The sequence below is a fragment of the Micromesistius poutassou genome, assembly GCF_964030765.1.
Source record: "Micromesistius poutassou genome assembly, chromosome: 19".
NCBI classification, from domain to species: domain Eukaryota; kingdom Metazoa; phylum Chordata; class Actinopteri; order Gadiformes; family Gadidae; genus Micromesistius; species Micromesistius poutassou.
This window is the reverse complement of record NC_140289.1, coordinates 11,492,136-11,562,523: the sequence shown is the minus strand read 5'-3', so window position 1 is coordinate 11,562,523 and position 70,388 is coordinate 11,492,136. Positions and strand designations below refer to the sequence as shown.

General features: G+C 48.0%; 6 protein-coding genes and 1 long non-coding RNA gene across 9 annotated transcripts in view; 2 read left to right on the top strand and 5 right to left on the bottom strand.

The window, feature by feature from the left end:
* The window catches only part of zbtb25 (zinc finger and BTB domain containing 25), a gene marked incomplete at both ends in the record, with an annotated part of 2,376 nt that extends 1,087 nt beyond the window's left edge, over positions 1-1,289 (bottom strand). Inside the window, 2 exons of the mRNA XM_084483814.1 lie at positions 1-144; positions 1,117-1,289. The exon at positions 1-144 is cut by the window's left edge and continues 1,087 nt beyond it. Of these exons, the coding sequence (XP_084339940.1) occupies positions 1-144; positions 1,117-1,289 (317 nt within the window). The remainder of the gene's footprint in view (positions 145-1,116) is intronic.
* A 1,719-nt stretch (positions 1,290-3,008) lies between these two features.
* zbtb1 (zinc finger and BTB domain containing 1) lies at positions 3,009-9,448 on the top strand. The gene is made up of 2 exons (XM_084483765.1): positions 3,009-3,209; positions 5,952-9,448. The coding sequence occupies exon 2, from the start codon at positions 5,957-5,959 to the stop codon at positions 8,177-8,179; it is 2,223 nt and encodes a 740-aa protein (XP_084339891.1). The 5' UTR covers positions 3,009-3,209; positions 5,952-5,956; the 3' UTR covers positions 8,180-9,448.
* Positions 9,449-11,336: 1,888 nt separating this feature from the next.
* Positions 11,337-17,135, bottom strand: myh6 (myosin, heavy chain 6, cardiac muscle, alpha; the record flags this gene model as incomplete). Its single annotated transcript, XM_084484306.1, has 1 exon — positions 11,337-17,135. One exon carries the CDS (start codon positions 17,133-17,135, stop codon positions 11,337-11,339), a length of 5,799 nt encoding a protein of 1,932 aa, XP_084340432.1.
* Positions 17,136-21,837: 4,702 nt separating this feature from the next.
* Positions 21,838-28,552, bottom strand: LOC311364323 (serine/threonine-protein kinase PAK 6-like; the record flags this gene model as incomplete). The annotated part of the gene is made up of 8 exons (XM_084484305.1): positions 21,838-22,005; positions 22,197-22,331; positions 23,572-23,697; positions 23,945-24,071; positions 24,514-24,647; positions 24,812-25,237; positions 25,701-26,339; positions 28,259-28,552. The coding sequence occupies 8 exons, from the start codon at positions 28,550-28,552 to the stop codon at positions 21,838-21,840; spliced, it is 2,049 nt and encodes a 682-aa protein (XP_084340431.1).
* A 7,415-nt stretch (positions 28,553-35,967) lies between these two features.
* Positions 35,968-49,293, bottom strand: bub1ba (BUB1 mitotic checkpoint serine/threonine kinase Ba). 2 transcript variants are annotated; one of them, XM_084483607.1, is made up of 21 exons: positions 49,248-49,293; positions 48,749-48,899; positions 48,580-48,639; positions 48,239-48,377; positions 47,688-47,884; positions 47,064-47,179; positions 46,520-46,634; positions 45,884-46,089; positions 45,167-45,273; positions 44,938-45,029; positions 44,525-44,619; positions 44,202-44,239; positions 43,174-43,330; positions 42,561-42,713; positions 41,508-41,651; positions 39,732-39,826; positions 39,196-39,354; positions 38,622-38,755; positions 37,811-37,964; positions 37,313-37,428; positions 35,968-36,565 (listed from the first exon to the last, which is right to left on the bottom strand). In XM_084483607.1, the coding sequence occupies exons 2-21, from the start codon at positions 48,895-48,897 to the stop codon at positions 36,445-36,447; spliced, it is 2,547 nt and encodes an 848-aa protein (XP_084339733.1). In that variant the 5' UTR covers positions 48,898-48,899; positions 49,248-49,293; the 3' UTR covers positions 35,968-36,444. The 2 variants fall into 2 exon arrangements, with proteins under 2 accessions (XP_084339733.1, XP_084339734.1); XM_084483608.1 differs by having other exon boundaries at positions 49,187-49,267.
* A 1,107-nt stretch (positions 49,294-50,400) lies between these two features.
* On the top strand, positions 50,401-58,058 carry LOC311363616 (kunitz-type protease inhibitor 1-like). 2 transcript variants are annotated; one of them, XM_084483571.1, is made up of 10 exons: positions 50,401-50,928; positions 51,395-51,555; positions 51,952-52,087; positions 53,503-53,673; positions 54,279-54,314; positions 54,575-54,703; positions 55,231-55,281; positions 55,366-55,536; positions 55,828-55,881; positions 57,400-58,058. In XM_084483571.1, the coding sequence occupies exons 1-10, from the start codon at positions 50,550-50,552 to the stop codon at positions 57,591-57,593; spliced, it is 1,482 nt and encodes a 493-aa protein (XP_084339697.1). In that variant the 5' UTR covers positions 50,401-50,549; the 3' UTR covers positions 57,594-58,058. The 2 variants fall into 2 exon arrangements, with proteins under 2 accessions (XP_084339697.1, XP_084339696.1); XM_084483570.1 differs by having other exon boundaries at positions 51,380-51,555.
* Positions 58,059-60,634: 2,576 nt separating this feature from the next.
* LOC311363625 lies at positions 60,635-63,824 on the bottom strand. The gene is made up of 3 exons (XR_014639026.1): positions 63,757-63,824; positions 61,433-61,598; positions 60,635-61,152 (listed from the first exon to the last, which is right to left on the bottom strand). It is a non-coding gene; the product is annotated as an uncharacterized lncRNA (long non-coding RNA).
* Between the last annotated feature and the right edge of the window lie 6,564 nt (positions 63,825-70,388).

Below are 70,388 nucleotides of genomic sequence, written 5' to 3'. Positions count from 1 at the left end.
TGGTAGGCGTGGAGGAACTTGATGCCGTGGTGGAGGCGGGCGCGGTCCACCGACTGCTTGGGGCACAGGCCCGTGTACATGATGTGCAGCAGGTAGCTGAACACGTCCGGCTGGATGTCGCTGGGCTGGATCTTGATGCACTCGCTGCAACACACAGAGGGCCGTCCGGGTCAGAGGAGCTTGGGAATCGGCCTCATGGGAAGTAAACACGTACCTCGGTACTAGTGATGGGTCGTTTGCAAACTAATCGGTTTCGAATGAACGACTCTTTGACAAGAACGCACCGACTTGATTCCCCCGTTTCAGTTCTCTCACGTTCAACTCGTTTGTAATCGTTCGTTCTCTGAGACTCGACTCCCAGACCCGCCCACTAGTCGCTGAGTCGCTGACGCTGACTCGCGAGCTGCCGTTTGTTCACTGACTGTGTTTAGCGGTGAAGACTCGAGGACTGAGACGTCACGAGAGCCAGCCGGGAAACAACATCCCGATTCCGAACGCTCCTCAGCTGAAAGGAACTTAGTTAATGTCGTGTTGATTGATGAGCGTTTGCACCATTGCACGATCATGATTCGTTTGAGAATGAGAACGAGGGAGGAGCTGACTAGCTACCCGAAACACGACTGAACGTACAAACAAACGAACAAACGATTCTGAACGATTCTTCTTGGCGAACTGACCGACGCAAACTGATTCAAGCAAACGAATCATGAAATCCACCACTACACTGTACACACTGTACCCAGACCATGTGAAGGATCACCAAATCCCTGGTGCCCCACCTTTAGAATAAAAGCTCTTTTTGGGTCATAAATAATAAACGCCCCTTCATTTCTGGTTCAATAAACTGAGGACAGGTGTGTTGTTTCAATGCAATCAGCAGGTGACTATATCAGCCAATCAGATCTCAAGCATGCAATACCACGTGTTTAACCTATAGGGGGAGCCATCTAATGCTAACCAATCTACAAGTGGTGTCGTGGTTTGGTTGTCCTTTAAATACTACGGTGCCGTGCTAAACCGGCACTAAACTGGTTCTGGTAAACCTGTTCCAGTAAACCCATTTGAGTAAACTGCGTCTAATCGGCTCTGTGGGGTCAGGTGGGTTCTGGTCGGGACCTGGACTGGTGTATGAAGATCATCTTGAAGTAGTTGGAGAAGGACGCCAGCACGGCTCGGTGGGCCTTGAAGAAGACGTTACCGATCGCGACCGTGCAGTCACACAGGAAGCCGAACTCCCGCTGCACGTTCAGCTGCTGCAGCAGGAAGAAGCTGTGGTTGGACACGTCCATGTTGCACCTGGTGGACACACACACACACACACACACACACACACACACACACACACACACACACACACACACTATTGTTTAGACTCCACCTGCTGGACACACACACACATGCAGACACACACACACACACACACACACACACACATGCACAAAAGCTATAGTCGACCTCCATACACACACACATGTAGGTACGCATGCACACGAGCGCGCGCACACACATACACACACACACGGACTCACGCACACTGACTCCACATGACACACACACACACACACACACACACACACACACACGGACTCACGCACACTGACTCCACACACACACATACACACGCACGGACACAACATGTCACGTTCACAACCTTCAACGAAATATTCAGTTAGCTCGGTTACAACACTACATTATCCAGACAGGGTCCGTTGATGTATATTAGTGATACTAGAGATACTGTCATCTGCACACAGATGAGCGTTACGTGCACCATCACAGCCCAGATGCTGGTTGGTTGACACTTTTTTTATTGCATTGTCGCGGCCCAAAAGAACAGATCGAGATACCAAGACAACAATAACCGCTGGGGTACATGGTGAGAGATGAAAGATGGTATAGGAAGAAGACAAGACGGCAACAAAGCATGCGGGAGCTGCGAAGGACACCGGCCACATTTAACGGACGCCGGACGCGGTAAAACGGAAAGACGAACCGTTTCCAACAGACGAGTCCAGCCTGCTACAACAGGCGCGTCCAAATAATCGATTTCCCCGTCTGTGTCCTCAGGGGCTCAAGTGTTGGGTTCCGAAGGAATAAATTGTTCGATCTGAATGAGGCGAGATGCATGTCTGAACAGCATCCTGGAAAACACCGATTCTAGACACACGAGCAACGGATTACGACACCGTTACAGAAAGCATGGTTATAAATCTTCATAAAGCTGCGTCTTCCCACCGATAGTCCAAATAAATCTTTATATTTAGCAGTCTATTTGTTGCTGCAGAGATACTCTCGCAGGATCTCGCGAGCCTTGCTCCGAGATTGGCTACATGGTCACGTGACTATAATACAGTACGGACGTACAGTATAATAAATACTATAGGGCTACTGTGTGTGTGTGTGTGTGTGTGTGTGTGTGTGTGTGTGTGTGTGTGTGTGTGTGTGTGTGTGTGTTTCCCTTGTCAATAAATCCCTGCTTTGAATAGATTCGGGAGATTTATGTGGTGTGCGTGTGTGCAAATATAAATGAGCTGATGTAGGCCCAACTCTGCTTTGTTGTTGCTTTGCTCCGTCCAGACACTTAAATATATATGACTGACCCAAACACATCTCTCCTATGAGTTCACATGAATGTACTTTATAATTTCATTCGTAGAAACCAAACAGGCATTTTGATGTTAAATGCTACAAATATTACAACGGGACATTACATTCTTGTTTTCTTCTTGATGTATAAATGGATATGTATGCACCGCAAATCAAGTGGAAATATATGTATATATAAGTGGAAATATAAGTGGAAATATATATATATATATATATATATATATATATATATATATATATATATATATATATATATATATATATATATATATATATATATTTAAGCACTACTGTGGAGCTGGGTCGGTAGACCTGGTAGACCTATACGTCAATGGCTTCATGTGCGTGAGGGGTGGAAGTGGTTTTGCGTGGATTTGCGTGGCCGGGGCAGGATCCGGGGAGGGCAGCCTCGTGCGGGGAGCGCGCAGCGGAGAGACTGTGCGGAAGTGCTTTCATCCGTGCTGCTGCAGAAAGGGGCTTCGCCCTCGCGACGAGCGTTTTAACAACTTTCTGCGTGGATTAAAAACGTCAGACCCTCAATCTTCGGACGCCGAACTTTGATTTGACGGCAAACGGTGTTCGGTTGGCCTCTGGTATTCTCGGTGAGTGTCGATGGAGAGCGTTTTAGGGGTATATATTCGTGCGTTTGCTAATGCTGTGGCTTTTTTTTTCTCTCTCTCTCTCTCTCTCTCTCTCGCTCTCGAGCCTTGAATGCGGGAAGCAGCGAGTGCGTGCGTGCTTGCGTGAGCGCTCCGTCAACACCTCCGTGGTGGGGACGAGCCATCTCCATTTTGCTTTTCAGCTCCAAGTGTTGAGCAAGAATTCCTCGACGGCCAGCCCCGTGTATCTCTCAGGAGAACCCACCGATTGTACCTCGTCGTGTACCTTGTTGTCTACCTTGTTGTGTGCGGTGATTGATGGACGGGCGTTGCATTCCCGCATGACCGCAACTCCGTCTGGCCAATAGCAGTGCGTGTGGGCGGGCTGGGAAGTTTGGCCCGACACAGTCAGCTTATATTCCTATTTACATAAGGATAGTCGCCAAATAATCTTAAAATAAAGCGACTGATTGTAAACATGTCGTTTGCTGCAATATAGGGTTGGGTTTTATGGCGTTCATAAATGATATGGTTCACAGAACAGCAGGCTAAACCTGTAACTAGCAACATATAAACAAGGACAGACGAGAGGACAGACTTGGGTTGATGTGAACGTTCTGAGATTCTGCTTCCCATCACAAAGAGGATGTGGGATATTATCATTACTTAAATTATATTATAAATAAATAAATGAAAGATGGAGATCCATCTTTGCTGATGGATGCTGAACGTTTGTAGAGAACTACAAACAACAATATGTGCATTTCGTTTTAATAAATGCTCCTATATATTTTTTTTAATATAATCCATGGTATCAAATGAAATAGTTTTAGTCCATGAACTATAGATGGTAATAATGTTGTCAGAGAAAAGTAGACTTATAGAGTATTGTAGTCCAGAGCCTAGAAGTATTGTCTAGAAGTATATCAACAAGGGTAATCAGATGTCGCCTACTGGTCCTGTTCCATAGCATCAAGGTGTTGATATGCTATGTTGCTATGCTTTCAGTTGTTCATTCTTTGTTTTATATTGTTTATCCTTGTAGAAATGCTACACTACGAGCCTGTCACAATGATCCAGTTAATTGTGCTGAAGTTTTTAAGGGCCATCAGCTCATCAATCCAATCAGCCACAGATAGGCCTGGGCGATATGGCTGAAAGACATATCACGATATAACTCGATCATATTGATTGATATCGATAACTATTGATCATTTGAATTACCTAAAAAGACTAGGAATTACCATGCTGGATTTAAACACTTCTGTTTAACACTTAATATGACCTTCCACTGTTCTTCATTGATAAATACTCCAATGTCGATACAACAATGAAAAACACTAAAATATTGTAAATAAGTACGGAACCATGTTTGTGTAACAAACCCAGCTGCTAGATTCGGTGGTCCAGTCTCTAATCGATATATTCGAATATATTAACATGTTTTATATTGATATTGATCATATGTCTATCACGATATGATAATTTATTGTTTTATTGCCCAGGCCTAGCCACAGATATCAAACAAATAAAGAAATGTTAGAGCATTTGATTTATTGATTGCTATTGGGATGTAAAGGGAATATCCACAAACATGACAACATGACAACATGACACATTCTTACGCCTAAAGCTGCGGTAGGTACATTTGAGGAGTTGTAAGGAGAGCAAGATTATTAAACTGAACCCAAAAATACCCTCCCTCTCTGCTCCATCCGTACGTTACTCCACCGTTGAACTGCATTCACACCAGGGACTGTCAGGCAAGATAGATTCCTGGAACCAGTCCGGGAAGTGATGCCTTGATGCGCAGGAATGATCCGCTAGTGCACCTTTAAGATAACCATAGATAAGGCCCTGACAACTCATCACCTTTGGGCGAAATTCACAGGGGGCATCAACGTGAATTGTGTAGATAAGCTGAGAAGCTGCAAAAAAAAAAAATGGTATTGGGGAGGGGGGAGGGGGGAGGGGGGGGGGGGGGGGGGTCTCGACTTATCAAGTTATCAACGAGTACTAGCGAATGAGACGCAGAGTAGGCCGGGTCGTGACTTAGGGCGGGTCATGACTAAACTGCTAGCTCCGCCCCTGGGGACCGTGGAGAATGTGCTCACTGTGAGCAGCCTGTTATTTTGTAGTAATTATGCGGGTGATAAGGTTAGCTTGTCGACTTAAAGAGCCAGTGACTCTACTGTTTTAGCTGGAATTCAAACAGAAAGCGTTTTTGGTTTAGAGTTTTAGAAAGGGGGGGGGGGGTGTTATCGCCATGGTTACGACCCACGAAAACGTTGTGATACTTTTTTAGTACCGTCGTTGTGTAATGGCCGTTATGTTGATCGAAGTTGTGTGAAAAATGTAAAGAGTTTTTCTTATTGTTAGCACTGCTTCATATAGTATGTCTGAACATACTCGCTTTTATGTGCTCTTTTATGTGTCACTTAAACCGAGTTAGGGTTAGGTTGTTACTTCTTTCAGTTTGTTTAGAGATAGGTTGCATTAATCAATTTACTTCGGTCCTCTTACTTGAGTGGTCACACATGCGAACAAAACATAATCCCTCACAATCTCAGGATGTCTTGCTTTGAATCAGATGAACTTAATAAACAGAACGAGACACCAAATATCCGCCGATACGCCGGCTCTGTTATCCACAGGGTGTCGTTGAGCCGTGCCGTTGTTGATGTCCGAGCGGAGCCGGCGGTGTGAACGGCGTGTGTCGTTAACCCCTGCCCTTCTGCTCCCCAGGGGTGATGGCCAGGCCAAGCCACAGTGATCATGTGCTCCAGCAGCTCAACAACCAGCGGGAGTGGGGCTTCCTGTGCGACTGCTGCATCTCCATCGGAGACATCTACTTCAGGGCCCACAAGGCGGTGCTGGCGGCCTGCAGCTCCTACTTCCGGATGATGTTCATCCGGGACCAGCAGGCGGCCGGGCGGCTGGACCTGAGCAACATGCAGATCAGCGCCGAGTGCTTCGACCTCATCCTGCAGCTCATGTACCTGGGCCGGATCGTGGTGGGCAGCTACGAGTTCGAGGAGCTGAAGGCGTCCATGGCGTACCTGCAGATGTACTACATCCCCGACTCCCTGGACGACCTGCGGGACATCCGGAGCTCCAACCTGACGCCCTCCTCCTCCGCCTCCTCCTCCTCCTCCTCGTCCAGCTCCTCCTCTGCTGCCGCCGCCGCGCCGGTCGCGGGGAAGATGATGTTTGGCGTGCGTATGTACGAGCAGCAGAGGCCCGCCGCCGCCGCCGCCGGCGAGACGGACCGGCCCAAGATGACCGTCGCCAGCGTGGCGGCCCGCCAAGCGCCGCCTCTCGGCGCCGTGATCCGGGCCGCGGCAGCACAGCCGCCGCCACCGCCGGCGGAGGAGGTGGTGGTGGTGGTCGCCGGCACGCCGCTGATGGTGGCCCCGCCCCTCGTGGTCCTGGACGGCCTGGCGGAGCAGCCGTGTGACCTCAGGAAGAGGTCGGGGGGCGGCGGCGGCGGCGCGGGCCGCAGCGCCAGCATGAAGGAGCGGCCGCGGTTCGGCCGCACGTACACCTGCGACGACTGCGGCTTCGTGTTCAGCTGCGAGAAGCTGCTCATCGAGCACATCCTGACGTGCACCAACCGCAAGGCCTTCCCCACGCCGCGGGCGGCGGCCGAGGCGGCGGACAACGACTCCAGCAAGGCGGAGAGCTCGGCGTCGGAGGGCCCCGAGGAGCCCCGGGGGGTGGTCTGCAAGGAGGAGTGGCCCGAGGACCCGGCGGAGCCGCTCGTGAACCGCTCGGTGGCGGCCGGGAACGACCGCGGCGGCGGCGGCGGCGAGCCCGGCGCCGCCCGGACCGTCTCCATCAAGACGGAGCCGGAGGACACCCCGTACTCTGAGATCGAGGTGGTCCGGGTGGGGCAGCAGGCCGACGCCGCCGCCGGCAGGGCCAGCGACGCCAGGCTCCAGGACGTCCTGAAGGAGAAGGAGGAGGAGCCCGAGCAGGAGCACACGGAGCCGGGCTTCTCCCGCATGGGGGACGCGCCCCGGGAGCCCTTCGAAGGCCACGCGTCGGCCGGCGACGACTCTGGCATCCCCTTGAAACTGCGGAAGGTGAAGGAGGAGAAGCAGCAGCAGCCGCAGCCGCCGGAGGAGGAGGAGTCGGCGCCCTGCGAGCTGTGCGGCGTGGAGCTGACGGAGGAGGACCGCTCGGCCCACTACCTCTCCAGCCACATGGGGCACATCTGCGCCTGCGGCCGCTGCGGCCAGGTGCTCATCAAGGGCCGGCAGCTGCAGGAGCACGCCGAGCGCTGCGGCGAGTCGCAGGAGGCGGAGTTCGACTCCCACGGCGAGGACGACTCGTCCCTGATGGAGGAGGAGGAGGAGGCGCGGGGCATGGAGGACGAGGAGGAGGCGCGGGGCCTGGAGGAGGGCCTGCAGGACGCGGCGGACCTGGCCTGCCTGCACTGCGGCCTGGTGTTCCAGAGCGAGGGCCGCGCCCTGGAGCACGCGCTGGCCTGCCACGAGCAGGAGCTGCTGCGGCCCGCCACCGCCTCGGAGGACGGCGCCGAGCCGGACCACCGGCGCAAACACTTCTGCACGCTCTGCGGCAAGGGCTTCTACCAGCGCTGCCACCTGCGCGAGCACTACACGGTGCACACGCGCGAGAAGCAGTTCAGCTGCCAGACCTGCGGCAAGCAGTTCCTGCGGGAGCGGCAGCTGCGGCTGCACACCGACATGCACAAGGGCATGGCGCGCTACGTGTGTCCCGTGTGCGACCGGGGCACCTTCCTCAAGCACGACCACGTCCGCCACATGATCTCGCACCTGGCGCCCGGCGAGACCATCTGCCAGGTGTGCTTCCAGGTGTTCCCCAGCACGGAGCAGCTGGAGAGCCACATGGACGTCCACCTGTACATCTGCGGCGTGTGCGGCGAGAAGTTCCGCCTGCGCAAGGATATGCGGGGCCACTACAACTCCAAACACACCAAGAGGCTCTAGCAGGGCGGGGCGGGCGGGGGGGCTGTCGGTGACAGGCAGCCTTCTGCTGCTAGATACAAAGCCATAAATGTGACAACAAATGTATGCACTTAAAACACCAAAAAAGATGTAAAACTGCACTTTTTCAGGATCTACATTAGTGGTGCCTCGGGCTTTTAATGTGTTTCAGCTTTACGCTTAATCCATCCCCAATCCTTTTTACGGAGTTCAACTTGAGAGAATTCTGGTAATGATGCGGTCATACATTTCCTCTGATGTGTATTGGCTTTAGCTTTATTCATTGGCATCGAAGCATGCCATGGCTTGGCACCTAAGATGGCTGATAGTTCATAAACCAAGAACTTCGCTGCCTTGTATTTTACCATGACATAGAACCTAGCAAGCTGGCGTCTAGTCTACTGGGTGTTGAAGTCACGACTTAGCATCTAGCATTCTGGATGGTTATGTCATCACTTGGCGTACAGCATCTTGTATGCTGTGTGAGCCCATACTGAAGCTGGAGTCTTATTTAAAGTATTAAATAATGGCGTGATCGGCTCCATTACTTATGCTCAATGGCATAAAGTTTTCGCCTTATATACGCTAGTTTGGTCTAAGAGACAAGGGTTGTGTATATTGTATGTTATACAGTGTGTTTGTGTGTGTGTGTGTGTGTGTGTGTGTGTGCGTTCGCATGTGTGTGTGCATACTTGGGACTTGTTAGCGTGTGTTTTATTAGGTTTTGTGTTTAGATATTTCGTTTTTGATAGGTTGTGTTTTTATCCCGCTTTCAATACCAAACATACAGGACTAATTGTAAGAAACTGTCCCTCATAGTGCTTCTGGGAACTCTGACCATTCGGAATTAAAGAGTAGGAAAAGCAGCAACTGTCATGGCTTCTAGATGCTGACAAGATTTTAGGACGTTGTAATTTTAAAGTATCTTAATCCTTCATCCGAATGCATACAAACTATGGTTGATCTGATTAACAGTTTTACATTTCTCCCACGTGTGAACTCTCAATGCAAAAGTCAACACTCAGATCTGCTGTACTGAATGGCATAATCCTTAACTCCCCCAATAATATTTATGTTATACTGAACTTTCAGCGGGTACTAAGTATACAGCCATGTATAGGGGGGAAGAATAGCCTACGCGTACAGAGTCCTACAGTGCCATTGTCCATTTTTACTTAGCTTAAATACATACTGTAACCCTTAGTTGTCTACATCAGAGTTCCTAACTTATGACTGATGTGATCCAAATGTCTTTTAAAGTTCCTTTCTTAAATCAGCTTAATAAAACCAAGTAAACTTGTTCCACGTGTTCTTCATTCTTCCTGCAGTCGTCTTCACAACCTCTGACCCTACTCATGAGGCAGATCAGAGTTCAAGGGATTTTGTCGGGAGTCGAACACCCAAGTAGTCGGGTTCGACTCCCAGTCGTCAGCTACTGGTTTTGACCCATATGAATGCAGCCTACCTGTAGGATCCTTGAGGACGATGTCCTCACCCTACCGGATCCTTAATGACATCTTGTTTGTATTCAGTCAGTTGTATTTAAAAAAAGGGGTAATTTACTGGGCCCCTGTGGGTTAATAGTAAGGTTGCAACACTATTCAGTTGCTATTCATTTTACTTATAAGTAACAATTTAGGCAAACATAAAATCGATGTAATGAATTAAAACATAACATAATATAATGGATAATAATTTACTCAATTGGCACTTCAGCATTAAGTTAATCACACAAATACGGTGTTGATTCTGAATAGGCCACTAGAAATTAGTCTCTGGAAAGATAACAATGAAACAAAACAACATGAAATTAGATACATTTTGTATTCTGACAAACTCTGAAGCACAATTATCCTTATAAATTGATGCATGGTGTTTAATTAGGCCTAATGTGATGGTTTTATTTTTCTATCAGATACACATTTTCTATCAGATATACATTCATGGGAATTAGCTAACATGTACAAGACAGTATCTTTAGAAATCATTTCTAATTATGTAATTTCTTTCTACCCATCAATTAATAACCATCTGCGTTTATTGATTGATTTTCACTGCAGCGATATGGACAAATACATTATTTTAAAACAATAACTTAAACTGGTCAATCAATGGCAGAGTTTTCCGATTTAAACTATGAACTTTTAACCAAAATCAATTGCGTTTTATATTGCTATTACTTTCAGTTTGCAGTTTCATTCTTTGATTTTGGGGTCAACAGAAAAATTGCTTCCTAGCTCACCAATTCTCCCTCCGTCAATCCGTGCCAAACTGTGACCAGGTGAGTGCAATTACAGGTGTAACCAATACCGAAATGACACACTACCTGTAGGGGTGATGAAGTGTGTAATATCAATAAATCAAAACACTTAATAGTAAAATATGTACTATTATGTGTAATAAAAGGCATTCAACGTACAAACAAGGCCTAAACTATGGAGAAAAAAAACTACAGTTAGATATATGTTGTTTCTGTTAAAGCATCATTTTGAAGCATTGAACAGCAATTTGTAGTGAATACTTAAGCCCTGGTGAGCTAAAGCCAGCACAAGGCATGCTGTGAGCTGTGGTCCCAATGGCAACAGACACATCAAGTGGGTCAATGTCCACCAAACGGAGTAGAGTGTCTGTAGAGGAAGAAAAGCATCATGTCATGTTTTAGAACAATTATCTTTAGCAGAGTTTTCCAACATGTGATGATCTGTATGATGTTTAAACATCAACCTGTCCAGGGACAGCAACACCAGAAGGTTGCTGGTTCGATCCCCAGCTCCTCCTAGTGTCGATGTATCCCTGAGCACGACACTTAACCCTAACTGCTCCTGACGAGCTGGCTGTCACCTTGCATGGTTGACTCCGCCGTTGGTGTGTATTAACCATTGTAAGTGGCTTTGGATAAAAGCGTCTGCTAAATCCCCTAAATGTAAATGTAATGTAAATGACAGCAGAGGAAAATTTGTAGTAGTAAGTCAATATTATTATATATTGGCCAGAATGGCTATGAACCTAGGTTTGAAAGGTAGGACAGATTTGGACAGATTTGTATTGCGCTCCTGGACTGTTGCCTAATTACAGTTGTGTATTGTGTTTCTGGACACCTAGTATCAGGTGTTGGTTGTGTTTGTTGTGTTTGTGTGGCGACTCACCATCGGTGGGCGTGTTATTCGTCGAGACTCTTCTTGGAGGGGCCGTCCCTGGTCTTCGCCCGCAGCTTGTTCACCTGAGACTCTGCGATGTCCCCCCGCTCCTCTGCCTCCTCCAGCTCATGCTGTAGTTTGCGGAGCTTGGCGATGTTGACGTTGGACGCCTCTTCGGCCTCCTCTGCCGAGCGCTTGTAGGACTTGACCTTGAGCTGCAGCTTGTCCACCAGGTCCTGCACGCGGGCCAGGTTCTTGCGGTCCTCCTCCGTCTGGTAGGTGAGCTCCTTGATGCGGCGCTCGTATTTGCGCACCCCTTTGACAGCCTCCGTGCCTCTCTTCTGCTCAGCCTCCAGCTCGTTCTCCAGCTCCTTGATGCGGCCCTCCAGCTTCTGAAGCTGCTTCTTCCCGCCTTTCATTGCCACCTGCTCGGCTTCGTCCAGGCGGTGCTGCAGGTCCTTGATGGTCTGCTCCATGTTCTTCTTCATGCGCTCAAGGTGGGCGCTGGTGTCCTGCTCTTTCTTCAGCTCCTCCGCCATCATGGCTGCATCTGTGATGGCCTTCTTCGCCTTCTCCTCTGCGTTGCGGTTCTCCTGTATGGCGTCCTCCACCTCAGACTGCAGGTGGAGCAGATCCGCCTCATGCTTCTTCTTCTGGTTGATGAGGCTGGTGTTCTGCGAGTGAAGCAGCTGCATGCGCTCTGTGGCCTCGGTCAGCTCATGCTCCGCCAGCTTCCTGCCTCGTTCCGTCTGCTCCAGAGCCGACCTCAGCTCCTCCAGCTCCGCTTGGATCAGATTATTCCGGCGTTCCACCAGAGCCATGTTCTCTCGGAGATCATCGTTCCCGTGGGAGGCATCGTCCAGATGGATCTGAGTATCTTTCAGATATGCTTGGATGACTTTGAGCTGCTTCTGCGCATCGGCCGCCTGCCGGTTGGCCTTGCTCAGCTGGACCTCCATTTCGTTGAGGTCGCCCTCCATCTTCTTCTTGACGCGGAGTGCCTCGTTGCGGCTCCTTGTCTCAGATTCCACAGAAGTCTGGAGGGAGTCGATCATCCGTTGGTAGTTTCTCTTGGCCTGATCCATCTCCTCATCCTTCTCAGACACTTTCCGTTCCATGTCGGCCTTCACCTGGTTGAATTCCAGCTGGGCTCGGAGGATCTTGCCCTCCTCGTGCTCCAGAGAGCCCTCTGCCTCCTCCAGTGCCGACTGAAGCTCTGTCTTCTCCTGCTCCAGCTGCTTCCGGAGTTTCTCCAGCTCGTGAGTGTTTTTTCCGCCCTCTCCAAGCTGGTCAGTGAGGTCCGAGATCTCTTCCTGGAGGATCTTGTGCTCTCTCTTCATGGTCTCCAGCTGATCCAGAGACTCCTCGTAGGCATTCTTCAGTTTGAAGAGCTCTGTGCTCAGAGAGCGAGCCTCCTTCTGGCTCGCCTCCAGCTCACATTGTGACTCTTCAAACTTCTGCTTCCACTCGGCCATCACTTTGTCAAAGGACCGCTGCTTCTTGTCGAGAGCTGTGGACGCTGCGTTGGATCTCTCGAGGTCCAACATGAGATCTTCGATTTCATTTTGGAGGCGGTGTTTGGTCTTCTCCAGGGAGGAACACTTTGCGTTCACAGCCTCGATGGCTTCCTCCGCCTCCTGAAGACGCTGGACCAGCTTCTTCTTGGCCTCTTCTAACTCCTCTGTGCGCTGGATTCCATCCGTTTCGTATTTGGTCCTCCAGGTGGAGACCTCAATGTTGGCTTTGGACAGCACCCTCTGCAACTCAGCCTTGGCCTCCTGCTCCTCCTCAAACTGTTCTCTCAGGAGATCACAGTCGTGACGAGCTGACTGCACCACGTGGGCCAGGGCGTTCTTCGCCTTGACCTCCTCCTCCAGCTGTCTGCGGAGGTCTTCCAGCTGCTGCGTGTAGGAGAGCTTCCCCCTGGTGAGCTGTGACACCAGGCACTCCTTCTCCTCCAGCTGACGTCCCAGCTCCCCGTTTTCAGTGAGAAGTTTGGCTCTCAGGGTGGTAAAGTCATTGATAGTCCTCTGAGCCTCCTCATACTTGCTCTTGTACTCGTTCATGTTGTCCTCCATTGAGCGGCAGATCTTCTCAATATTGGACTTGTTTTTTACCACACACTCCATGTTGGACGATATGTCATCCAGCTCCAGTTTCAGTTCTGTTTTTTCCTTTTCCAGCTTCTGCTTGACACGCTGAAGGTTGTCAATCTGTTCGCCAAGTTCAGCAACGCTGTCAGCGTGCTTCTTCCTCAGTGCTGCAGCAGTGGCCTCGTGTTGGAGTGTAGACTCCTCCAACTCCCTGCGGACCTTCTGGAACTCAGCATCTCTCTTCTTGTTGAGCTCCACTTGAGCCGAGGTGGCGCCTCCGGCCTCTTCCAGACGCTCACTGATGTCCTCCAGCTCACGAGAAACATCTGAGCGCTGCTTCTCCACTTTGGCCCGGGCTGCACGCTCAGCATCAAGCTCCTCCTCAAGCTCCTCAATCCTTGCCTGGTTCTCTTTCAGCTTTTTCTGCAACTGGACACTGACCACTTGCTCATCTTCTATTCGTCCATTCAACTGCGACGTTTCAAAGTCTTTCTTTTTCAGCTTCTCCTCCAGTTGCTGTTTGTCGTTCTCCAGGTCCATCAAGCTCTCCTGGCTGAGTTTCAGGTCGCCTTCCAGCTTTCGCTTTGACCGTTCCAGATCCATCCTGACCTTCTTCTCTTGTTCCAGGGAACCCTCCAGGTCGTCTACTTGCTGCTCTAGCTTGACCTTTGCCTTGGTGAGGGTGTTGGCCTTGTCCTCTTCACTCTGAAGGTCGTCCAGAGCCTGCTGGTGGGCCTCCTGTAATGCTTTCTTCTCCTTGCTAAGCTTCAGGATGTTATCATCCTGAGAAGCCAGCTCCTCTGTGAGATTCTTCACTTTGTTTTCAGTGGCATGTTTCTCCTTTTCGACCTTGGCTAATGTCAGCTCAAGGTCATCAATGTCTTTTTTCAGCTCGGAGCATTCGTCTTCAAGCTTCCGCCTTTTGGCAGTGAGATCAGCGTTCATCTCTTCCTCATCCTCCATCCTTTCAGTCATCTCTTTCAACTTTGCTTCCTGTTGAATCTTACTCTTGATGAGCTGTTCACAACGCTCTTCCGCATCTGTTAATGTATCTTGTTCGGACTGAATCTGCATGGTCAGGTCATTTTTCTCTTGGAGAACCGTCACTATTTTCTCCTCTAGTTCCTTCCTTCGGGTCTCCGATTTTTCCAAGGCTTGCTTCATCGTGTTGAATTCATCCTTGATGTTGGCCATCTCCTTCTCTGACTCTGCGCTCTTCAGCAAGGGCTTGATCTTGAAGAAAAGCTTCATCCAAGGCCAGTTCTTCACCCCCAGGAAAGATCGAAGGTTCCACTGAATCAGCAATAGAGCATCTCTGCGCTCCACAAGCTTGACAAACTCAGCTCTCATTAAAATGGCCCTGGCGTTGGCTTGGATCCTGGTGATAATGCGGGACAGTTGCTCATCTCGCATCTCCTCTAATGTACCCAGCAAACCGGCCTTGAAGAAGACCTTGGTGTGGCCGAACCTGTACTGGGTGTGGTCGATGTCAAGCGACCCCAGCAGCTTCTCTGAACTCTTCTTGTTGTCCATGAATTGTCCATCGGGAATGGCGGAAGCGTTCAAGATCCTGTAGCGCTGTTTGAAGTCCCCGTACATGACCCTGTTGGGGAAGCCCTTCCTGCAGATCCTGATGCCTTCCAGGACGCCGTTACAGCGCAGCTGATGCATCACCAGGCAGTTGTCCATGATCCCTGGAGTTTTCTTCTCATTCGGAATCAGACAGCGGACAAAGTGTGGATGTGTGGTCTTCAGGGTGGACATGAGCTTGTTCAGGTTTTCTCTGTGAAGGGCTGACACTGTCTGGAAGGAGGAGCCTTTCTTTTTGGCACCTTTGCCACCTTTGCCGTCCGCTTCGGCTCCACAGCTGGAGAAGAGCACACTGAGGAGCTTGAGGGAGGACTTCTGGAAGAGCCCCACCACCGTCTCATTCAAAGGATCTTTGTTTTTCACCAGCCAGTTGCCAATGTTGTAGTCGACTGTCCCAGCATAGTGAACCAGAGCAAAGTGGGCCTCCGCTTTTCCCTTTGCAGGTCTCGGCTTCTCAAACATTCTGTTTTTGCCCAGGTGATTGTCGTAGAGCTTAGACTTAAACGTCTGGTCACTGGCTTTGGGGAACATGCACTCTTCCTCCAGAATAGACATGATACCCAGGGGCTTCTCAATAAGGTCAATGCAGGCCTGCAAATCCATTCCAAAGTCAATGAACTCCCATTCGATGCCTTCCTTCTTGTACTCTTCCTGTTCCAGGACAAACATGTGGTGATTGAAAAACTGTTGCAGTTTTTCATTTGTGAAATTAATGCACAGCTGCTCAAAGGTGTTGAAGTCAAAGATCTCAAAACCTGCAATGTCCAGCACTCCTATAAAGTACTGTCGGTGCTGCTTGGTTTCCAAGGAGTGGTTGATCCGCACCACCATCCAGTTAAACATCTTCTCGTACACTGACTTAGCCAGCGCACCAAGGGAGTAGTAGACCTGGTCCACCCCTTGACCTTTGGTGACATATTCATTCCCTACCTTCACCCTGGGGTGGCAGAGGCCTTTGATGAGGTCCGCTGAGTTCAGGCCCATGAGGTATGCTGATTTATCAGCCGCTTCAGTCCCGTCTGACTCTGCCTGCTCCTCGCGCTGCTTCTGCTTGAACCTCATGTTGCCATAGTGCATGATGGCACCGGTCAGCTTGTACACCCCCATCTTTTCTTCCAGGGTGAAGCCGAGGACGTCAAAGGCACTATCAGTGCCTATGAGCTCCTCAGAGTCGTTGATGGAGGCGACGGTTACCTCTCCTTGGGAGATGTAGGAGTAATCGTAGGGGTTGTTGGTAATCAGCAGCATGTCCAGCAGCTCTGGCTTCTGATTGGACAAGATCTGGAAGAATATGTGATAGTTCCTCTCAGACTTCAGCTGGAAAGTGACTCTGGACTTTTCAAGCAGGTAGGTCTCGATGTCCGCAGAGCTCAGCTTGCCGCTGTTCCCAAAGTGAATCCGGATGAACTTTCCAAAACGGGAGGAGTTGTCATTTCTAAGGGTTTTGGCGTTACCGAAGGCTTCCAAGGCAGGGTTGGCCTGGATGATTTGATCCTCCAGAGTCCCTTTGTTGGCGTCCTTCTTGACTGCACCACCGACCGCAGCGATGCTGGCAAAGTACTGGATGACTCGCTTGGTGTTCACGGTCTTCCCAGCACCGGACTCTCCGGTGATGAGGACCGACTGGTTCTCCCGGTCAGTGAGCATGTACTGGTAGGCGTTATCTGAGATGGAGAAGATGTGAGGAGGAGCTTCGGTCCTCTTCTTCCCTCTGTAGGCCGCAACAACCTCCGAGTCATACACCGGGAGCCACTTGTAGGGGTTGACGGTGACACAGAAGAGGCCAGAGTAGGTGTAGATCATCCAGGCAGCGTAGCGCTCCTTGAGGTTGAACAGAACAGCAGGCTCGTGGAGGAAGGTGAACATGGCCATGTCCTCGATTTTGTCATACTTTGGCGGGTTCTGTGGATGTACGTCAGACTCTGGAACAGTCACTGTAGTGTTGTCCTCCTTTTTGACAACAACCTTCCCCCCGTCCTTGCTTTGGATCTGGCCCTTGACATATTCCACTTTATCGTCTACGACGAAGCACTGCGTTTTGATGTCAAAAGCCCTGGTTTGGGCCTCCAGGCGCTCCTTGTCAGACTTCCTTAGGTAGACTGCAGCCTTTCCAAACTCAGCCATCAGAGCGTCACCCATGGTGGAGGCAGCGGTAGGATAGAGTCCTGCTAGGTCTGGGGATGACACTGGCTGAAGAAGTGATGTCCACTCTGCTCATCCTCTCCAGGTCCTCATTATAAAGGGCTCCTGGGCTCCATATTAGGAAGCCTCTAGGAATGTATCTTTCCACAGTGGGGTCAGACCCAGGACCTTTGGCTGTTAGAGTCCATCTATGGAGGCTAGCATTTCACTGCTTATCTCCATCCTTCTGTCCTGACCGATAACAAGCACAGACACCTCTACATTTAGCACAGACTACACTACACCGTGTCTGATGAAGACCCAAGAAACAGTTCTGTATATTGTATTCATATGTATGTTTTTCATTTTATCCTGAATTTAATATAACAATTAATGTGGTGTTAAAGGGTATTTAAAATAAAAAATAAAAAATACATTGTCCCCTTATGTCCAAAAGAAATCTGGTGAATAATTGAGTTCATAAACATTTTCCACTGTGTTCATTCTTCCCTGGGTTAGGGGTGTTTCTCTTTTTGCTCTTTACAATGTTTTTTAAGCCCTTTGTGATTAAGGGCTTAACAAATACATCTGACTGGATATACATGTGTTCTAATGAACAGTTTCAACACCACCACGTGTGATTCAGCAAATCACCCACCTCCACCCAGAGACAACACCAACAGCTCTTGCCTGGCATTGTTGGTTACATGCCAGGGAAGAACACAGGAACTGTGAGGATAGTGCTATGGTGTATCTGCTAATAGAACAACGATGCTGCCTCTTAAAATGCCTCCTGATAAAGTGTTATCTTAAGTAGCCCTGTTCCAGCCCCTGGATCATCCTTCTTATCATCAGGTTTATTCTTGTAGTTCCCTCTGAAACAAGAAGAACAAATAGCCAATGACAAGATATATAACAATGTAGATAATGACACAAATAATCATATATATATGGAGGGGGGGCATTAGCTCAGGAGGGAGAGTGGGTTGGCTGGTAACCGCAAGGTTGCTGGTTCGATCCCCTGTTCCTGCTGGCCGTCGGTGTGTGAATGTGTGCATGAATGGGTGAATGTCAGTCAACACTGTAAAGCGCTTTGGATAAAAGTGATAAAAGCTATATAAATGAGGACCATATATACAATGAAATATATATCACTATAAATAATGAAACAATACAAAATATAACAATGCCCTTCTCAGGTGACACCTTATTCATACCAACAGTGCGGAGTTCAGAAGACGTTCCTGCATAAGTGGACCTTGTGTGACACACCAGTCAGGCTTCACATTGGCCTCTGGTCTTGGCTGCAGAACCACCAGAACTAGTCCAACTAGCAATGTTTTGATGTGTAACTCTTTACTTTTCATGTTTTAAACATTTTATTGGCTCTTTAATGACAGCCGTCCTAACCAAACCCAACCCAGGGACGCTGTGCCCCGGAGGGAGGCCCCGAGGCGCCGGGCCCCGGCAGAGGGAGGTGGAAGGGTGACAGTCTTGACTCAGGGCTGTTCTTCCAGTGGCATCGGGAGCGGGACGGGAGGACTCTGACACACATGCTCAGACAGGCAGGGAATGCAAGAAGTGGTTGGAGGACATCGCCTATAGGATTATAGGATCAGTCGCTGAAGACACAGCAGACTATAAATCACACCGAACCACCAGCAGAGATGTGGCAATGATTGACAGGCAGGAGGGATACGGGATAATGAGAGAGCTTTATTTTGTTTTTACATATAAATCTTACTAACTATTTCAAACAATGTATGCCACAAGTCACAGTATCTCTTAATACAAATATATACTTAGTCAGGAATTCATTGACTTCTCTTGTTAAGAGTTGAAGTAGAACATTGAATATAAATGTTTTGCCATTGACATGTGCAGTAAGGGTCCATGGCGACTATTCTCCATGTTAAATCCCCATAGAAGATTCTGCTCTCAGTAATTATCACTTTGGTTCAGCATCTTTTACGAGGTAATCGATTAGTTCACAATTTTACTGTTACAACCAAGAAATGTTGCATGTTTGCCACTTGGGAAAGCCAAAAAACAACAGATGTAGACACCGAAGCAGTTTTTTGCAGTCCGGTACAAAACAATGCAGCCTCACTATTTTACTTTGTGCAATCTACTATAAAATTTTACTTTTGTAGAAATGCTTTAATTAACCTTAGCGTAGATGCTAGGATAGAGTTGAATTGCACCAGTGGAATAATGGTTATTGTACATTTGGTACACAGTGTTTTACGCATTACTTATCTCTCGCCCATTACTATAATCTTGTCAGACCAGCTGAATAAGTAGAACCTTACAAACCAAGCTTTCTTGGAACAAACTCATAGTTAATACCATACAGGCAAAACACATCTGGAACCCTCTGTCTCAGAGGGACCATGTGACTGTGTCTATAGATATATATTTATACACCTGATATATTTATACACCTAAATAATTTATCATCAGCCAAACTACACATTCAAGAGCTGTAATAAGGTAGCCAGCCCAGATTATGTCATGACTGTATGTCAACATCATTCATACATCTCGCAAACACCCTTTTACAGCAGACCCAGTATAACCATGAGAATACCAGATATTTTCTGTGTTCTGAAAAATTACGCAAAAAATACTGAAAATATTTGGAATATAAACATTAAGAAGGGAAATATTTTATCATTTTCAAAGTAAGCATTTTTCTAAATGAGTTATAATGAACAGAATTTTAAACCTGCTATAAATTCAGTTATAAATGTTGTTAACTCGTTCTTAATAAGAATCCATTCTTAATTATATTATTAACGTTCTAAACCCAGCCTCAATTTAGAACCCCTTCGAGTGTGCGTCCACACCAAAAGAAAAGCAAAGATTTTGCGCAGCATAGAAAAAAAAAGGAAATCTCTAGACGGCGAATAAATCAGTTTTACCAGACACAATCAAGTACTTTTGTCATAGTCACCATGGTCAATAGATATGTTGTAGGATGGGGCAGAAGTAACTGACTATTTATGTATCTCAACACACAGTCCTCTGCTGGCATCCCATTCTTCAACCAGCATTTGTCGCAAGTCAGCCAACGTGGTTGTGTTGGTCACTCTGGCACGAACAGCACGCCCAAGCTGATCCCACAAGTGTTCAATGGGGTTGAGGTCAGGACTGCAAGCAGGCCATTCCATCCTCTGCACTCCCACATTCTGGAGGTAGTCTCTGATAAACCCCGCCCTGTGGGGGCGAGCGTTGTCATCTTGGAGGATAGAGTTCGGTCCCAGACTGTGGAGATATGGGATTGCCACTGGTTGCAGAATCTCATCTCTATATCTCTCTGCATTGAGATTGCCTCCAATGTTGACAAGCCTCGTTTTTCCAGTGAGGGAGACACCATCACACTGCCTCCACCAAAAGATGTTATTCTATCGGTGCAGCAATCAGCATAGCGTTCTCCGCGTCTTCTCCACACTTTGACCCTACGATCCAACTGCTGTAGGCAGAATCTGGACTCATCACTGAACATAACGTTCCTCCACATGTTCAGGTTCCAGTGCACGTGTTGCCGACACCAGTGCAAAAGGGCTTGACGGTGAAGGGCAGTCATGGCAGGACTCCTGGCAGCCCTATGAGACCGGAGATTGGCTGAGAGTGTAGTCTGTTCTGGATTGTCTGGGCAGAGAACCGTCGGCCATATCGTCCTGCAAACCTTGACTGCAAATCTGTAGAAGACCTAAGTGCTGACAGGGTGATGAAATGGTCTTCTTGGGGTGTCGTCTTCTTGGGACGCCCACTTCACGGCCTGTCTTTGACGTCTCCCGTTATATGGAACTTGGCCTTCAGTTTGGAGGGGGTACTAGGGCTCACTCCAAATAATGCCGCAACTTGGTTTTGCGGAACACCAGCTTGAAGTTGCCCTATCGTAAGGGCCCTATCCAGATCAGTCAAAGGCGGCATGCCGATTCTTGGAGCAGACACTTACTGACTGTAGCTGTACTTACAGTAGTAGGGCCCATGTTCACAGGTGCTGCCAATCAGGCACCTGATTGGCAGCACCTGGGGGTACTAGAAGTTCAAAACAAGTGTCAATAGCAACAGCAAAATAACCTGTTTGGCAATGGCAGAAAAAATTTGGCAAATCTTTCATGGGCGTAACCCACATACTCAGCGCTGCTGCTCATCCCACCAATGCATGTTCCTTAGAAATGGGGCACCATTTGAAAGGGAACTAAACAGGCTTTCCAACGGTATAAGATTCATTGCCAAAAAGCATTGTTACCACAGAGAAATAATCTACCAAACACAAATTTCCTTACTTTTTGTGCTAAGTTTATATATAAGAACAAAGGTTCCTCAGCTGAGGTTTGTGAACAACAAGGCCATCTTTCACCATCCATGTCATAAGAGGTCCATCTGATGTACAATATCATCGGATGTGAGTTTGAGTTTGAAGGTCAGGTCAATCAACACATTGTGAATCCCCAGCAGAACCAGTGTTCCCAGTCAACAGACTGTGTATGTGACATTTTGGTTCACTCCTCCCCAGACTACGTCACGTCCGTCGCGGCGTCGCTGGCCAGCTGTTCAGCAGCGAGTGAGCCATGGTGCGACTTCCTTTCTAGGACCCACAGCGCCTGGTTGTAGGAGCGGGATTATTCTGGGTCTTCATCCGGTGGATTATTCCCGCTGAGCTTGTCTTTGGCTGCCATGTGTGGTCCCCTCCTCCTGGTGGACGGGCTCAGCAGAGGGACATGCGCTTGCGGTACTGCTCCACCAGGGGCACCAGGCAGCGCGGGGAGCTGGCCTGGTGCAGGAAGGGGTGGCTGAGGAGCTGGGCCGAGGTGGCCCGCCTGTGGGTGTCCCGGGTCAGCATGCAGCCCAGGAAGTCCTTCAGAGCCGGAGACATCTGGGGGGATGACGACACCGTGAGTATGGGTAGGTGTGTGTGTGTGTGTGTGTGTGTGTGTGCGTATGTGTGTGTGTGTGTGTGTGTGTGTGTGTGTGTGTGTGTGTGTGTGTGTGTGTGTGTGTGTGCGTGCGTGCGCGCGTGTGCGCGTGCGCGTGCGTGTGTGTGTGTGTGTGTGCGTGTGTGTGTACCTTGTGGGGGTTCCTGACGGTGGGGGCGGGATCGTCTCTGATCTTCTTCATGGCCACCACCGGCGTGTCGCTGAAGTACGGAGGTTCACCGTCCACCATCTCCACCACCATGATGCCTAGAGACCACACGTCTACCTGGAACACACACACACACACACATTAACACATCCACCTGGAACACACACACACACATTAACACGTCCACCTGGAACACACACACACACATTAACACGTCCACCTGGAACACACACACACACATTAACACGTCCACCTGGAACACACACACACACACACACATTAACACATCCACCTGGAACACACACACACACATTAACACGTCCACCTGGAACACACACACACACATTAACACGTCCACCTGGAACACACACACACACACACATTAACACGTCCACCTGGAACACACACACACACATTAACACGTCCACCTGGAACACACACACACACATTAACACGTCCACCTGGAACACACACACACACACACACACACACACACACACACACACACATATTAACACGTCCACCTGGAACACACACACACACACACACACACACACACACACACACACATATTAACACGTCCACCTGGAACACACACACACACATTAACACGTCCACCTGGAACACACACACACACATTAACACATCCACCTGGAACACACACACACACATTAACACGTCCACCTGGAACACACACACACACACACACACACACACATTAACACATCCACCTGGAACACACACACACACATATTAACACGTCCACCTGGAACACACACACACACACATATTAACACATCCACCTGGAACACACACACACACACACACACACACACACACACACACACATTAACACGTCCACCTGGAACACACACACACACACACACACACACACACACACACATTAACACGTCCACCTGGAACACACACACACACACACACACACACACACACACACACACATATTAACACGTCCACCTGGAACACACACACACACACACACACACATTAACACATCCACCTGGAACACACACACACACACACACACACACACACACACACACACACACACATATTAACACGTCCACCTGGAACACACACACACACACACACACACACACACACACACACACACACACGCTCACATATTAACACATCCACCTGGATCACACACACACACACACACACACACACACACACACACACACACACACACACACACATAATGAACCCATCCACCTGTAACACACACACAAACACACACACACACACACAGGTATCGCATCCACCTGGACCACACACAGTTAACACGTTGACCTCAGTTGAAGCACAGCCTCTAGCAGCAGGGTTAAGATACCTCTGGTCCGTAGGGGGTCTTGGAGATCACCTCTGGGGCCATCCAATATGGCGTCCCCACGAGAGACTTCCTCCTGGCTATGTCTTTGCTGATCTGAGCGCAGAAGCCAAAGTCTGACAGCTTCACCTGCAGGGAGAGAAGAGAGGTCCACTCATTCAGATACGTCTCATTAAGGTGCAGGTAGGGTTGATGACATCTTGCTCAAGGGCGCCTACAGGTAAACTGCGGACATCGGAGATCAAACCCAGTAGCTGCTGGCTGCGTATCAAACACCCTAACCACTAGACTCCCCGGCCCCCTTGTGCGTGTGTGTGTCTGTCTCTCTCTTTGTATATGTATTGTGTTTGGGCAGGTATGTACGTATGTGTCTTACCCTGCCATCCAAGGCTAGCAGTATGGAGTCGCTCTTGATGTCGCGGTGGATAACTCCCTCGGAGTGGAGGTAAGACAAGGCCTGCAAGACCGCCTCGCACACCGTAGCTATCTGCTCTTCGTTCAGCCTGGTAAGACCCAACACACAGGTAAGCATCGCGACATGAGACATAGGACAAATGGAGTTCAGCCACCGATTCACTCAACCGTCACTGCATTACTTCATTAGACACACCAATAAATCTAGTATGAATGTTGTGACCCGGATCCTCACAGGACAACGGGTTCTTTAAGGCCACTGAATGTGCCCCTTCTGAACTACTGAAAATGTCACATGTTTTCCATGTCGTTCCCCACTGGTTTCCTTAACGAGGTGTTCTGACCAGGTTGTGTTAACGAGGTGAGCGTAACAGGCTCTGTTAACGAGGTGTGCTCACCTGGTCTTGTTAATAAGTTGTTCTCACCTGGTCTCGTAAACAAGGTGTTCTCCCCAGGTTGTGTTAACGAGGTGTGCTCACCTGGTCTCGTAAACAAGGTGTTCTGACCAGGTGCTTAACGAGGTGTGCTCACCTGGTCTCGTTAACCACGTTGGTGAGCGCTCCGCCCTGGAGGTACTCCATGATGACCCAGAGCTCCTCCTCCACCAGGGCCGACCGGAACATCTGGACCACGTTCTTGTGCCGGTAGTCCCTCATGATCGCCACCTGGGAACCAGCGCAGTTTATATTATTCATACATTACAACATACACATACATACATTATCAACACTACTATTATAGTGTTGATAATGTAGTTTATAGTGATGATAATGTCGTTTATTGTGACGGTAACGTCGTTTACAGTAATAATAACGCAGGGGCTACAGACCTCGTTGAAGAGCAGCTCTCTGCGCTGCTGCTTCCTCAGGTCCATCATCTTCACCGCCACCTGCCGTCCGCTGTGGCGCTCGCGGGCGATGCAGACCACCCCCGTCGAGCCCTCGCCGATCCTCACAAAGTTCTCCAGCGAGGTGCGGGGGTCCCCCGGGCCCACCACCATCTGGAGCGCCTCCTTGAACTGCTGGTGGGTCACCTTGGTGGTCCCGGGGCAGGGCATGTCCTGGGGCTGGGAGACCGGGGCGGGGGCGGGGGCGGGGGCGGGGGCGGGGCTTGGCCTGGGGGTGGGGCCTCCTGCACTAGACCTGGTGGTGTATCTGGGGGGCGGGGTCAGCGGGTGTGGGGCCAGGAGGCGGCCGGTGATGGGGCTGCTGGTGCCGTTGGGCGGAGGGAGTGGAGACGAGCTCGCTGAGCCCGACTAGACGGGGGAGGGGAGGGGAGGGGGGGGGGGGGGGGGGGGGAGAAACACACTTCCTGTTAGCTGAGAGTCACGGCCAAGTGATAACACTTCACCAGGAAATAGGTTGAGGATATCCAGTGGGGAACAAGAGATCTGCCCACTGCGTTTGCATTGCGGCGTCCCGTGTTACCGACGCCATTAGGCAAAACACTTTGAGTCGATAATTGGTGAAAAAATGGAAATGTGTCACTTTCTCAGAGTTTCTAGGCAGCCATTAGATAATCATCATTAGCCAAACAAAAGAAACATTTCCCAGCAAAAACACGTGTTTATGAAAACCCGTAACTCCTTGATCAACAAAACAGGCTGATAGAAACATCGATTTACATGTTCTGCAGTTCTTTAGTAAAGTTGAATCAACATCATCCATTACAGTCAAGCAGAAGGTCTCCCAGTGCGAGCGGCCAGGAGGAGCTCTTACGTGGAGGTCGTAGGAGGAGTGCGGTCTTCCCTTGGCGGTGGACAGCAGGTCTGGGAGGTGGTTCCCCGCCGGCTTCACCCTCCTGGTCACCCTAGAGCCCGTCTCTGGCGTCAGCGGGCCGTAGTGGGCGGACGCAGGCCTCTTGTTTCCCTGGCCTCGCTCCGGACCGGCGGGGGGTCCGGCGCTCTCGGTGCGGCCGTGGGGGCCCATGAGGCTGCCTGTCCTGCTGACCCCGGGGCCAGCGGGGGCCGGGGGTCTGCTGGGGGCCGGCGCTGGGTGGAAGTCTATCTCGTAGGAGGACTTGGCCCGGGGCAGCACGCCGTTGGCGGGCAGAGAGCCGCCGGTCTTGGCCTGCAGCTTGGGGCTGCCGCTCTCGCTGCGGACCTGGCGGATGCGGTCCTGCCAGTAGGTGGCACTGGCCTGGTGGGGCCCCTGGCCGGGCCCCTGGGGGAGTTCCAGGTACTGGTAGGAGTCCCCCTCCTCGAGCTCGCCCAGCCGGCCCAGCGACTGGGCCCGTTTCCGTGCCGACAGGCTGGTCCGGCGCAGGGAGTTGGAGCTGGTGACGGACAGCTTGGTCATCTCGGCGATGACGTGGGTGATGTAATCCTCGTGTCCGATGAAGCTCCCCCGCACGATAGTCTGGAGGTCGGAGAAGGACCAGCAAGGTTTAGAGACCCGACACGACCCCAAGGACTTTCATTGATAACCTGGCGAGGATTTTAACTTACTAACTAAAGCACAAAAGTAAAGTAAAGTAAAATAAAGTAAAAGTCTAGGATAGACTGCCTTGCACTTTGCATTCACTGTCTTATTATGACACGATAATGTAGAAGAGGAAAAACTTGTTGTCACATGTTCACTAGTTACAATGCTGAGGCAACACGTTGCTTTTATCTTTCACATCAAATAGTCAGACGCCTTATCCCAGGTGGCTAACGCGCACGAAAGGAAGCCACGTTTGAGAAGGGCGTGGCCTGTCCTGTTTCCCATGCGTCGCGGCATGCCTGTCTAGCTGACAGCCTGCAGCGCCGACAGCGGTTGAAGACCTCCGGAATCAACCTCAGCAACAAAGGACTGTTTCCATAGGCCCCATACGGGGACACCCTGTGTAAACAACGGGTCGGATTCCATCACAGGAAGACAGGACAGGCACACCGGTAACAGGAGATACACAGGTAGAAACAGGTAGACAGGTCACACAGGTAGAAACAGGTAGACAGGTAGAAACAGGTAGACAGGTCACACAGGTAGAAACAGGTAGACAGGTAACACAGGTAGAAACAGGTAGACAGGTAACACAGGTAGAAACAGGTAGACAGGTAACACAGGTAGACAGGTAACACAGGTAGAAACAGGTAGAAACAGGTAGACAGGTCACACAGGTAGAAACAGGTAGACAGGTAACACAGGTAGAAACAGGTAGACAGGTAGAAACAGGTAGACAGGTCACACAGGTAGAAACAGGTAGACAGGTAGAAACAGGTAGACAGGTCACACAGGTAGAAACAGGTAGACAGGTAACACAGGTAGAAACAGGTAGACAGGTAACACAGGTAGAAACAGGTAGACAGGTAACACAGGTAGACAGGTAACACAGGTAGAAACAGGTAGACAGGTAGAAACAGGTAGACAGGTAACACAGGTAGACAGGTAACACAGGTAGAAACAGGTAGACAGGTAACACAGGTAGACAGGTAACACAGGTAGAAACAGGTAGACAGGTAGAAACAGGTAGACAGGTAACACAGGTAGAAACAGGTAGACAGGTCACACAGGTAGAAACAGGTAGACAGGTCACACAGGTAGAAACAGGTAGACAGGTAACACAGGTAGAAACAGGTAGACAGGTAACACAGGTAGAAACAGGTAGACAGGTAACACAGGTAGAAACAGGTAGACAGGTAGAAACAGGTAGACAGGTCACACAGGTAGAAACAGGTAGAAACAGGTAGACAGGTAACAGGTAGAAACAGGTAGACAGGTAACACAGGTAGACAGGTAACACAGGTAGAAACAGGTAGACAGATAACACAGGTAGAAACAGGTAGACAGGTAACAGCAGGTAGACAGGTGTCAAGAGATACACACGAGAAAGGTCTTTCTCTTTCTCTTTCTCTTTCTCTCTCTCTCTCGCTCTCTCTTTCCTTGTTTTACTGAACTTGAAGCCCTGCTCTAGAATTCCTGTGTTTAGACTGTTTTTTGCACAAATGGCGAATAAAAAACCTTTGACCTTTGACCTTTGACCTTTGAAAGAACTGAAGACAGGTAACACGGGTAAACAGGTAACAAGAGGTAGACAGGTAACAACCGTTAACAACTGGCAGACAGGTAGGTAGACAGGTCACAACCGTTAACGTTAAGGTAGACAGGTCACAACAGCTACTACGCTAACGGTGGGAAGACGGGCAACGACAGGCACGCGGGTAACGGTAGGCAGCGACAGGTCGAGAGCAGGCAGACAGGCAGACAACAGGTTCAACAGGCGGTCAGGACAGACAAGGTAACCCCTGAGACACCCCCCCCCCTGCCACCACCACCCTCCTCCCCCTCCTCCTCACCTTCCTGGGCCCCGGCTCCACCTGGGTGACGGACGAGGGGTCCACCAGGGGCAGCGGCCTGCGCAGGTTCTCGATGAGGCTCTGCCACTGGGGCGGCAGGCCCACGTAGCAGCCGCGCGCCGCGTCGTAGGACGTGTGCACGCGGTGCTGGAAGTCCCGCGGCGCCGAGATCTCCGGCGCCCGCGTCTTCTTCTTCCTCTTCTTCGTCGTCCGGCGAAACATCCCCTGGAAGAGGCACAGGCAGCAGGCCGTGGGCGCACAGGAAGCAGAGCCCCGACCGCGGGAAGGCGGCATCTTCGGTTGTGTGTGTGTGTGTGTGTGTGGGGGGGGGGGGGGGAGAGGCTCGCGGTGGGGGGAGAGGGGTGAGACGCGACGCAGGGGAGAGAGAGCACACACTCACGCGTAGGCGCGCTCGCACGCGAACGTGCCCGCGTGGAATCACACACACATGCGCTCAGACACACACACACACACACACACACGCGCGTACTCACTTAGTCTCACACACACATGCAGGCACACCCTTACACACACATTTGGACACACTCATTCAGGCGCGCACACACACACACACACTCACAGGGCGCACCGCAGTCAGACGGGAGGACGTGTGTCAGCTCAGCCGTCTCTGTGCTGCTTCCCTTCCCTGCCCCACCCGTCCTCTCCTAAACAGAGACACACCCAGGTCTCAGCACGCCCAGTTCCTCCCTCGCTCGCTCTCTCTCTCTCTCTCTCTCTCTCTCTCCCTCTCTCTCTCTCTCTCTCACTCTCTCTCTCTCTCTCTCTCTCTCATCCCCTCATGTGTTTCTCTCTGTCCTTCTGTGTGAGTGAGTGAATTGCGTGAAGTGCGTCTCACCCTCCTTTGTGTGTGTGTGTGTGTGTGTGTGTGTGTGTGTGTAGGTGTGTGTGTCTGTGTGTGTGTGTGTGTGTGTTTCTCCCGCTCAGACCTGATCAACAACCTTCCAGCTTCTCACAAACCAAACATCCTTATTGCCTTCAACGCAGCGTATCAATTACAGACAAACAGGTCTGGTGTGGAGAGGCCCCGTCTGGTTCAGCCAATCAGCGCAAAGATACCAACACACGTGGAGTGGTTCCGTCAGGCTGGGCCAAAACATGATCCCAATCTCAATGTTTACCAGACGTGTACTAGGATATAAAAATAGCACACATAGGAAACAAGACTTTAGAATAACGTCCAGTCATGAGTCATTTGTAATCCTAGTTAATGATGAACTAATTAACCAAATATTAACATACAGTTGACGATTACTAAAGGGCTCTTTATGGTCCCACGCTGACGCAACGCAAGGGGGTGGCGGACCCCTCACGTCCTTGCGGACCCTCCTTGCGTCCACCGCGAGGGGCCTGACGTGCGCCTCCCCAAAAATTGTAACCTTCCGTCGAGGCGACGCAGCAGCGAGGGGCCGTGATTGGTCCGCTCACTAAAACCCGACGCAGGACCATAAAGGTTCACGACTGCGTTGAAGTGTCTGCGTGGTCACTGCGTTGCGTGAACCATAAAGAGCCCTTGAGTGCCACATCAAAGGGCTCATATGCTACGGCCAGGTGTAATGTTCATCAGCCATTGTCAAACCCTCTAGGGACGAGTGGGAGGGGTCACCCTGAAGTGTGATGGCTAGACCAGCCGACCAGCCTGTCCAGTGGACTGTACCAACTGGGAGGCTGATCTATCCATGTATCCATACGTCACTAGAGGGTCCCTTAGCATGGCTGCTAAGGGCTAATCCACGTCACACCTGGTGGTAACACAGTGTCTCTTTAGCGTCGCACTAAATCAATCATCACATTGTTCATCTCAAGGTTTTGATAACGAATTAGTTAATCAGTTACTTAACGGCTTGTAAATGAATTGTGACTGAACATTATTATAAAGTGTTACCAAAACAACAAAGGCCAAACCCAGAAGAACTGACCAACAGGTTGAGAAACAAAGGAGCTGGAATAACAAGGAGCACAGGTGAATACAGGTGAGTCATGAACCCCGGAGACACACATCACAGGGTGTCCGGTCGGGTACAGGCTGACCGGCGCGCTTCGTCTTTGACGCCACTCCATTGCATTTTGTATCTGAAATGCAAGAAATGTGGTGTGCTATGGAGCCCGCTACCTTATTCCCATAATGCACAGTAAAGGAGCGTGCGACTGATTCTGGCTGAGTTCCATTCGTCGTCCAACACAACCTTGTTGACCTCCTTCTCGTGACTGACTTGCCCTCGGGGAGAATCTCTGTGGACCCTCATGACCGTTGTCTGAAGACCTGCAGTAAACCTGGTGAGGCTCAGGAGGGCTCGGGGGAGGTAGTCCACCACCATGGTCCGGCCAGAGGTTTACATCGCCCACAATGCCTTGCAGTAATGCATTTGGTGCAAGAAAATGAATCCATGGTAAGCTGGCGGTAACGTGTATCACACTAAGGTGGTCCAGCAACCAAGGAGATGATGAATGCATTGGTCAAGGTAATGACCATGTCAATACTTATTGCAAGGCCTACATGTCGTCTGTGTACACGTCTGAATACACCAACATATTGTCATATATTCTACTCATTTATCCCATAAAGTCAAACTTTCTGCAGCGACATCATCTTTAATTGTATTTTTTGATCCTATTCATTGGAGGGTAAGACAGGAAGGTTTGGACGAGAGAAGGGAAAGACATGCAGCAAAGGACCACGGACGGGAATCTAACCCGGGTCTCTGCGGTGAGCGCCGGGCCTTAACGGTACGCCCTGTACCCGCTGAACCAGCGAGGCGCCCCCAGCTGTTGAACGGTAAAAGGACTAAAGCACTCGGCCGACAACCAGCAGCTGATCCGCGGTCGTCTGGGCTGAAAGTGCACATGGACGGCTGCGTTCCATTTGTCCTCCCCGCTCCACCTTCACCCGCTCTGCCTCTGCCCTCTGAGTGGCCTCCGTGCGACGTGTGCTGTTGACTCATACATTTACATTTAGCAGACGCTTTTATCCAAAGCGACCGGATTAATGCACACATTCACACAGCGACGGCGGAGTCAACCATGCGGGGCGACAGCCAGCTCGTCAGGACTCTCGTTAGATGTTACATGTTTATGTATTTGCCATACTCGGGAGAGCCAATCAGAGTGTTCCTGGCTGTCATGTGAGCTCGGGGTTAACAGCCAGGTCACTTGTTTGCTGGATGAACTGGTTCAAATACAAATGAGGCCGTGATCACACATACATGCATACATACACAGCCACACACACACACACACACACACACACACACACACGCACACACAAGCACACACAAACTCACACTCTCTCACACACACACACACACACACACACACACACAATCTAAACCTATAGGATTTGGATAATTATGTACATATCCCGATGTCAGTAATAGCAACGGTTGCTGTGTGTGTAGGGGGAGTGCCGGAGGACATGCAGCTGTGGCAAAACAAGGATCTGAGATCCTGTCCCTCTGCTCCTCCTCCTCCTCCTCCTCCTTGTCCTCCTCCTCCTCCTCCTATCGATAACTCCCCAGTGCACCTGATTGGCCTTGAGGCTACCCCACTGGTATCAGACACCATAGATAACTCTGTCACAAGAACACGAGATCTCTCTGTCACGGGACTGTTAGTTCACTCTGTCACCAAGCCAGTATAAACTCTGTCAAAAGACCAGTAGTTCACTCTGTCACCAGACCAGTAGTTCACTCCGTCACCAGACCAGTAGCTCACTCTCTCACCAGACCAGTAGTTCACCATGTCATAAGACCAGTAGTTCACCATGTCACCAGACCAGTAGTTCACTCCGTCACCAGACCAGTAGTTCACCATGTCACCAGACCAGTAGTTCACCATGTCACCAGACCAGTAGTTCACTCCGTCACCAGACCAGTAGCTCACTCTCTCACCAGACCAGTAGCTCACTCTCTCACCAGACCAGTAGTTCACCATGTGATAGGACCAGTAACTCACTCTGTCACCTGACCAGTAGTTCACCATGTGATAGGACCAGTAACTCACTCTGTCACCTGACCAGTAGTTCACCATATCATAAGACCAGTAGTTCACCATGTCACCAGACCAGTAGTTCACCATGTGATAGAACCAGTAGCTCACTCTGTCACCTGACCAGTAGTTCACCATGTGATAGGACCAGTAACTCACTCTGTCACCTGACCAGTAGTTCACCATGTGATAGGACCAGTAGTTAATGCTGTGACCATACTAGTTCAGTAGCTGCTGTCTGTATACAATTGTCTTCCAAGACATTAACACTTTCATTTTCATTTCTGATAGGCTGGTAACAATGTGTAGTAGTTGTAGATTTTGGATTACATCACCATATATCGTGTTTTGTAAGATAAGGAGTAAAAATAGTTGCAACAGATACCTTTAATTCAAAAGGTATGGCGGTGTAAACACATAGAGATCAGTGCAGGAGTGTGCTTACTGCAACAGTTTTATTGATTTCAATATCACCTTCTGGCTATTACTGTTTTATTTCATATCAATAAATATTTGCAATTATTTACCAATGAAAGGGCCGCCAGAACTTAAACTTTAAAAACATACAGCTCAAATCATGGGACCCAGGATAAGATAAGACAAGATCATTTGGAAATGCATGTGATGCAACCAGCTAACGTTAACGCAGTTGTGTATAATGGACATTTAGAGGGCTGATTTATCTAGGGAATAGCAATGAATGTTTTATGGATTCAGGTGTTTTATGAGTGCTGGGAAACACCTGCAGGGAACTTCCAAGAAGCCCCCTGGAGAGATGGCTGTTATATGTGTTCATGGTAGGTGTGTGTGTGTGTGTGTGTGTGTGTGTGTGTGTGTGTGTGTGTGTGTGTGCAAGTCTGAGTCTGAGTCTGAGTGTGTGAGTGAGTGAGTGAGTGAGTGAGTGAGTGAGTGAGTGAGTGAGTGAGTGAGTGAGTGAGTGAGTGAGTGTGTGTGTGTGTGTGTGTGTGTGTGTGTGTGTGTGTGTGTGTGTGTGTGTGATTGAGTGAGTATGTGAGTGTGTGTGTGTGTGTGTGTGTGTTAGAGTGAGTGAGTGAGTGAGTGAGTGAGTGAGTGAGTGTGTGTGTGTGTGTGTGTGTGTGTGTGTGTGTGTGTGTGTGTGTGTGTGTGTGTGTGTGTGTGTGTGTTAGAGTGAGTGAGTGTGTGTGTGTGTGTGTGTGTGTGTGTGACTGAGTGGTCCTTCAAAAACTCCTCACTGACCAGGTGGGGGAGGAGAACATGGGGGGGGGGTGTTGTGGGGGGTGTGGATCAGGGTGGAACTCCAACATTCCTAATGAATCATCATGCCAACTCTACAAGACCAGACTCCTCCAGCTGTCTCTCCACCACCACCCAGAAACCTCCCCTCAAGGTCAGGCCTCGCCACAACACCAGACGGAGTCTCCACAAGTCATCACAATTCAAATACAAATACAAGTAACTCAGCCGTTAGCCTTTTGAGTGATGGAGATACTGACAGGAACAAAGCCCTAAATAACCCCCCATTGCACCACTCTGTTCCGGCTGGTCGGCCTCTGTATGAGACTATTTAAGCCTGGTTCATTGCTGACCCATTCCCTGATTGGTTTGTAGAATCGATCTTGCCTGTCAATCACAGGTGCATGAAACGCAGCTCTACTCACGTGAACAAACATAGGGAGGGGTGTGTTTTAGGGGCAGTTTCAAAACCTTGCTGTCTTCCGCTCATTTCTGCTCTCTCTCTCTCTTTCTCTGTCTCTGTCGCTCTCTCTCTCTACAACTGAATCCTAAATCAAACCTACTTTAAATGCGTCAACAAGAGCAGCTTTAACAGCTGCTGTTGACCATAACCTGAAGAGGAGTTGGGGGGGGCGGGGGGGGCTGACTGACTGACAAGAACTGTCTGAGTCCGTTGAGAAACATCCACTGACCAGTAGTAGAGGTTGAAATGTTACGCACAAAGGAAGTGGCCCAGTCATTTATCACACTCACAGTCATACAGAGTTTTGTGGTGTAACGGCTCATGGCTCAAGACACAGACACACAGACAACACTCACCTCTTTGACTTCCGAGCTTGTTCCGAGTTGAGGTGTTTCCAGATGTGGGGTCAGGTGAGCGTAGGTGCGGTCATCTGAGTCCAGGTAAGCCCCAGGTCCCGGTAAGTGGTCCAGGTAAGTAAGTCCAGATTAGTCCAGGTCGGTGGACGGAGGAGCGGCAGAGAGAGAGAGTCTGCCCAGCTCAGATCACACCATGGTCACGCTCCCTAGCTAGCGCTCTGCTAGCTAGCGCTCCTACCTGTTGCTACCTGTCCTACCTGCCACATGGCTGTTGCTCATCCAACTCTCCCTCGCTCACTCCTCCTCTCCCGCCCTGTCCCCCTCTCCTTCCCTCCCTGTCATAAATTTAGATTTACCTAGACCTCTCTTTCCCTCCCTCTGCTCGCCTCTCCCTCACTCCCATATCTCTGTTCACCAGTTTCTCCCTCCCTCTCTACCCCTCTATCTCTCTATCGTTGTATTTCTCCCTCCCTCCATCTGTTAACCATGCCTCTCTTTCCTTCCTCTCGACCTGCATCTCAACAATGTTGCCAAAACATCAGGGTCACCTGGTGAGCCAATCACACGTGACACCTTCCATATGTGACATTAGCAGAGCCACTGAGGATAAACATTTATATTTGATGCGCTCTGTACAATTTAAAGGGCACTCTTGGCAGGGGAATTGTTCATTTGCATGGTCAGAATGTACATTTACATGTTCCCAAGCGCCAACTAATTCAAATAGGAGCCTTAAAAGGAGACTAAGGAAATAGGGATTCTCTCGGCAGGTCTCTGCTTGCCCCGGGTGGATTGAGTCATGGCCTTAATACCGCTGGTGTCTGGGAAAAGGTTCTAATAGTTATCCACACGCAGCGGACGACTTGTGTGTTTGGAAGCCAGTAAAACTTGTGTTGGGCCTCTGGCTCATAACACACACCTCAGCACACACACACTATTAATGACCCTAGCACACACTCGTAACACACACACACCCTCTAAGACAAGCAACACACAGAGGGGGTGTTTATTGCAGATAAGACTGTACAGTACGGAACAATCAACCAAACATAAGACCAGCCAGAGATCTGACAACAAGCCGTAGCCACACAGGACCCAGTATACACTACGACCCTGGTAATCATAATTCAAGCCACACCCTACTGGATACTGTTCAAAGAACCCCCTACTGGACACTGTACACACTGTACCTCTGTAGGATACAGTACATACTACCCCCCACTGAACACTATACACTCTGTAGCTCTGTAGGATACAGTACATACTACCCCCCACTGAACACTATACACTCTGTAGCTCTGTAGGATACAGTACATACTACCCCCTACTGGACACTATACACTCTGTAGCTCTGTAGGATACAGTACATACTACCCCCCACTGAACACTATACACTCTGTAGCTCTGTAGGATACAGTACATACTACCCCCCACTGAACACTATACACTCTGTAGCTCTGTAGGATACAGTGCATACTACCCCCCACTGAACACTATACACTCTGTAGCTCTGTAGGATAAAGTGCATACTACCCCCCACTGAACACTATACACTCTGTAGCTCTGTAGGATACAGTGCATACTACCCCCCACTGAACACTATACACTCTGTAGCTCTGTAGGATACAGTACATACTACCCCCTACTGGACACTATACACTCTGTAGCTCTGTAGGATACAGTACATACTACCCCCTACTGGACACTACACACAGTGAGCCCTACTGGATACAGTAAAAACTACACCCTACTGTATGGCAGTTCCAGGAATTGGTTGACTATCTTCCTCCTGTCCAGAACATTACCACTTTTTTTTTTCCTTTTGTCAATAAAGTTTTTATTTACTTGGGCAACTACTTATTTTTGCAATCACATACATTCGGATTGTTTATATAAACATATTCTTTCTATATTTTGTGTGATTTGGTGGTTTTCAATTGACATTTTATATTTCACTGCTGTAGACAGATTCATGGCTTTTTATTTTTCATATTTTTTATATTTTAAAAACACAAGAAAACCGACAACAAAAATATGAACCAACTTTGACAAACAATGACAACACAAAAAAAAAAAACTAGAACCAGAGGCCGAGTGCATTTTATAACTGCCATCAGATCTCCATGGTAACCAGCGGATCGTCACGGTAACTACCAGGAGGGAGCAGTGGCGACCAGGTCGAGCAGCTGTGACAGGACGGAGACGGAGGAGTGTCCGGGCGAGTTGAGCAGCAGATGGAACATCTTCCTCCAAGCCGACTTCCTGCCAAGACTGGGAGGGACAGGAAGTGGACGTAATGCATACGATGCACTACACACTACACATATACAAACACATCATATCAACACAAAGGAGGCCTGACAAAATCCAAGGTCTTACAAAGCTGTGCTCTGATTGGACGCCCCCCCACAACCGGGAGACAAGTTTGAGACTGGTTTGAACTTTGAGCTGGGCCTTAAGGCGCAGAATGGGAGCGGGCTGCCTTGCTCAGGGTAGTGCTAGTGGTGGCGCTGTGTGCTGAACTATGCTGAGTAGGAAAACATTGGCCGTGCCTGAGTGTTGGGGTCAGTGTGTGGACGGGCGGTTAGATGAGGGTCTGTGTGAGTGTGTGGACGTTTTGGTGAGTGTGTGGTTAGTGTTGTGGTCAGTGTGTGGTTAGTGTTGTGGTCAGTGTGTGGTTAGTGTTGGGTCAGTGTGTGGACGTTTTGGTGAGTGTGTGGTTAGTGTTGTGGTGAGTGTGTGGTTAGTGTTGTGGTCAGTGTGTGGTTAGTGTTGTGGTCAGTGTGTGGTTAGTGTTGTGGTCAGTGTGTGGTTAGTGTTGTGGTCAGTGTGTGGTTAGTGTTGTGGTCAGTGTTGTGGTCAGTGTGTGGTTAGTGTTGTGGTCAGTGTGTGGTTAGTGTTGTGGTCAGTGTGTGGTTAGTGTTGTGGTCAGTGTGTGGTTAGTGTTGTGGTCAGTGTTGTGGTCAGTGTGTGGTTAGTGTTGTGGTGAGTGTGTGTGTGTGGGGGGGGGGGGGCTACCTGGCGGCGCTGGGCCCCAGCTTCTCCACCATCCAGCCGTCCTCCTCCTCCACCACCGTCATCTGCTGCTGGGTCAGCAGGAGGTGAACCGCCTCGGCCAGACACACCAGGTCCACCTGACACACACACACACACGACAAATAATGGATATAATCATGTTAATTAATAATTATTAATGTTAATGATAGGTGCCTTTAACAGTACTGCAGAGGAGACGCCACTGGCCCCGTGACGGTGACACTCGCTGGGTGTGCTGACCAATTCTAACCGTGCTGCACAGTTTGCGTTAGTGGTTATTGGTTCCATTATCCATTACATTTTCAAGACCTGTCACAAATCATATTTAAGACATTTTAAGGCCTTCAATTCAGATGACTGGATTTGAGACTTAGGATACGATACAACTAATCGATACAATTAATCGCCCCGTAGGAGAAATTCGTTAGATTGGTTAGATAGAATTCAGACGATCGGATCCCAGACGTGTCCCTCCCCTACCCGGTACGGGGAGTCGCCGGCCTTCAGGAGCCCCCACTGGATGTGGTCGCGGGCGGCGGGGACCTGGGCGGCGGCGGTCAGGTCCGTCTGGAGCTCCAGGTCCAGGCAGGAGAGCAGGTCCACAGGCAGCAGGGCCACAGGCAGCAGGGCGTCCCTGCAGGGGGGACAGAAGCAGCGGGTCACCCCTGGGCTCCGCTGGAGGCGCCCGGCGCCGCGCTGAACCAAACGCCGCAGTGTGGACGGAGCCAGGACGGAGGCCAGGGGAGTAACGATAACCTTGATTTGTGCAGCACTTTTCGAAACAGGATTACAAAGTGCTTCGCAGAACAGAATACAACATAATTAAAAGAAGTGACACACAAAAAACATTGTAAAAGAGTACAAAAGTAAGTAACAAAAACGGCATAAAGTAGAGCAAAAGGAAGAGCGCAATGGGTTAAAAATAATAAAACTACTATAACAGAGCTTTTGCATGAAGATGAGTTTTGAGAAGAGACTTAAAAGACGATACTGATCCAGCTTGTCTGAGTTTCTCAGGCAGGGAGCCCCACGACTGAGGGGCCCACACAGCAAGAGCCCCGTCCGCTCTGGTGACAACCAGGAGACCCCGACCCGAGGACCTCCGGCTACGCTACGGCTCATAGGGGACTCACAGCTCTGAGGAAGGAGGGGTGAGGGAGGGGTGAGCCCGTAGCCGTTCGGTGTGACGTGGGGGAAGGAGCGATCAGCTCTCAGGAGGAGATGCCTGTGGGTGAGGCGTAATGAGGGAGTGAGGCGCTAGGAGGAGTGAGGAGCGGTGAGGAGGCGTTACCCGTGGCTGAGGAGCAGGGAATCCGTGTGCAGCGCTCCCAGGAGGAGAGAGCAGGAGTGGAAGGTTCTCATCATGAGGAACAAACCGGAAACCACGCTGGCCACGCCCCCCTCCTGTCTCAGCCCCGCCCGCTCCTGCACAGGGTCAGAGGTCAGAGGTCAGAGCACAAAATAAACAGGTTCATCCTCCTCAACCGCCCGACACACACACACTTAATGTTGTAGGGCGCGATTAGGAAAAGTGTCAGGCACATCATCATCAGAACATTCCATAAACGCGGTGACTGGCTTTGCTTTATATATATATATATATATATATATATATATATATATATATCACACACAGCAGAATGTCAGCAAAGCAACACGTTGATAGGTTCATAAAAATCGGACTCTGATTACGACTTGGAAAATATGTGTTGGAATGGAACTTCCATTATGTGGAGGATGTACTCATCAATAAAGCAAATCCTAAGCGGTACCAGTTATGTACGTCACTTGAATTGAATTATGTACAAGTATGAATACGAGTGCACCGGTGTGCTCAGAGGGCTGGTGGCGGAGGAGGAGCTCACAGGCGGTCTGTGGTGCCGGGGCAGCGTGTACAGGGTGACGCACGCGTCCAGGAACAGGAAGCAGCGTGCGCGCGGCAGGAGGGCGGAGTCCTCCGGGGACAGCCTCCGCCGCAGCTGGGACGCCACGTAGAAATCCCACGGCAACAGGCTCCTCTCCACCTGGACACCAAGCAGGCTGTCAGTACGTCTGTCAACTGTACACCCGCCTGTCTGTCTGTCTGTCTGTCTGTCTACCTACACCCGTCAACGGTACGCCTGTGTCTATCTACATATCCTATCCCTCAAGGTCCCTGTCCATCCATCCACCTACCTCCCCATATCTCCCTCCCTCTCCCCCTCCCCCACCCTCCCCTCTGTCCCTCTCCCTCCCCTCTGTCCCTCTCTCTCCCCTCTGTCCCTCTCCCTCCCCTCTGTCCCTCTCTCTCCCCTCTGTCCCTCTCTCTCCCCTCTGTCCCTCTCTCTCCCCTCTGTCCCGCCCTCCCCCTACCCACCCCTCTCCCCCTCCCCCTCCCAGGCCAACCTGCTGGTCCCAGTACCTTCAGCACCACATTGCTCCCCTGGCTGAGGCCCGAGAACACGGAGAACCTCTCCTCCTCCTGGATCAGGGAGTGGAGGAAGACCTCCTCTCCGCCTGGACACACAACACACGCCCGGGTCAGACACCCCGCTGGAGAGCAAGGGTTACAGATACAGGCCCTGTTGCTAGGGTTACAGATACAGGCCCTGTTGCTAGGGTTACAGATACAGGCCCTGTTGCTAGGGTTACAGACACAGGCCCTGTTGCTAGGGTTACAGACACAGGCCCTGTTGCTAGGGTTACAGATACAGGCCCTGTTGCTAGGGTTACAGATACAGGCCCTGTTGCTAGGGTTACAGACACAGGCCCTGTTGCTAGGGTTACAGACACAGGCCCTGTTGCTAGGGTTACAGACACAGGCCCTGTTGCTAGGGTTACAGACACAGGCCCTGTTGCTAGGGTTACAGACACAGGCCCTGTTGCTAGGGTTACAGACACAGGCCCTGTTGCTAGGGTTACAGATACAGGCCCTGTTGCTAGGGTTACAGATACAGGCCCTGTTGCTAGGGTTACAGACACAGGCCCTGTTGCTAGGGTTACGCCTCGTACCCACTGTACACGTCCGTCGACGGATCTCATTGACTTTACATGGGACGCTCCCGAAATGCATTGTGGGTCCGTCCGTCAAATCGGCTCTGTCTCTTGCGTCCAAAATTTGAGAAAAGTTTAACTTTTCAGGCAGCGATGGATCCGTTGGCCAATCAGATCGCGTTATACGCACGTTATACGCAGATCGTGTTTTACCCCATGCGTCGGACACGCCCACTCTCTTCCGTCGACGGACGTGTACAGTGGGTATGAGGCGTAACAGATTCATGCCCTGTTGCTAGGGTTACAGATACAGGCCCTGTGAGAAGGGGAACATCCATTCTCACTGTCTCTCCCCTCACATCATATGTTAACGCGGCATTTGGACTTCCGGAGCACTAGGGGCGCCACATGCAGCCTTGGCCAGGGAATGTCCCCCTTGGTAAATGGTATGGCCTAACTGGCCTTGATTGGTCCACCTGCAACCAATTAGTGGGCTTATTTAAGGGGAGTCGCATTCTGTGGCTGGGGGAAGGTACGAGAGCACATGGTAGTTTTGTTAGGCTATTGCTATGCTGATTGAATGCTGATCGAATGCAACAGTCATTTATTTTTTTGGAACATTTCTTTATTTTTGTAATTAATGGATTTATTTTTGTTTATTTATTTTTGGGACCTTGGTTTGCAGGAAATAAAACTTCACCTTTTTGTCCACAATCCCAAACCTGGCTGTCGTCTGCAAAGGGGAAACGGGAGTGTCGCTAGGGGTAACGGCTGTGTCTCTAGGGGTAACGGGTGTGTCGCTAGGGGTAACGGCTGTGTCGCTAGGGGAAACGGCTGTGTCGCTAGGGGTAACGGCTGTGTCGCTAGGGGTAACGGCTGTGTCGCTAGGGGAAACGGCTGTGTCTCTAGGGGAAACGGCTGTGTCTCTAGGGGAAACGGCTGTGTGTCTCTAGGGGAAACGGCTGTGTCTCTAGGGGTAACGGCTGTGTCGCTAGGGGTAACGGCTGTGTCTCTAGGGGTAACGGGTGTGTCTCTAGGGGTAACGGCTGTGTCTCTAGGGGTAACGGGTGTGTCTCTAGGGGTAACGGCTGTGTCTCTAGGGGAAACGGCTGTGTCGCTAGGGGAAACGGCTGTGTCTCTAGGGGAAACGGCTGTGTCTCTAGGGGAAACGGCTGTGTCGCTAGGGGACGAGGAGGCTTCTCACCGAGGGAGAGCTGGGTGTCCTGGTCCACGGGGGGGAGGGCAGTCCCCACGCTGTGGTAGCCTGGGAAGGAGCCCACCTCCGCTTGGTCCAGAAGACGCTGCCTGGTCTCCCCGCTACAGGGGTCCCTCGGCAGGGGCCCCTCACCTGGAACACAGAGACCCCAGGGTGACACAGGAGCCCCAGCTCTGTGTGTGTGTGTGTGTGTGTGTGTGTGTGTGTGTGTGTGTGTGTGTGTGTGTGTGTGTGTGTGTGTGTGTGTGTGTGTGTGTGTGTGTGTGTGTGTGTGTGTGTGTGTGTGTGTGTGTCAGCATCAGTTAGTCTGATGAACCAGTGCGGGTCCTAGTATAACGAAGAGGGTGTACCCAACCCATCACGACTCTTGTCTGTTTTGGGACCACAGCGGTGGAACGAGCTCCCTGCCGACGTCACGACCGCAGAGTCGCTCACCAGCTTCCGCAAACGACTCAAGACTCTCCTGTTCAGGGTTCACCTGGACTCTGCGTAGCCTACATGTCCCCCAGCCCGCCCACTATTGTACGTCCCGGCACTTAATGTACGCACTTGATCTACATTGTATTTATTCATAGTACTTAATTGTGTAGCATCTGCAGTAGCTGGCTATCACTGCTGTATACGGGGAATGGGTTGGCCTGGCGATTGTTAGTGCTTGCACTCGATCCTGTTGGGAAAAACAGTCTGTCTAGTTACTTGACCAGATAAAATGAGACAGAGGGGATAAAGTCTGTCAGCACGAGGGCCTCGGATTTATTGAGTAAAGTGGCAAAGGTAATACTGATCCATAAAGCATGAGAGATCGAATATTCTACGTCCCCTAACAGCGCTGAGGTCGTCCGGAGCTTCGCCTCCGTGGAAGTTCTGCTTCAGAAGAGCACCCCGTGATCCGGTGCGTGTGAAACTTCCCATCAGTCCTATGAACGTCTTTACTGTACCGACGGCGATATGTAGTTTCACTTCTCATGACAAATGTACTTATTGCAGGTCGCTTTGGATAAAAGAGTCTGCCAAACGCCCTGAACGTAAACGTAAACGTACCGGTCTGGGCGGTGTGGGGGGCGTCGGTGGACAGGGTGGTGTGGGCCTCCAGGCTGGCCTCCTGGATGGGACTCAGCTTTATGGTGGTGGTGGCCTCGGGCTGGGGGGGAAGGGGCACAGCAGCCTGCCTCTGGAACAGCGCCCCCTGGTGGTCTACCAGACACACACACACACATTACATCAGTGCACTGTTGAGGAACGGGATTTAGACTGGTGATCAAAACAGGTGAGACAAAGGTAAGGAAAAACCCTAACCCCCTGACATTATTTATGGTTCTGTTTGTCATTTGAATACAGTGCATTAATTTCCTCTTTTAAAAAACATAGCCGTTCAAGGCCCTCCTCTCAATCAATTGTTCCCAACTTTGATCACGAGGCCCCGTGGACCGGCCAGAACCGGTCCGCGGGCCAGTGGTTGGGAACCACTGCTTTAGAGCCTATCGGCATCAGGGCTCCGGTCTACCCGTCTGGTCTAGTGATAGACCAGACGAGTCAACTAGAGAGACCAGTCACTCTAGTTGCTATAGTGACTCTAGTTGCTATAGTGACTCTAGTTGCTATAGTGACTCTAGTTACTATAGTAACTCTAGGCTTCATTGGCCGGAGGAGGTACCAGCATCAGGGGGCGGGGCTCTCCTGACGTAGGGCGTCGACACCAGGTGGGCGGAGCCGGCAAAGTCCCGCGTGTTGTCGGGGCTGGAGCACAGCGTCTTGTTCTGCACCGTGCCCACCACCGCCTCCGTCAGGGACAGATGCCTCGCGCCAGAGCCCTGCAGAGGACCAGGAGGGGGGGGTCCAGGTTACACTAGACACTCCTCTACAGTCACTCAGCTACAGTCAGTGACAGAATATAGTATGACTAATGATTTAGCTACAGTCATACTACAGTAATATTAATGATTTAGCTACAGTCATACTACAGTAATATTAATGATTTAGCTACAGTCATACTACAGTAATATTAATGATTTAGCTACAGTCACACTACAGTAATATTAATGATTTAGCTACAGTCATACTACAGTAATATTAATGATTTAGCTACAGTCACACTACAGTAATATTAATGATTTAGCTACAGTCATACTACAGTAATATTAATGATTTAGCTACAGTCACACTACAGTAATATTAATGATTTAGCTACAGTCATACTACAGTAATATTAATGATTTAGCTACAGTCATACTACAGTAATATTAATGATTTAGCTACAGTCACACTACAGTAATATTAATAATTTAGCTAGTCATACTACAGTAATATTAATAATTTAGCTAGTCATACTACAGTAATATTAATAATTTAGCTACAGTCACACTACAGTAATATTAATGATTTAGCTACAGTCATACTACAGTAATATTAATGATTTAGCTACAGTCATACTACAGTAATATTAATGATTTAGCTACAGTCGTACCACAGTATTAGTTATTTAGCTACAGTCATACTATAGTAATACTAATGATTGATGATTATCCAGCTACAGTCACGCCACAGTGATGCTGGTCATCTAGCTGTACGCGCTGCTGCCCGCTGTGGGGTTTCCTGCGTTCTACGACGCGGACCAGAGGGGGACAACGTTTAGCAGGCGCAGATCAGCGGCGAAAAAAAAACCCAGTTTATGAAGCAACAAACCTCGCCACAGTGAGAGTTTTCAGATGCCACGGCACCGCCTGTCAGAGAGCAGAACAAAAGAGCATTAAGCCGGGCGGCCAGCGCAGCCACATCACGGGCCCACGTTGAGGTCGGGTCACGTTTCAAAGGAGGCCTCCATTTCACCTCTGGACTGTACCGAGCGGTGGGCGGATCTACCCCCACGTTTGTGAAGTCAGAAATGAGTCGAGGTTGAAATGGCTTGCGATGGCTAATCAACCCCCCCCCCCCCCCCCCCCCACACACAGGGTTGAAACAGTGGGCTGTTTGAAGACCCTCCACCAGAGTGTTGTGCATTCTCTCACCGGGACAGGGATACTGGATCTTTAGAGCGGGCCACTTCTCTCCGGGACGCAAGAAGACATCGTTAAACAGCGGGTTGGGGCTGGGTCTGCCCGCCCTGCAGAGACATCACGGACATGGTCGGATTACTGTGAAGAGGGTCTGGCTGCCTAGGACAGGGTCTGGTTGCTAACGAAATGGCGTGGTTGCCAAGGAGATGGGGTGGTTGCTAAGGAGATGGTATGGTTGCTCAGGAAATGGTGTGACTGTAAAGGAAAGGGTCTAGTTGCCAAGGAGATGGTGTGGTTGTAAAGGGTCTGGTTTCTGAGGATAGGCTCTCGATGCGAAGGAAATGGTCTATTTGCCTCGGAGAGAGTTGGTAAGTGAAGGAGTTGGGACAGTTTTGATACTTCTGTCTGGTGGAAGTGGTCCTTACCCTAAGGGCATTGCGGAGGAGGAGGAGCCAGACGATGGGTCGGTGAAGATGTGGAATGGCTCGGCCACTGGAAGGTTCCTGACCTCATCCACCTGGGTGGGAAAAAACGGGAAGTTAAACAACCCGGGAATAGTTTTCCGTCATCAAAAAGTGCCATCAGTGCATTAACACAGAGTAGACCAGACAGGCCCTAGGGTGAAGGCAGAATCAGGGAGGAGGGGGTTCACACCTGCTCCGGTGTTTCAGGCAGGGATATCCGCAACAGGAGCATTCTCTGCTTCTCCTGCAGCTCCTGGTTGAGTTTCTCCTCAAGATCATCCAGTTTTCTGATCTTCTCTGGAGGAACCAAACCAAAGCCATTACCACACTGCTAGTACTATCACTACTAACAGTGGTACAGAACGACCCAACACGTTACTACTTAAAGAGCAAGTGAACCCACCGTCTCAGCTGGAATGCAAACCTTTTTTCTCTCAAATACTAAGTCTTGTTTACGCAACAGTGATAAAATTGCATAGATTACTATGTTGACGACGAAATGGGACATATTACCACGTTTTAAAAGGTGCCATGACATGCCACCAGGTGTGGTGTGGCTAGCCATTACAAGCCATTTTGGAAATCAGCCCCTTAAGACATCACAGGTGGGCGTGTCCACCTAGATGCATGACGGATAGATGAGCAACGTTTGCTACAGTCCACTGGGTACTATAGGCAGGTAGACTGATCCATCCAGCACACATCTAGATGGACACACCCACTTTTCCCTTATGAAGTCATAAGGGGCAGATTTCCAAAACGGCTTGTAACGGCCAATCACACCACACCTGGTGGCAGGTCATGGGACCTTTAAAAACAACAAAAAACGGTTTTGGGTCCACTGGCTCTTCAAGTACTTCCACAAATCTGCAGTGACGGATGTAGGATATGTTGCAGAGGGGGTTACCGTCGACCTCCTGCCGCCGGGCCAGGGCGTAGCGCTGGGCGCGGAGCTCCTCGAAGCAGAGCTCCTCGATCCCCTGGGTCAGCAGCTCCTTGCAGTACATGCTGCGCACCTTCGGGTCTTCCACCTCCCCGCTCGCAGAGGCCTGTTCACCGGCGGGCGGCTGGACGGCCTTGAGCTCCTCCGGAGGGTCTCTGCCAGTCCCGTTTCTGTGATGACACCAGAAGATCAGCGCTTCACAAACGCGCTCACAAATCCTTAGGCAGTCTGTTCGTATGAACAGGAACTTTATGAGACCGTTCCAATGGCTTGTTTTAATACATTTTAATCCGACAAAGATTTACTATACAACTACGATCCCTATTGAGGCAGCTTTTTCTGGGACCGCGTCCACATTTTAGGCAACACCAAATGAGGTCGTGACCCCCAAGTTTGGGAAACGCTACCCTAGATGCACGGATATAGTTGCCTTCCCCAGTTCCAAACAAACCATTCACATACAGCCTTTTAAAACTTGAAGCTACAGGTTATTCACGTAGTCGGTAATCTGTTCAAGCGATTTTCCTTTCTCACAGAGCCAAGTGGGGTCCACTACAGCTAAACAGAGCTTGTTATCCAACATACTGTATCTGAACTCACCCGCCTGGGCTCCTGCTGGTGTGGGGGCCCTCTGGTGCCGGGGCCCCAGGCCCCTGCAGTGGGAGGCTCTGGGCCCGCAAAGCCATCTCGGACAGCTGGAGGTTTAGAGAACAGCCTGATGGGAATAAAACAGTGCACCCGGCCATTGACAACTGAGCTCTCAACGTCTCTCTTTACCTCTGCCTGCCCCTTTGAGTGACCGTGACCTTTATATTATTTGTTTTGTTTTTAACTTGTTGTGTATTTTTTATTCATGACAGATACAGTGAGTTAGACAGGAGGGTATAGGAGAGAGAGGGTAGGACATGCAGCAAAAGACGGAAGGGTTTGTGAGTACTCAGAAAAGCGCTAAATAAATTGAATACATTAGCACTCCCTACTATCCCCATGTGGTTGATTTGATTGGCTCACTCACTGTAGTTGTTAATCGCATAGGACGGTAGCATTACATTAGCATCCTTTCACTGCCAAGCATGGGACCAGCATGGGACTACAGAGCTACAATAGCAGCAAGGGACAACAACACTACATCATCAGCCAGTACCTGCACTCTTGGCAAGCCTCTTCCTGCCGCGTGGTCGCAGGTCCACCTGGCTTTTTCTGGGTGGGGAGCTGGCCTCCCCAGTCCCACCATCACCTGACAACCTCCCCTGGACAGAACTGGGAAGGTGGAAGTCATCACCGTGACAGTCATGATCGTCATGACAACCAAAATACAGTCAACACCTGCCTAGAAAAACAGTCACACACAATGTTTGCAATGTGGTCATCTGCTTCAACATGTCACAAAATCTTGCAGGTGCAGGAAATGTAGAAAAGATCTTTGGTGAGGTATGCGTTTGTTAGTCTCCATTCCTGTTATTTGGTTCTTGCGGCATTAGCTCAGGCGGTAGAGCGGGTTGGCTGGTAACCACAAGGTTGCTGGTTCCGGCTCCTCCTAGCTGAGTGTCGTGGTGTCCCTGAGCGAGACGCCTCACCCTAATTGCTCCTGATGAGCTGGCTGTCGCCCTGCATGGTTGACTCCGCCGTCGGTGTGTGAATGTGTGCATGAATGGGTGAATGTCAGTCAACACTGTAAAGCGCTTTGGATAAAAGCGCTATATAAATGAGGACCATTTACCAACCACTTAACCATAGTGGGAAAGCCCTGAGAGTGTAGCCGGCCTACCGGAGGGACTGCTGGATGCTCGCCAGGGGCTGGGCTTTGTGGCTCAGGCCCTCCTGCAGGACCCGCTTCGCCTGCTGGAACTCTCCCTGGCCCTCTAGGTGCTGGGCCCAGGTCACATAGAAGACGGCGTGTCTCCGGCCCACCTCCTGGTCATCCATGTAGCGGAACATGTCTGCCGGTACAGAGCTGTTCTGGGCCTGTAACACAAATTCACCCCCAGGCCATTAGCAACCAACATGGAGGTTATCAGACAGCTGTCTGTGTTCCCCGTTCATCTGTACAATTATTATATGAGTTATTATATGTTATTATATGTATATATTATTCTGTCACTTTTGTTTGCCAGCCATCCCTTCCTGAAGTCATTCTGTTGGCTTTAAAACTGGACATTTGATACACTGGTGGTAAAATAAGGCCCATTTAACATCATCATTGTCAAGTCAAAGGGGTAGTTTAAATCTAGAACCATGTTATCACCAGCCAAGATCCAGAAAACACCCCCGGGTTTCGTGTGTCCTTGTTTGAGTAGGGGTGAGGTAGCTGTGGCTCACCAGTTTGATCCACAGGCTGGTACATCGCGGGTCGCTGAAGTAGCTCTTGTCAGCGAACTGCATCACGGCCCTCTCCAGCAGAGGCTGCAGGTCAGCCCTCTGGTCCTCCGGGGTCACCTGCACACTCCACGTCACGTACCTGCACAACACAACACAAGGTAACATGCTGCCTACACCACACTGTTACGTACCAACGCAACACAATATTTTTTTAATAGATTTCTGAAAAACAATGTGACAATGTGAACAACTGAAACAATATAATATTTGCTTTGTATATATATATATTTTTCTTCTTATGATCATTATTGAATATGTAGTATTTTAGCCTTGGTTCTCACCTGTCCCACACATCCAGGGCTTCATATCCACTGGAAACAAGCAACTGGGACTCAAACTGCCTGCCGGTGAGAAGTCAAAGTCCCATCAGGTGATGATAAAGTGAATATCTGCCACTCAAGTACTGACTGAACCGCTGTGTTTACAACGTGCTACACGGCTGATACATACTGCCTCTGCTGCTGGATCCCCGCCTGCAGAGCGTCGCACGCGTCCGGGAAGTTTGGAGGTCCTCCGTTCAGCGACGGAGCTTGTATTTTGACCTGAGGGGGACAGATGTTTTCCTTGCAGGGCTGCCGTCCTCTCGTTGCCTCTGCCATGACTACAGGTTCAGAACACTTTATTAATCCCAGGGGGGAATTGATTCAATTTAAAACAAATATAAGTAAAAATGCAAGGCAATCCAAAAAAGAAAGAAGAATCCGTAGATGAGCGTTATAAAGGCTGACCACATGTAGGTCGATCAAGTGTCTGCAGTGCTGAAAACATGATGAAATGTTTAAAATAGGGCTGGGTGGTCCATCGACACCGAGCGACACACAGAGAAAGACGGAAACGGTAAACGGCAAACAATACAACATGAGTACCTACACAACAACTTAGACTCACTACATATGAACCCCGTGTAGTAGAATAGCGTTATATCGTCAAGATACGATATTATCCATACCTTGATTACTTCGGAGGTTTCCTGCCAACCCTCAACAACATTCAAATTACCCGCAAGTCGAACCTAAACCTGATTGGACGATTTCGCGTCATAGCACTTTATTGTCGTGCTGCGATTGGCCTGTTTATTTGTGTCACTTCCGGTAGCGTGTGTCACTTGTGCTTCGTTCAAAGCAAGTTGGACCTGGGAAGTTTAGAGCTATTTGGAGAGTTTTAGAAATTCTCTCTTAATAGCTCTGATGTGTAAGACTATCCTGTGTGTATATATATAGAATAACAATTTGCACATTTATTTACATTATTAATCGGAATATATCTTTCCATGTTTTTATGCATCACACGTACAAGGATTGTTAGTCTCAATGTGCAGGCATAACAAGGTACAAATAAGTTATATATAAAATCAATATTAATGTAAAATGATTCGTATTTCTTCACCTGATTCTGAATCAACCCATATGTGCAACACATTAAAGAAGAAAACTTTTTCAGACTTTATTTTTCATAAGGGAGACGTTAGTGCCCTCTGGGGGTCAGAGCTAGTACTTACCATATTGTCCGTAATACGTTATGTAGGAGCCAGAATCCTATTTATTTCGTTATTAATGTATTTACTTTATGAACTTATCAATTATCTTATTTTGTGGTTTATTTGTCTGGATTAATTACTTTTGAATTCTCCTGCTCGCTGAGCAGGAGAATTCAAAGGAGGTGTAGGCGTCCTGGGTGTTGAAGAGCACAGTGTTTCCACTGTGCTCACATGCAGCAATAGAGAACCCTTTGTTTATTCAACAATAGCATTTGATTTAACCTACAGTCTATGATAAAAGTATCCAACTTCAAGAACTTCTCTCTGGTACACATCATTGGACTGCATTTTGGAATGACATAAACAGCCAAATATAATACAAAACAAAATGGGTATTTTTATTGTATCCATATACAAAAGATAACTAATGTATCTTTAATCATTAAAGCGAAGGGGCAACATACTTAACATTCCAATCAAACATCAATAACTCGTGATAATATAACGTCCGACCCCTGGGGAAAACTTGAACAGACCTCGTTGGAACTTCCAGGTATGACACACCTGTAACCCTGGTGGCCGTGACGTCAGTTGGTAAAGGGACACACCCAAAGCCGGAAATACAATCGTTTGAGAATGTGTCTCTGCTGTCTCCTGTCGCTGTAATACTTTCAAACACTCCGGGTGACATTATCTGACAGAGAGGGAATTAGGCCTCTGTGGGCTTTTTAGAATTTTTTTTTTTTAAAGAGAGCCGATAAATAAACTGTAGCTATGTGGCTCCACATTGGACTGGTGTCGGCGGTGCTGATCCAAACCCTGCACATTATCAACGCGCAAGACTGCGCCGCCAAGTTCCTAAACGGCCAAGAAGACTTTGTTGTCGACCTTCAAGCCTCTGTGGAAAGGGGCGCAGAGCTCATCGCTTCTCCGCAGGTGACGAAAGCCGAGGACTGTGTGGAAGCGTGTTGCCTGCTGCCCCAGTGCAATGTGGTGCTGGTGGATGAGAGGAACCCGGGCAGCAGCACCTGCTCTCTCTTCAACTGCCTCTACAAGAAGGGCTTTGCCTGCAGGTTCGTCGGAAAGAAAGGCTTCAGTAGTTATGTCCTCGACTCCGTCTACCAGCAGCACCTGGATGCGCCCAAGGCCGAAGGTGAGCCAGGAAGCGGACTGTTCTGATTCTCATCGCATTATTTGAGAAATTCTACATTCTTGTGAGGGTAATATTAATAGTAGAGCTCAATGTGCACCTATATAAGGAAGAAAGTGTAGGCCTATTTGATTTTTCGAATTACTAATATGTATATCAACATTTATCAAGAGTCAACTGTCAACCAAAAAATACATTCTAAAGGCTCGTACAGCTATCTGTAACATTGAAAGACGTGTAGGCTAGCCCAGTTAAGGATAACATATTATTGCATTATTATAGTGGCCCCTGGTACTTTAACTTTAGGCCCCCTGCATTCCTTATTAGTCCCTCCTGCTGTCTCTGTTGTGCTGACTCTGTAGGGCCCCTAGCGCTGTCTCTTTGGGGCCCCTAGTACTGTCTCTTTAGGGCCCCTAGCGCTGGCTCTGAGGGGCCGTTGTATTGCCTATTTCAGTGCTTGTATCTCCAGGGCAGAGTGCGGGCCCCGTGGCAGTCGCAGGCCGCAACGTAGTGGTCCGGCCGGGTGAAAATGTCATACTGAGGGGCGTGGAGAGCCGGGCCCCGGCGGAGGAGACCATCACCAGCTATGTGTGGAGCCTCCAGAAGGGCAGCCCCTCCGTGGGGATGGAGGTAAGACTCACTCACTCACTCACTCACACTCGTCATTTTTTTACATTTCCATTCTATTTGGAGGGGCCCCATGTAGTGCTCCCAAAGTGTGTGTCTGAGGGGCGGCATTAGCTCAGGAGGTAGAGCGGGTTGGCTGGTAACGGCAAGGTTGCTGGTTCGATCCCCGGCTCCTCCTAGCTGAGTGTCGAGGTGTCCCCTGAGCGAGACGCCTCACCCTGACTGCTCCTGACGAGCTGCCTGTCGCCCTGCGTGGTTGACTCCGCCGGCGGTATGTGAATGTGTGCATGAACGGGTAAATGTCAGTCAACACTGTAGAGTGCTTTGGATAAAAGCACTATATAAATGAGGACCGTGTGTGTGAGGGGGGAGCTCTAATAGAACGATCCCTTGATTCAGCCCACTGGTGACCAGCTGCTGGTGACCAACCTGATCGCCGGGACTTACATCTTCAAGCTGCATGTCATCGACTCCAATGGCCAGTCAGACACAGCCACGGTCAACATCCAGGTCCTGAACCAGGAAGAGTCCGACAGTGAGTCCACATGGGATATGTCATTTCATTTATTAAGTGATATTGAGATGATTTTATTTCAAATAGTACTGTTTTTATCAAATGCTTAATGGTAACGGAGGCAAGGATAAGAAGAACAGTGGATGGTGGCACATGTCATTAGCTAAGGGTTTGGTTGTGGAACATGGAGGTAGATTAGTCTTTGGTAGTAGAACATAGCACTATTTAGTGTTCGGTAGTGGAACATGATCTTGGTCTCGTATTTGGGAGTGAACTTGCTGTTGGCTAGGTTTAAGGTAGTGGAACAGGCCGGTAGTTCTGTGTTTGGTAGTGAACGTTCTGTTAGCTCAGTGTTTGGTAGTGGAACATCATAATACTGGTACTGGTAATACGTGGTATGAGCCCTCCAGGGGGGTAAGCCTACCCATGGAACCAGTTGGACCACATCCCACTACAGCTTCCCAGCGGTTTAAAAGAACACACAAAGACAGACATGACCACAGGTACAGACATGCATGGTGTTTCGTAATGACAGTAGTGCGTTTTCTACTGTTCGCACCATGACAGAAACGAATAACTTAACTTTTATTATTCTATTATTCACTTGTATGCTAAGTGACTGACTGAATTCAGATGCATGTCGTTCAGTACCACCTAGTGGTTAGACAGGGAATACAGATGAGTATCTTTCAGGACAAGGGAGGGTGTTGCCCAAGGATGTCTACAGCTAAGAAAGGCAGCAATCAGACAAACCGCTACACCAGTGTTTCTCAATCTCGGCCCATGAGCGTATTACTGCTCAGCACTTCACTTTTATTACACATTTATAATACTGGCGGATGTGGATGGGGCTAAAACTATGTGTGGGAAGGGAAGTTCATGCACAACAACGTAGGAAGTTGTAAACCTCAGTTTTTCCGACCTGAAAAAGGGGTCACTGGCCTAAATTGCGTGAGTTAGTTAGTAAGTAAGTTACTACTGCACTGTCACACGCCGGCTAGGGGTGTAACGATGCACAAAAGTCACGATTCGGTACGTACCTCCGTTTTTAAGTATGTTTTTCAGTACAGCAGTTTTTATTATTTTATTTTTATTTAAAAAAAATTGGATTTTGATGTGATTTATTCAATTGTATCAAACAAATGCCTTACACAAATGAAAAGACATCAAATACAATTGAGGATAAAAACACAATAAAGTCCAGGACTTATTTCCATTGTGGTCCTCAACACAAAACATCACGACAAGACAAGACACTCAGTGTGTGATAATCAATAAAAACCTTTCTCCAAATTATTATTATTTCTTTTTTCCGCTACGTACCAAAATGAAACGTGCATCGAACCGTTAGACCCGTACCGAAAGAATTCGGTACAAATACGCAATCGTTACACACCCCTAATGCTGGCGGCTCTAATGATGAAGTGTCCCCACAGTGTACTGCCTGGCGCCAAAGGAGGTGGGTCTGTGTCGCGCCAGTTTCCCTCGCTGGCACTACAACGCGGCGTCGCTCCGCTGCGAGCAGTTCACCTATGGCGGGTGCAAAGGAAACGATAACAACTTCCTGTCTGAGCCGGAGTGTGGTAAAGCCTGCGCCAACGTCAAAGGTACCTCACCCCCCCACTGAGGGTTAATTGACCCTCAGCCTTAAATATCTGCCTTAAGAACACTATGGGCCGCTACGTCACCAGCGTATTCCACTTAGCTTTTCCTGCTCCAAGTTTCCAGGTTCTTTCATGACAGAACGGTTGAGGTTCATAAATATTTTAATTTGTATGACACATCATTTTCACATAATGAAGATCACCAGATGCCAGAGGTTATAATCAGAACGACATATGCAGAACTGTGCTGTACCCCCAGCGCCTTGTCAGGGTCGACAGATAGATAACTCCTCTCCGAGAAACCACGCAGAGACACTTCCCAGTTAACTCTTTAAGTGCGGAGCACCTTGTATTCCGTTTGCAGCTGGTAACCATGACAACATAAAAACAAGCTGTATTGCAGAGCAATAATAACTTTGGCCAGTAGGTGGCATCAGTGGATCAGTAACAAACATGCAGGGGAAACAAACATGAAACGGAACAAGAACCTTTAATATGAACAGTAGAGACCCACGGCCTACACACCAGTAATTCACCTGTCATAACCATGTTTATAAATAGGTTGTGCTATTCACATGTGATGTCGATGTGATGTTCTGTTTCCATAGCACCCACTGGAAGAGCTGTTACTCTGCCAGGCAAGGGTGAGCCACACATCTATCGTTCAGAGTGTAAAGGCATGGGCACCACAGCCCCTCTGGTTTAACAGGTCATTGCTGTTCCTGAAAAAAAAAACGCTAAGCTAAGCAAACTGTGCAATGACCGCACCAACAAGTCCACTAGGACGTTGATATTACAGGCTGCTGTTGAGTGTGTTACAAGAAGGAGGGTCTGGGCAGGCAGTGTGTTGACCGGCGTGTGTGTGTGTGTGTGTGTGTGTGTGTGTGTGTGTCTCCCCTTTTAGAGGACTGCACTGCCCCGTGCGTGGACGGTCAGTTTGAGTGTGCGAGTACCTGCTGCATCGACCGATCGCAGGAGTGTGACGGCCAGGCGCAGTGCGGCGACGGATCGGACGAGGCCCGCTGCGACCAGCGTGAGAGACATGCACGCACAGAACATCACCTATGCACGCATGCACGTGCACACACGCGCATCTCTCTTAATATATCTCATACCTAGGCAAGGCAAGGCAACTTTATTTATATAGCACTTTTCATACACAAGGCAAACTCAAAGTGCTTCACATATAAACATTGTCATACAATAAAAGAAAATAATAGATAAGTAAAAAAAGTAAAATAGATGGTTAAAAGAAAAAGCATTTTAGAAAGTGCAATGTATTTAAGATCAACAGTCTCTGATACCCACGTCAGGACTCCGACCCGACCTAAAGGAACTTGGTCCTTACCCACGTCAGGACTCCGACCCGACCTAAAGGAACTTGGTCCTCACCCACGTCGGGACTCCGACCCGACCTAAAGGAACTTGGTCCTCACCCACGTCGGGACTCCGACCCGACCTAAAGGAACTTGGTCCTCACCCACGTCGGGACCTATAGTATTGTGTGTGTTAACTTATCGTGCGTGTGTTTGCATGCATTTGTGTGTGTTTCCTCCCCAGTCAATGAGACGTTCTCCAGTCTTCTGAAAGTGAGTTTTGAGGACCACCTGGGTGAGTTTTCTGTTCAGAGTCATTCTCCTTATCCCTCTCTTTTACTGCTTTTAATAAGCCCGTCCCTTTCCCCCCCCCGCCCAGCCTTCTGCACCGAGCCGCCCAAAGTAGGGCCTTGCTATGAGAACCAGTCGGCCTGGTACTACAACCCCATCCGGCAGCAGTGTCACCCCTTCTTCTACAGCGGTTGCCACGGCAACGGCAACAACTTTGCGTCGCAGGACGTCTGCGAGAAGCGCTGCGATGGCGTGACAAGTGAGCAGGAGTAACGCAGCGTTTAGTGTGTCATTAGCATGACGCCATTGAGCATTGGCATGTACTTGAAATGCCGTTTACATGGGAAAGTATTGGCATGGCGCTAACGTTGCGTTGGTGTGTTGCTAGCATAGCATTAGCACGTTGCTCAACTGGCATTAACATGGAATTGAATGGTGCTAACGTAGCAGTGTGATCAGAATGTATTTTAGGATAAATGTTCTATAAGAATCATTTTAAATGATCTTGATGGAGAATGTGTTGATAAAGTGTTCATGATAACGTCCACAGGGTCGGCCCTCTTCGCCTCGGGAAGGTTTGAGGAGTTGGAGCAGAGTGAATCAGGTACTGTAGTATGATTTCTGGTACTCAGTGGCTCCCAATCTCTGACTTTAGGTGTACCACTAAATTGTCATCAAGACCTATCACAGACCACCTCGTATGCAAAGTGTAAGAAATGGATAAATACACATGAAGTGGCTGAGCACAAAGGGCCAGCACTCCCTTCATACACAATTATTTGTGCAAAAAGGCCATGGCCAGTGGGAAACTGTGGGAAAGGGTAACACTGTTTATGCTCCCAGTGTGTTTATTTAGCTTACCAAAAAAACATTTCAATAGAAAACATAACAGAATGCAAAAAGCAATCCTATTTTTAAAATAATAACAAGCCATAATACTATTTACATTAATAAAATCAGGTTGAAATACACAGCTCTAGGTGCTAATAATATTAGATTTCCTATCGTAACTAGAGTGCAGACTAGAGTAATAAAATGATCTCATGGTATTATTTTGGTTTTGATTATGCAAAAATACGATGTAAATGTAAATGTCCGCCATTGTTCTACAAATCACAAGTCTGTTTCAGAGAATCCCAGAGGCCATGTGGTGTGCCCATAAAAGTAAATACGACTTAGGTCATTTCATTTGAAAAGTTATTTTTGATAGCTTACAAAATGGCGTCACAGGGTCAATTTAAAATGGCCACTTGTGAAGGTGCTCACAAGCTACTAATTATGATGGAAGTCAATGGGGAAAAAATGCTGACTTCCACCATTCCGAAGGCGAGCAACGTCAAACATGTTTAGAAACTGCGCTTAAAAAGGCCTACAAAAAGTTATTTGGTGACATGTAGTGCGATAACTTACCGTGGAAATCCAGAGTTCTCACAAGAGAACACAATTTCAATCTGCTCACTGAGTGATTGATTAATTGAAATTCTTTATTGACACATGTGTAAAGGTAAGCATACACATCAGGTCAAAAAGACCTGACAGACCTGTCAAAGTCATGACACAAAAAAGCCCATAGGCTTCTTTCCATTGTGGTCCCTTGGTAGTGTAAGCATGGTTGGTATGTAAGCATGTGTGTTAGAGGTATATGTACATGACTGTGAGGGAACAAAGTAAAATATTTCAATCACACATTCACAATAATCCTATGTCTGTCTGCTGCTCAACCATTCCTTCAAGGCTGTTTTAAAACTGACAAGAGAAACAATTGTAGATGCGAGTTATCGCTAGCCTGGACATCCAGCTAGCCTGGAATTCCAGACATCTAGAAAGCTGTACGGTGGGAATGAATAATATACTCATTCCCCTGGATCCGAAAATTAACCAATCAGTGTATCTGATATAGGCGGGCCAGAAGCGAGCTAAACAGATAACCACAGCGCTGCTACGGAATCAGTCAGTAAACATTGTAAGATGGTTACGGATAAACACCAGTTGTTTGAAACGGCTATGGACACTACAATAAAAGAGAATAGACTTTTCGTTTCCTCTAAAAGAGGAACAGAAGACTAAGCTCAAACGCATTGGCACTGTTTAATGTTCACTATCTGCCATGATCTCCTCTCAGGCGCCATCGCCATAGCCGTCGTGCTGGCGGTGTCCATCTTGGTGCTGCTGGCGGTGCTGGCCTTCTTCTTCCTGAAAGGACATAAGAAGCGCGCCCACCAGGCGGTCGCCACATCACCGCCGCTGTCCGGCGACGGTGGTGAAGGTGGCGAAGACGACACTGTGGTGTACCGCAGTACCACCAAACCCGTTTGACCCACATTCCCTCACACTCACACACTCACACTATTTCTCACATTTCTAACTTTTATTCAGAAGAGGGCGTCGCTGCAGTTCAAAGACTTTTTAGTTTGTTGAGACTGGATCTGCACGGTGGAGAGCGCTGACGCTAGCCTCTCTCAGTCCTCCGGGCTAACAGTTTGTAGCACCAGCTAACGTGACATCTTACACCTGTTTTGGTTGCAACAGTTTGTGGTCTGTTGTTTTGTTTTATGATATATTTATAATTTGTGTTTTTAAAGGTTATGGACAGTCCCATGTTATGTCTGGTGGTTTTAGAAATGGGAATGAGCTTTTATAGGATTAATTTTTTAACAATATTCTTGTAAATATGTTTGAAATAATCGAGTATTCGTTATTGCTGCCATTTTGTGTTAATTGTTTTGTCAATAAAGCAAGAAATATTTTTGTGTTTAGAAGAGTGATTTAAAAAAAATAAATAAATAACTTTTAAAATTCTAACACAGATTTTAAAATATGTGTTTAGGAAAGAGGGGTGCATGAAATCGCCATGGTTACGGCCCTCTGCAACTTTGTGATACTTTTTTTGTACCGTGTATGAGTGTTAAAGCGATATGATGTGCTCCACACGCTGTCCGGGAAGTGATATTTTTTTTCCTACTATGGCCACGCCAAGACCCGCCCTACTCTGTCTGTGATTGGCCGGGTTGCATGCAACTCAACGGGACGCTACGGTAGGCCTACCCTCGCTGTGAGCATTCGAGAGCGTCACAAAAGACCCCTAACCCTTAAACCTAACCCTAACCATAACCCCTAAACCTAACCCTAACCATACCCCCTAAACCTAACCCTAACCATACCCCCTAAACCTAACCCTAACCATACCCCCTAAACCTAACCATAACCCCTAACCCTAACCCTTAAACCGAACCCTAAACCTAACCTTAACCATAGCATCTAATATCAAGCCAGTAAAAGCGCGTATGACGGACCAATCACAAATAGAGGCGGGCGAGTCTTTACGGGATATTGGCGTGGCCATAGTAGGATTAAAAATTTCGTGTCCGGGAAGGCTGTGGGTATTAGTGGTGGATTTCATGATTCGTTCGAATGAATCAGTTCACGTCGGTCAGTTCGCCAAGAAGAGTCGTTCATTCGTTCGTTCGTTGGTTCGCATTTCCGGTAGCGGTGAATCATGATTCTCAGTCACTGAGTCGGTCAGACTCAGCTCCTCCCTCGTTCTCATTCTCAAACGAATCGTGCAATGGTGCAAACGGTCATCAATCAACACAACATTAACTAAGTTCCTTTTAGCTGAGGAGTGCTTCATGTTAGAATCGGGATGTTGTTGCCCGGCTGACTCTCATGACGTCTCAGTCCTCGAATCTTCACTGCTAAACACAGTCAGTGAACGAACGGCGACTCGCGAGTCAGCACGACTCAGCGACTAGTGGGTGGAGCTGGGAGTCGAGTCTCGGAGAACGAACAACGACGAACAAGAGCGGCGAATCAGGTCGGTTTGTTCGTTTTAAAGAGTCGTTCGTTCGAACTGATTCGTTCGCGAACGAGCCACCACTAGCTAGCTAACTAGCCTATATGCCATAGGTTATTATTTATCATGTAGCCTAATAATGGCTTAGTATTAATTTTATATTAGGTTGCTTTAAATCAGTAGCCTGCTGTTGCAATATTAGCCTACCGTACACTTTATTTATCCTTTACCTTAATAACCAAGGCCTCATCATTTGAAAGTGTAGCCAATTGTCTGCTCTTGCTTTGGGTTGTCTCTGTTTGTTTTAGCAACGATAACGGAGTTAAGAATGGGGTTTCATCTTGTGTGTTTAAACGTTTATGCTCACCTTTCTTAGAAAATAAGTTAGTCAGAACCTGACTTCCTCAATTTTGTCTTCCTTCTCTGTCTTTCTTCACCTTTCTCTTCTGAGAGCCAGACTTAAATTTATTGAACTGTGGCTGTGACATATTGCCGCATAACATTTAGTTATGTTATTCAACTATTTGGGCAACAATCAAAAAATACAAAAAAAAAAAAAAATTATTTCATTTTATTTTTTATTTTTTTCAAATTTCCCATGGGCCCCCCTCTGCCTTGGGCCCCCCCAAGCCTGTCCCAGTTACACCCGCAGTCCGTCGGCCCTGAGTAGGCCTACATGAAGATGCCTACACAGTCATAACTGTGAGCTGTAGCCTGTAACCATGACCACAATCAATTAAAGAATAAAGCGTAGGCCTATACACTGTTTATTGATACAAAATGGATGGATGGACTGTGATCAATCCCAAATATAGATTGCCACTAAGCATTTAGTTTTGATTTTCTGTGCTGTTTTTTTCGTTATGCATTTCACCCAGGGCAGTTGCTAGGAATTCTGGGCCCCCTGAAAGAATATCGGTGTGGGCCCCTCTCCCCCATTCATTGCCACCTTAAATGTTCTTGTTTTTCAGTGTTCTTGACGGTGCCTGGTGTAATACACCCAATTTGTTTCCTTTTTTACATTTAATGACTTAACAAGTCAGAGCAGGCCTATTATTATGTAAATTATGTATTATTAATTGTCTTATTCTCATTTCCCTGATTTGCAACATGTTATTACACCTCTGATTGCAAATACATTTTCAATTAACCACTCAACAAATAGGTGTGGGTATTTTATTGTATTTAACAATCAAGCACTGATATGCAAAAAACAAAGTGTCCTGGCTCAAGATAGTCCACAGGTAAATATGTAGCATTTAACTTAAATGTGCAAGTGAAACAAAGAGCACATGGAATACGTTGTTGTAAAACAAATATCAAAAACAACAACAAGCCTCATCTAATCTCAATTAAAGTTTCAATTGGCTTGTTTGTCTCATCGCTCACTCACTTCAGATGAGGAAGAACCATGGGAAGAACCAGGCACGTGCACACATAGGGCCTCGTATTAAAAAGTGCCCTCTGAGTGTTCTTCAACAATCGCGCCCGCAAAAGTGCTCGTCCGCGATCCAACACCCCCCCCCCCCCCGCATAATCATTTTGTCATAGAGGCTACTGGGGGCTGTGTGTGGGCCCTAGCGGGCTGTGGGCCCTTATAATTGTCATAACCTTTCCCCCCTATACGACGGTGCTGATTTCACCAACTTGTCTCATGCCACATTTTTTTGATCAACTGTCACCCTTAAGTAGGACATGTAGGTGTTTGTCATTTCAGATAGGATGACAACATCTTTGTATCGATGGCTTATACTTCCGTCTCTCGCTTTCCCTCTAACAAAACTACTCTGTGGCTCTTTTGTTTTATACATATCATCGAATAGACCTTGATTACATTCTCTGGTGCTGTCAAAAACTCCAACAGCAAACAAGCCATAGAAGATTTTGAAGTCAAATGGCACAGAAAACATGACTGCCATTTTCTTAGTGGTGTTTGATTCGGTGTTGACCAGGTCATAAGTGAAGACGCCAACGGTGCCTTTAGGTGCGAGTGATGTCTTGAGAAATAGGCCATTATCTTTGGCTCCTGGTTTGACTATCAATGGCAATGGTTTGTGGCAGGCTCCACTGATCATCTTCACCCTAATCAAATAATAATTATTGTAAATATAATAATTGTTATTAATAATTATAATTATTAATACATTAAAACAATTATAATATCATCATAATCCTCATTAATTGGGTCAACTGAATAACACTGAAAAAGGTATCAGATTAACTATCGGTCATAGGCTACATATTCTTTCCAAGTTATTCATTGAGAACAACCATCTGACAAGCTAGGTTGTAAAATCTGTGGTACATTCATAAATATTACAACTAATACAGGCGTTCATGAATCATAGAGAATGGCAGGTACCTGGGGTTTTCAAAGCAATAGGACCGAGTGAGATTGGTTATCTCAACAATGCAGCCGTTATTGGTTGTAATCAAAGAAGAGACAGCCGATCCTGCCGCCAATAACTCCATACCTCCAATCAAGGCAAAGGGGATGGCCTTGATGGATAAGAACCTACTGTGACACGCTACCAATGAGAAAAACACAATCATTTAATATGAAGAAAATAAATGACCATATACATTACGATACATACATTTTATAGTCAGAATCTGAGATTGAAATAGTGCCTAAACATTTGTGGGGATTACTTTGTTATCTTTGTCCTTGTCTATGTCCATGATTGGTATAGTTATATAAAGAAGCAGCCTCCAAGAGTATATCCACATTTATTAGTAGGCTTCTGTTGATTTATGGCATCATGTTTGATTTATGGTTTACTGGGAATTAGAGTCCATATCATTATATTCATATTATTGTTTCCCCGGTATTCCAATTCACATTTTTCTTTGTAAGTATTAAACTTTTTGTACAAACATGTTTCAATATAATTAGCTGACCCAGAGATTTCTCCAATGAAAAACAGGGACATATAGTTTTGACGGTCAACATTTATTTCTGAGACAATAAATAAATATAAAAAATGTAGTAGGCCTATGCTTTACCCTCGCAAGGATCTTATAAACATACTGTTACTACAAAACAGGCTACTGTGCCAATTCTCTTACCTCAAAGTTTTGAAGAATATGATTATCAAACCAATTTGGCATTCAGTAGTGGCACTCAACTCTTCTCTCTGTATAAAGATTATTATCGTTAATGTTATTGTTTTATCGTTAGCAAATAATGAAATAGGCGTGAAAAACATTTTTGTTCACTAAAATAAGAAAGTAGAAGCGAGGCTTTACGAAATTAAAATTAGGCTATTAACTGAAACTGTGTTGTGTGTTTACAGAACAAGCTAAAACAAGCTAAAATCATAGAGAAAACGTCTTGTGTTTGTCTTTTGTGGATATTATATTCATTTATCCTAGGTGATACATTTTTAAAAAGGGTATAATGTCTTGCTTCATAAGGTGAGTGCTGCATGCAGCGCTAAACTGTTGTTACTCTTAGGCTTTATTAGTCTATCTTTCTTTATTATTATCTATAAACGTTGGCACCTATCTCCTCCCTCAATTTTCGAAAAGTAATTTTCTTTTTAAATGTTTCCAATGTAAATGTTGCTTCTACTATGAACTAATAAATGGCCGTCTGGCCATTTATGTGAGGCTTCAAGGACTTCCCAATTCAGTACATTTCTAATCTTCATTCAAACATTTAACAAATCATTATCACATTGTTATTGTTACATAACAAAACAGATCTTCGTTATCTTTTATACTTTGTTATAATTTTTCGGACATCACCAAGTCAATAGTTAGAAACACAATTTAAAGATTTAAACTGCTGAATATCAATACATTATATACAATGCATACATAAGATACATTAATATGACATATAATTATGAAGAAAAGATGTTCCCCTTGATAACATACTGTTCCTCGGCTTTCAGATTAGTGGGCTGCAGAGCAATGGCCGACTGTGATGTTTAGCATGCTCTAATCGGGATTCGAACTCTCAACGTAAGGATCACCAGTACAAGGCATAATCCCATTGAGCCACTGACATTGCTAAACTGCATGAAGCCTCATTCACGTGGTGAAAATGTCTATTGATAAGCACACAACATCAAGAAAACTCCAAGCACATATTTCACAAGAGAATTAAGGGCTTTCTTAAAAGACTACCTTTGTTCACTTGCAATGCTCATATCATCTAAGTGACTAAAGGAGACAACAATGTGATAGAGTAGAGGTCCTGTCCCGCGAATCCCCTATGTCTCTAATTTTAATACTGTGCCAAGTTAGCTTGGTGTGTTGAAACCCACACACACACACACACACAAACAAATTCCATTATAATTGAAGAAACAAAATAAATAGGATATTTTGGCGAAAGGAGAATGAATTCGAAATTCCCTAGGCTATACGAGTTGAGCGTTGAATACAACTGTCTTTTTCACCTGAGCATTATTGGAAAATGGCATGCTACATATTCGTGTTGCAAGAATTCTCAAAACGAAAGTATTTTCTTCAAGTAGAATTATTTACAATTTCAACACAAATTATATTAAACAAAAAAAAATCATGGACAAAAATGGACATAACTGGCAACTGATAAATAAATAGTTGGTTTACGCGATGTATTTATTTGCTGTTATTTGTTACGCGCCTGATAAATGTTCTTATAGTTTCAAATAAAATAAATTGAGCTTTCAAAGCTAGACATTAAAGTCTTACCGTTTTCTCTCAGGTGACATCAAGAATGGCACCTTTCCCACTGTTCCACAGCAACCACCACTGCCCATTCAACGGTCAAAGTATCTTTATTGGAGAAGGGAGAAAGCGAAAGCTCCTACTTAGTTCAACTGCCAGCATCTGCTGGTTGCATAACTTTCTTCCCATAATAAAAAGATAAGTTTTTGCATAAAGGCCATCTATGATAACATTGTTTTCTAAGTGATACTATATATTAATTACATTTGCCTCTATTATTATTATTGTTAGCTACAACTCTACAATAATCCACATAATGCTACAATAATAGCAGCTTTATGACTATAATATCTGGTGAAAGGACGACCACACAATTCAGGTGGCACAATTCACCTTCGCACAGGATCAGTTGGAAAAAGCTGGTGTCAGACAGAATTACGACGTGAACTCCAAGGGGTGTGACTTTCAGGCCGGGGGGCTCGTATGGATATACAGTCCCCGCAGGCAGAAGTAGTCCTTAGTTGAACTGGATGGGCCCCTGTAGAGTGTTAGAGAGGACGGGGAAGGTGATAACGGGTTCAGCTGCTCCCTAGAGGCAGAAAAGTGGTCTGATCCTTACTCTGAGCCCCCTTCCCCTCTCCCCCTGCAGGCCCTGCTGCCACGCCTGAGAGAAACCCTGCCTCTCAGGACAGTTAGCCCGCCCCGCAGTTTGCACCCTCAGGGATGAGGGACTTTCTTTGGGGGGGTGCAGTGTAACGAAATCGAGGTTGTGTTGCTGGAGTTGAATTGGGTTGTGTATTAATGTTGTGATTGGGTGCACGGTGGGAGGGGATGAGCCGTGGGGAGGCTAGGAACAGGGTGCTGAGCTCCGGGAGGGCAAGTGCAGCATGGTTACGGCCTACAATGACTGTACGGCCTACGATGAACTATTGTGTGTGTTGCCTACCGTGCCTCACCATGTTCTTTTGTCATCCACCCAGCCTCCAGTTTACCCCTGAAGGCCTCTCTCCTACATGAGGAAGATGCGTTGGATTTTCACCCTCCCTCTTGCCCTCAGCGTTTTGAATAAACCCCCTTGTTGCTTTTGCTCACAACCTGTCTGTTGTCTGTTTTCACACTCAAAGTCGACCTTGTATCAGTCAAACTGCCACACTATACTCAAATAATTTATTCAATCAACCCAATGAATGCCCTTCCATGTCCTGCCAAGTTTTTAAGGTTGTTTCCCTGTTCGATAACTAAACGTAGGCTATCGCCCTTTTGAAACAGTTAATATCCAAAACAAAACCAAAATCAAACTGCCTTCTTGTCATCAAAAGCAACCAGCGCAGACTGTTATTGAGATTAATGATTAATACGTGTAACAGATAGCAATAATTATAGGTCTATAAACTATAGATGCAGGAGAAACGTGCGTGTGTCTGTGTGTGTCTGGACTTCAATACGCCAAGCTAGGTTGTTAAGATGGAACTCTTTTATTCGTTAGCCAACTCCTGCTGCACTTGGTCTCCCGGAGCTCAGCACCCTGTTCCTAGCCTCCCCACGGCTCATCCCCTCCCGCTGTGCACCCAATCACAACATTAATGCTCAACACAATACAATTCTTCTGGCTGCTGAAAACTTCAGCCCCACCCTCCCCCTGAGCAGGGTGGTGGGACAGTCGAGACTATAGGACAGTCGAGGCTATAGGACAGTCGAGGCTATAGGGGCTATAGGACAGTCGAGGCTATAGGACAGTCGAGGCTATAGGACAGTCGAGGCTATAGGACAATCAAGGCTATAGGACAGTCGAGGCTATAGGACAATCGAGGCTATAGGACAGTCGAGGCTATAGGGGCTATAGGACAGTTGAGGCTATAGGACAGTCGAGGCTATAGGGGCTATAGGACAGTTGAGGCTATAGGACAGTCGAGGCTATAGGGGCTATAGGACAGTTGAGGCTATAGGACAGTCGAGGCTATAGGGGCTATAGGACAGTTGAGGCTATAGGACAGTCGAGGCTATAGGGGCTATAGGACAGTTGAGGCTATAGGACAGTTGAGGCTATAGGACAGTCGAGGCTATAGGACAGTCGAGGCTATAGGGGCTATAGGACAGTTGAGGCTATAGGACAGTCGAGGCTATAGGGGCTATAGGACAGTTGAGGCTATAGGACAGTCGAGGCTATAGGACAATCGAGGCTACAGGACAGTCGAGGCTATAGGGGCTATAGGACAGTTGAGGCTATAGGACAGTTGAGGCTATAGGACAGTCGAGGCTATAGGACAGTTGAGGCTATAGGACAGGGAGACAGGTAGGGAAGGTTGCGGTGGATAGGTACATTATGTTTAGAACAGGGAGGTTTGGCAATCTGAGCGAGTAAGAGAAGAAGTGGTTAGAGACGTGAAGAGGAGATACAGAGAGGTCCTGGTAGAGCAGTTCCTCTAGGAAGTTGAGTTGGTTGCTAGCTTTGGGAGTGTGGGGAGGGTGAGAGGGCAAAACAAGATAAACAACGGGCCTGCGATGGGGAGGGGGAAATCTTGAGGGGGTCCAGGACTCGAGAGGAGTGACAACGTGACGGAGTGGAGATTCTGTGGAGAAGGTTTCTGCACTCCTGTTCCCCCTGGCAGGACTTCAGATGCAGTTCTCCAGTCTTTAGCTGATGCTATCAGTAGAGCTAATAAAGGCCAGACTGAGAGTCATAGTTATCGCCGGCTTAGGATTTTCTCCGGTATCATTCCCACCCCGGCTGGGGAGGAATCATTCGATTACTGGTTAGAACAGGCGACACTGATGGTCCAATAAAGTGAATGGCCTGAGCAGGAAAAGAAACGCAGAATCATTGAGAGTTTGAGGGGTCTTGCTGTAGAGGTTGTGAAGTCCTTGCGCCTTAGTAGACCCCGTGCCAGCCCTGAAGAGAATTTGAATGCACTAGATAATGCGTTTGGGTCTACAGAGTCTGCAGACAGCAGAAGGCTGGTGAGAAGTTGTCCTACCATGTCCGGAGGCTTGAACCTATTCTGGCCAAGGTGGTTTAGAAAGGTGGTATTTCAGACCGAGACAAAGACAGAGTGAGAGTTGAACAGCTGCTTCGTGGAGCAATTGGTTCCGATTGGATGCTGCTAAGAATGCGGTTAAATGAAAGAAAGATTTACCCTCCTAATTTCCTAGATTTACTTACTGAGATCAGAACAGAGGAAGAACATGACCGGACACGGCAAAGAGTGAATACCCGTGTTCAAAGTGTTGCTGCCCAAGATGAGTCTGCAGAGACTGACACAGACATTGTGGAGGAACTGAGGGCTGACTTCAAAGCTCTTAAAACCTATGTGTCTGAGATGAATAAGAGGCCTTCTTTCGTTGAGGAGGAAGCTGATGTTCGCCCATTAGCATCCCAGTCATTCCAGTCAGGCAAGGACGGAGCTGAAGCTGTTGGTTTGCGAAAGAAAGTTAACAGATTAGAAAAGAAGTGGAAAGCTTAAGGCAGAAATGTAGCTGAGCAGCAGGTTGCAGCTGCTGCTGTTGCGATGAAGACTGCTGATCGTGGGTTTTCTGCACAAAGGCAGAGGTTTAGGAGTGATGGTGACCGCTTCTGTTACCGGTGTGGGGAGGACGGTCATATTGCCACCAAGTGCTCCTCTCCTGAAAATGAGAAAAGAGTTATTAGGAGGCTCATAACTTCACTTAACAAAGCCAAAAGAAACTATTCTCCTGACCGTGATTTTAAGGATGATACCACACACTGTTCAGCCAGAAAACAAGCTGTGCATGCCAAGACAACTGCCACGTTTCCTAAGGAGCTGATTGGTCCGCTGACTACTGCGCAGGTGAAGGTGAATGGGCACTCCTGTACAGCGATTCTGGATAGCGGGTCACAAGTGACCATCATTTTTGAGAAATGGTATGAGGAACACTTATCTAATGTAACCATCCACCCAGTGTCTGGCTTGGCCATTTGGGGCCTTAGGCTGGGTTGCACCAACATGGATTAAATTAATCCTGGTTTAGGGTTAATCTAGGGTTAGTAAATCTAGGTTTAAACTGGTTTATAATTAATCAGAGACGCGTTGCACATCTTAGTTTTAACCCTGGATTAGTTAAACTAGTTTAAACAAGGATTAAAATATGATTAGTTTGTGTTCAGTGTCTGCGATGATGGATTCTGGCGAAATGTGAACAAATTCACGCTGTATGCTTGATAAAGATGGACCACAATATATTCACCAGCTCTCTCATGAATAAATTATTAACTTGTTGCTTTTATTTACAGTCTATATTTACCAAGTCTATATTTACAGAGGGGAGAAAATGAGTGGCCCCTGCCCAAGTGACACAGCCCAGGTCGGCCTTGAATTACAATGCAAAGGCAAAGAAGGACGCGGCAGGAGAGAGGAGGCGGATGTTTCAAACTGGCGGAGGACCACCAGTGATTACGGACCCTCTAGCTGGGTTGCCCCAACATGGTAGCTCAGGTCAAAGAAAATCATTGATATGATCCCGCAGCTGTGAAAACTATTTTCATAAATTTCAATTGGGTTTAACCTATCTCTAATTTTCCTGCGATGAACTCTTTCCTCTAACCCCATTCAGCGAAGATATACAGCCATGTTGTCAAGAAAACTGTGATGGACCTAACATAAACCTCCTCCGGAGGTGGTTTAAATATAACCGTTAAACCAGGTTAAGAATAGGTTTAAAATTACTGGTGCAACAGATTTAAATTTAATCTCAGTTTAAATGGAGTTTAAACTGAGATTACCAAAGGGTTAAATATAATATTAAACTAAGTTTAAACTAGGTTTAAAGTTTGGTGCAATACGGTTAACAGTTAAACCTTGATTTAATCCAGTTTAAGAGTTAATCCATGTTGGTGCAACCCAGCCTTAGTCAGTACGTTTACATGCACAGCTTAATTTGATTAAAGCCATAGCTCGACTATGCTCCTCAATTGGACAACTGCAATTGTCCGCGTATACATGGCGGTGAGTAAATCCATTAATTGGCCGAAGCGTGTCATGCCCCGGTACGATAGGTGGCGCTGTGCCCATTTCAACTAGTGGTAATAGAGCCACCGGTTGACCTCTTTACGTCACCAGCAACAACAAACTCATTCGAGAAAGATGTTTTCAGTAGACAGCTGTCAGTTCACTTCGGGTCCATATCATTTCTCTGACGCTCCATTGTTCCGACCTCTCAGTCGTATGCCGACTCCTTCGGCTGCTCTGCCAGCGGAGCAGTCCGCATACGACCGAGAGGTCCCCACAGCCCGAGCGCTTTAACAGAACGCTGCTTTCAATGCTGGGGACCTTGAGGGACTCACATAGGAGACAGTGGAGCCGTCATGTGAGTCAACTCGTGCATGCATACAATAGCACTAAGAGCGATGCCACAAGACTTTCACCCTATTACATTATGTCTGGCAGAGAGGCTAGATTGCCTGTTGATGTGTGTTTTGGCACTGATAAGCATGGATCTGTCAGTTCACTTGCAAAATAAAGTTCACTTGCGAAATAAAAGGAATTACGAAAAGGTCATGCGCAACCAAGAGTTAGCCAAGGGTGACAGAGTACTCTTGAAAAATTTGGGCTCTAAGGGAAAGCATAAGTTACAGAGCCGTTGGAACTCTCTACCTGATGTGGTGGTAGAAAAGCTACCTGACTTGCCTGCGTACAGGGTGAAGCCTGAAAGTGGGATGGGGAGACTCAGAACCCTACACAGACAATATTTTGCCTATTGGTGATCTGGTCAGGATATCTGATGATGAGCAAGATGCTCCATTGCCTGTAACAAGACCTGTGACTCTGGCAATTTCTCTAAGACTGCAAGGGAAGCTCAGCTTCCCCTAAAATTTCCAAAATTAAATGGTCAAATATATACTGTTGTGTTAACATTTCATTGACTAAAAATGCGTTAGAACACGTCCATCTCATGGAACAGCTTTTTTTAGTACGTCGAAAGTCGACGGTCATTGGATAATGCTGCGATTATATCCCTCCCACAGACGCTCAGCGTCTCTGGGGGTGAATGGAGCAGTGGGCTGGCCTGGACTCTGGGCTTCTGCGTGATGATTGGAGGGTCTGCGATAGACTGAGTTGCCATTTGATTGACAGCAATTTTGAACTATAAAACGTCGCCGGAGCTCTCTTCATTCCTCACTCATCAGTCTCATCGCAGATTTTGCAAGTGAGAAATTGCTAGACAATTTTCATCATACATTTCATACACTTATACACACAATTCCTTGCTTCAGTTTAACATAATTCCCACATTTCTTTGTTCACGTATAATATCGTTTTGGTAGTTTGACCACTTTGATTCAAGGAGCCTGAGGTCTGAACTTCAAGTCCTGTATTCAGATCAGGACTTGCAGGGTAACAGGGGAAAGCTGTGTGATTTCTTGGTGTTCCTTAAAGACATGGAGTTGGACAGTGCAATGCCTCAGCTTTACAAAGCTGTTCTCATTAGTGGCAACAATTGGAGCTACATCTGCACGTGTAGAAAGGAGCTTCTCCTGTTTAAAGCGGCTCAAGTCCTACACCCATAACACAATGGTTTAAGCAGCCTGGCGCTGCTGGCCATTGAGAGGACACTGGTCAAGTCACTGGAAAAAAAAACAGCTAGTTGGTATGACAGAGCATTGCCTTGAAAAGGAACAGAGGATAATTTACATTCAAGAA

What these genes read in the sequence shown, in the direction of transcription:
- zbtb1 (XM_084483765.1), top strand. Translation starts at nt 5,957, where the DNA reads ATGGCCAGGCCAAGCCACAGTGATCATGTGCTCCAGCAGCTCAACAAC.
- bub1ba (XM_084483607.1), bottom strand. Translation starts at nt 48,897, where the DNA reads ATGGCAGAGGCAACGAGAGGACGGCAGCCCTGCAAGGAAAACATCTGT. An exon ending in TCCTCCGCAATGCCCTTAGG is followed by an intron (nt 44,620 to 44,937) that starts GTAAGGACCACT and finishes ATGTCTCTGCAG; the next exon opens with GGCGGGCAGACCCAGCCCCA. An exon ending in AGCCCCGCCCCCTGATGCTG is followed by an intron (nt 42,714 to 43,173) that starts GTACCTCCTCCG and finishes TGTGTCTGGTAG; the next exon opens with ACCACCAGGGGGCGCTGTTC.
- LOC311363616 (XM_084483570.1), top strand. Translation starts at nt 50,550, where the DNA reads ATGTGGCTCCACATTGGACTGGTGTCGGCGGTGCTGATCCAAACCCTG. An exon ending in GAACCAGGAAGAGTCCGACA is followed by an intron (nt 52,088 to 53,502) that starts GTGAGTCCACAT and finishes GTGTCCCCACAG; the next exon opens with TGTACTGCCTGGCGCCAAAG. An exon ending in GCGCTGCGATGGCGTGACAA is followed by an intron (nt 55,537 to 55,827) that starts GTGAGCAGGAGT and finishes TAACGTCCACAG; the next exon opens with GGTCGGCCCTCTTCGCCTCG.